The 70,404-nt window shown below is 34.5% G+C and overlaps 8 protein-coding genes across 28 annotated transcripts; 6 read left to right on the top strand and 2 right to left on the bottom strand.

Annotated features, from left to right (window-relative positions):
- Positions 1–5,716: 5,716 nt before the first annotated feature.
- LOC127248441 (pentatricopeptide repeat-containing protein At2g37310) lies at positions 5,717–8,943 on the top strand. The gene is made up of 2 exons (XM_051270772.1): positions 5,717–7,751; positions 8,484–8,943. Exons 1-2 carry the CDS (start codon positions 5,867–5,869, stop codon positions 8,489–8,491), a joined length of 1,893 nt encoding a protein of 630 aa, XP_051126729.1. The 5' UTR covers positions 5,717–5,866; the 3' UTR covers positions 8,492–8,943.
- Positions 8,944–12,846: 3,903 nt separating this feature from the next.
- On the top strand, positions 12,847–14,369 carry LOC127248750 (E3 ubiquitin-protein ligase SGR9, amyloplastic). Its single transcript, XM_051271267.1, has one exon. The coding sequence runs from the start codon at positions 12,984–12,986 to the stop codon at positions 13,824–13,826; it is 843 nt and encodes a 280-aa protein (XP_051127224.1). The 5' UTR covers positions 12,847–12,983; the 3' UTR covers positions 13,827–14,369.
- Positions 14,370–23,216: 8,847 nt separating this feature from the next.
- LOC127248886 (uncharacterized) lies at positions 23,217–26,261 on the top strand. Of its 8 annotated transcripts, none has more exons than XR_007838187.1 (3): positions 23,217–23,432; positions 23,596–23,673; positions 25,978–26,261. XR_007838187.1 is itself a non-coding variant. In XM_051271438.1 (3 exons), exons 1-3 carry the CDS (start codon positions 23,352–23,354, stop codon positions 26,155–26,157), a joined length of 306 nt encoding a protein of 101 aa, XP_051127395.1. In that variant the 5' UTR covers positions 23,217–23,351; the 3' UTR covers positions 26,158–26,261. The 8 variants fall into 8 exon arrangements, 1 of the variants encoding a protein (XP_051127395.1); XR_007838189.1 differs by lacking the exon at positions 25,978–26,261 and adding an exon at positions 24,747–25,615 and having other exon boundaries at positions 23,629–23,673; XR_007838191.1 differs by lacking the exon at positions 25,978–26,261 and adding an exon at positions 25,153–25,615.
- Positions 26,262–38,904: 12,643 nt separating this feature from the next.
- LOC127248874 (uncharacterized) lies at positions 38,905–39,493 on the bottom strand. The gene is made up of 2 exons (XM_051271421.1): positions 39,266–39,493; positions 38,905–39,117 (listed from the first exon to the last, which is right to left on the bottom strand). The coding sequence occupies exons 1-2, from the start codon at positions 39,491–39,493 to the stop codon at positions 38,905–38,907; spliced, it is 441 nt and encodes a 146-aa protein (XP_051127378.1).
- A 4,908-nt stretch (positions 39,494–44,401) lies between these two features.
- Positions 44,402–48,413, bottom strand: LOC127248531 (protein MODIFIER OF SNC1 11-like). 5 transcript variants are annotated; one of them, XM_051270905.1, is made up of 6 exons: positions 48,020–48,412; positions 47,696–47,776; positions 47,483–47,605; positions 47,320–47,374; positions 47,186–47,249; positions 44,405–44,680 (listed from the first exon to the last, which is right to left on the bottom strand). In XM_051270905.1, exons 1-5 carry the CDS (start codon positions 48,331–48,333, stop codon positions 47,208–47,210), a joined length of 615 nt encoding a protein of 204 aa, XP_051126862.1. In that variant the 5' UTR covers positions 48,334–48,412; the 3' UTR covers positions 44,405–44,680; positions 47,186–47,207. The 5 variants fall into 5 exon arrangements, with proteins under 5 accessions (XP_051126860.1, XP_051126862.1, XP_051126861.1 ...); XM_051270904.1 differs by lacking the exon at positions 44,405–44,680 and adding an exon at positions 46,079–47,080; XM_051270903.1 differs by having other exon boundaries at positions 44,402–44,680; positions 47,186–47,374; positions 48,020–48,413.
- Positions 48,414–48,487: 74 nt separating this feature from the next.
- LOC127248529 (thylakoid membrane protein TERC, chloroplastic) lies at positions 48,488–53,285 on the top strand. Of its 6 annotated transcripts, none has more exons than XR_007838117.1 (14): positions 48,488–48,741; positions 48,815–48,964; positions 49,483–49,613; positions 49,710–49,786; positions 50,199–50,286; positions 50,401–50,481; positions 50,573–50,629; positions 51,091–51,172; positions 51,609–51,658; positions 51,882–51,942; positions 52,035–52,113; positions 52,460–52,518; positions 52,723–52,780; positions 52,864–52,894. XR_007838117.1 is itself a non-coding variant. In XM_051270898.1 (14 exons), the coding sequence occupies exons 1-14, from the start codon at positions 48,594–48,596 to the stop codon at positions 52,880–52,882; spliced, it is 1,140 nt and encodes a 379-aa protein (XP_051126855.1). In that variant the 5' UTR covers positions 48,489–48,593; the 3' UTR covers positions 52,883–53,285. The 6 variants fall into 6 exon arrangements, 5 of the variants coding, with proteins under 5 accessions (XP_051126855.1, XP_051126853.1, XP_051126854.1 ...); XM_051270898.1 differs by having other exon boundaries at positions 48,489–48,741; positions 51,882–51,938; positions 52,723–52,784; positions 52,864–53,285; XM_051270896.1 differs by having other exon boundaries at positions 48,491–48,741; positions 51,882–51,938; positions 52,864–53,285.
- An 856-nt stretch (positions 53,286–54,141) lies between these two features.
- LOC127248873 (uncharacterized) lies at positions 54,142–61,180 on the top strand. The gene is made up of 8 exons (XM_051271420.1): positions 54,142–54,267; positions 54,342–54,411; positions 54,530–55,309; positions 55,438–55,554; positions 56,234–56,347; positions 56,724–56,782; positions 60,852–61,022; positions 61,117–61,180. The coding sequence occupies exons 1-8, from the start codon at positions 54,221–54,223 to the stop codon at positions 61,178–61,180; spliced, it is 1,422 nt and encodes a 473-aa protein (XP_051127377.1). The 5' UTR covers positions 54,142–54,220.
- Positions 60,583–67,942, top strand: LOC127248528 (uncharacterized). 5 transcript variants are annotated; one of them, XM_051270892.1, is made up of 13 exons: positions 60,583–61,185; positions 63,884–63,930; positions 64,019–64,070; positions 64,154–64,246; positions 64,383–64,466; positions 64,534–64,961; positions 65,742–65,803; positions 66,094–66,163; positions 66,625–66,705; positions 66,799–66,900; positions 67,060–67,187; positions 67,293–67,368; positions 67,542–67,942. In XM_051270892.1, the coding sequence occupies exons 2-13, from the start codon at positions 63,916–63,918 to the stop codon at positions 67,644–67,646; spliced, it is 1,296 nt and encodes a 431-aa protein (XP_051126849.1). In that variant the 5' UTR covers positions 60,583–61,185; positions 63,884–63,915; the 3' UTR covers positions 67,647–67,942. The 5 variants fall into 5 exon arrangements, with proteins under 5 accessions (XP_051126849.1, XP_051126847.1, XP_051126851.1 ...); XM_051270890.1 differs by having other exon boundaries at positions 63,864–63,930; positions 67,542–67,941; XM_051270894.1 differs by lacking the exon at positions 60,583–61,185 and having other exon boundaries at positions 63,864–63,930; positions 64,019–64,056; positions 64,321–64,466.
- The last annotated feature ends 2,462 nt before the right edge of the window (positions 67,943–70,404 follow it).

Below are 70,404 nucleotides of genomic sequence, written 5' to 3'. Positions count from 1 at the left end.
GTATTAATGCTAAATATCTGAAGAGGTATTATCCTGCCTTTTCAGATAACAAAACTGCCTGAAACCACATATTATTCAGAACCCATTTATGGGGGTTCGAACCTACTGGAAGGTTCATTTCTGTTAGTCATCGTGTAGTTGTGAGAAATTTTCTGTCTCTGAATCAGACTTTTCATCCCAGTGAGTGGATATTAGCTCTGGTTCTTCTTCAATAAGATCTTCCAAGTCTGGTCGGTACCTTTCCCATTGGCTTTGCATGTCATCTAGATCTTGGTGGGTACGTGCTTGCATGTCTGTTAGGGCTTGATGTTCACGGTCAACAATGGTACGCAATCTTGAAAAGACTTTTCGTTGATTGGAAAATATGTTATCCCAACCAAGGTCTGGAAGTATGGTTGCTGCATGATTTTCAATCATTTCCATGTGATGATGGAGATCAGGGATGCGGCTGAGGATGTCACGAAGAGGTTCATACCCCTCAATGACTTTTTCCATCAGGCGGATGACGCGATGAATAGTTCTTCTACCTCGTTGGGAGAATCGGAATTTGAAGTCTAGTTGCTTGAGTATATATAACAAGTCTTCTGCATGGCCTCCAATAGGGTGATTACCTACAAAGAAGGGTTGAAGAACACCCTCCCAGTTGCTTGATGGAACATGAGGTCGGTCATTCGCCATGTTTGTTCACACTTTCAGTGTTTTGATTTTTAAAATATGCCTGGGAATATGTTTCTTAAAATGTGAGAAACAGTGTGCTTTTAAAGAAGGAGTTTGGTTCGTTTCCTATAAAGCTGGGAATTGAAAGGTGATCCTTGTTTTGAGAGAAGAAAGAAAAAATGGATTACTAAGTCAGTTGTTGTTACAAAGGGGGAAATATTACAACAGTGCCCCTAGGGCAGTTTTTATCTGTGTCCATTTGTTTTCATCCCTGGATAGCCTTCTGGTATTGGCAGCCGTCTGATATCTTCTGATGAATTGGGATCGGGCTTGGGTTTTCAGCTCTTGATCCAATTCAGCCTCATTTTTGGTATACTTCTCAAGCAGATGCTGTTCATTGGTAATTTGCTTATCCAGGGTAGACTGTTCTTTCCTCAGCTCCCGCAATTCTGCCTCCTTTTTCTGAATGGCATCATCAACCAGAGCTTTCGTGCTAAGGAGACCACCCAGTCTTCCAGTAGTATGCTGAAGGGATTCTCGAGTCTTGGCCAAAGAATTCTCCAGCGTTGTTTGATCGAAGTCGGGCTGGGGGGTTTCGGCTGACAGAAGGCCAATGACTACCACTTCAGTCTTGAGCTCTGTAAGTCTTTCCATCAGCCGATGCAGAATGGGGACGGCTGGTGATTCCGTTGGAGTGTAAAAAAGAAGGCCACCAACCGTCTGAATGAGTTTGTCCAATAAGTCGGACCTTAGTTCGGACAGGGGACGGTTAATGGCCTCAGTGAACACAGTCTGGGCCTCCGCTGGAACCGGAACAGTCGATAGGACGGCTAAGTCCGAAGGCCCCTGCAAGTCCTACAATGTCAATAAATATTCCAAGGGGGTTGCAACTTTGTTCAAAGAAGATATGTGGTACCTCTGGGCGGACTGTTGTCAGTGAGGGGGGTAGCAATGAGGTCGGTCGAGCTGGGCAGACAGCTGGTATAACAGCAGCCGACTCGTCGGCTGCTGCGAATGGTCGCTGAGGTGCCGACCTGGGTCCCTATGGAAAGTAGTATTGGAAACAGTTAGTGTTTTTCGAAAGAAAAGTTATGACCTGGATTGGTTTAATCTTACCAAATTCACAGAAGTCTCCGAATCGGATGAAGACATTTCTTCCATTTCTGGAGGTTGGGCTGCCACAGGTGGTTCTTCTGCCTGCCATTCGATGGCTAGGGGGGGCGCCGCTGCTGGTAGGGCGGTTGCAGGTTGGACGGCTACATCTAGAGCCACTGCAGCCAGGATCTCTGGGGCACCTTCGATTTCGGGATCAGCAGCATCAGGGATGTCGTTCTGAGGGTCAGCTTCGGCGAGGGCGGCTGGTTTTTCCTTTGATATAGATGAGTCTGATGCCATGTATGACGGCCGACCCATCTGGGAAGTAGTCCCCTCGCTGTCAGAAGAGACCCCTGCTGCTGATGGGATGGGTGAAGGTGTCTATGGAAAAATCATGAAGATGTTTGTTGTTAAATATATTAAGGTTGATCATCCGAATCTTAAGTCTTGCTGATAAGGAACTTACTGGTTCTATAGGCACTGTTGGTAAAGATTGTTTCCTGGTCGGGGGCCTGGCCCGACCACTCCTCGGTACGGGAGGAGGGGTTTGCCTCCGCGTCGGGTCCTCCGCCCGACTGCTCATTGGCAAATTGGTCTGGACCAAAGGCCCGATTGAATGGTCGGTTGGTGCTGGCGTCGGTTGCTTGGTCGGTGTCACCAAGGTCGGTTCTGGGGAATGAAATGAGTGAAATCAAAGTTATGATATAGTGAATTGGTTCACGGTGTTAAGAAACATTACCAATTCGGGGTCGGGTCCTTGCTGACGTCCTAGTTATTCCAAGGTCTGCTAGTGTTTGCTGGTCGGTCTCCGAGGTCGGGGGTGTTTGCAGCTGGGAAGTTTTTCTTTTGCGCGTGGGACCCCCAGATCCGATTCCCGGGGCGGTTGTTTGTTTTTGGGTGCTAGTATGTATCGCCGCCCCTAGAACCAGTCCTTGGGGAGGGAGGAGTACGTTCAGCAACCGACCCTCATCAGGGGATATCAGGGACCATACGACCGACCACCATTCATTGAAAGTATCTACACTCTCAGGGTTGGAGCGGAAGGGAATATAAGAATTGGAAATTATATACGTGGTAAGCTGGGAGATATAAGAAGGGATTGAATTAGGAAGGACTCGTCGGTCGGGACTTTGAAAAATTATTTGGGGACCCGCGACGGGTCCGGGGATACCTTGGCAACAGCCGAACTGACGCGCCATGAATTGAGGTTCATAGTTAAAAGTGTAAAAAGTTTTCTGCCCTTTTTTATCAAGTTTCTTGCTACTAAAAAGAGACCTGGGTTTGAGGGCGACGTCCCAGGCGAAAGGATAGGTGGGATGAGGACAAGGCTCAGGAGTCGGAAGCGGGTTTGGTACTGGAAAGGGCCAAAAATGGTCGGGAGCATAACCCGCATACTTTTTATACATAGAAAATCGAGAGTTACTGCGGGTATCTGTTAAAATGGCAGTTATTATTGGATCGGATGATTGGAGTTTATTGCGTCCTGAGTAGAGTCGGTTGAGGACTAATCCTAAATGTTTTTCAGATGTTGGCATAGTGGGCGGAGATCCTAAGTTAAACGCGTTGGGAAAGTAAAGACGGAACCAAAGTTCTAAAAACCAAAAAGGACCCGACGCGGCAGTGTCTAATTTCCTATTATCGTTATCTGTTAAACGAAGGCTAACCCGGGTGAGTCCTTCAAACAGATTGGCTAAAAATAGGGTACCAAGGGAGAAGAACCGACCTGACGCAATATGAATGGCCAGGTCGAGGTGAGAAGGAAGAACACTTTTGGAAGGAGAAACAATGATGTACCTACAAAGCCAGAACAGAATAAAGGCAGTATGCTCCCGGTCGGTTACAGGAGTCCCTGGAGCCCCTTGCTGGTCGGTTGCGAACTTTGTCCAACCCCATTCCTTCACACCTTGTAAAGACCATCCCGGATGGTCTTCTGATGGCTCCTGCCCATCTAGGGCTCCCATTACAGGGTCTTCACCCACGACTGGGAGATGTGCGATCATGGCCACGTCCATAAGGGTTGGGCCAAAGGGGGCCGAGGGCAAAAGGAAAGTCCCATTTTCCGCATTCCAGAAGGCGGACATGGCCAACAACACCTTCTCATGCAGGTTGATAGGCATGGTAGACAGTAGTATTGCTTGGTCGATCTTTTGGGATCGCCATTGGGTCTGGAAGTGTTCTGCTACTCGTCGATACCAAGCACGATACAGATCTTTTGGGTCTGTGAGATGGGTCTTGATGCTGTCTCGGATGCGAACTGCTTGGTAGTTGGGATTGTTGATAGCCAAGGCGTTGCGAGATTCCAAAACTTCCCTCATCCGATTTGAATCTTCGGGAGTAGTGCAATATGGACGGATCGTCGGAGTTAGTACTTTCGAGGCTGAAAATGGACCTTCTGGAAGGGTTCCGTCGAAAGGAAGGGCAGGAATGTATTGATTCGCCATAGTTAGAATGTTTTGGGATTGTGATTCACACAGGCTTGTATTGCGAAGAAGGAATAAACCAGGAGTGTTGCAGTAACTGGTGTAGTTGCTAAGGGAGTTTCTCGAGAAGGTAGTGCTTTATGAACTTCCAAACATTTATTGGCGTTTGAAAGTCCCTTGGCGGCGGGCAAGTTGTTACGTACGAAATTTAGAATTAGGTTAAAAGCCCAAGGTAAAACGAGGAATGGGCCTGGCAATAGGGTTGATTGAACTGGCTGAAGGACACCGTGAGGAAATCAAGGAAAATAAATTTATTTATTTATTTCTAAGAAAAATTCAGGACGGAAGGTCTTCAGGTCGAGAGGTCCGCAAGACGGAAAGACCTCAAGTCGGAAGGTCTTCAGGTCGGGAGGCCCTCAAGATGAAAGACCTCAAGTCGGACGGTCTTCAGGTCGGGAGATCCGCAAGACTGAAAGACCTCAAGTCGGACGGTCTTCAGGTCGGGAGGTCCGCAAGACGGAAAGACCTCAAGTCGGAAGGTCTTCAGGTCGAGAGGTCCGCAAGACGGAAAGACCTCAAGTCGGAAGGTCTTCAGGTCGGGAGGCCCTCAAGATGAAAGACCTCAAGTCGGACGGTCTTCAGGTCGGGAGATCCGCAAGACGGAAAGACCTCAAGTCGGAAGGTCTTCCGGTCGGGAGGTCCGCAAGACGGAAAGACCTCAAGTCGGAAGGTTTTCAGGTCGGGAGGTCCGCAAGACGGAAAGACGATGAGTCGGAAGGTTTTCAAGTCGGGAGGTCCTCGAGACGGAAAGTCGTTGAGATGGGATATCCGCAGGTCGGGTAAACTGTAGGTCGGATAGAAGGAGGAGTCGGACAAACACGGAGGCCTTTGATCAAAGACAGGGGGCGGTTGATATGGAGGTCGGCCCAAGTGGGGTCGGGCGAAGAAGTAGGTCGGACGAAGGACGAAGTCGGGCCAAAAGAGCGGAAGGTCTGTGGTCGGCTCAAGGAGTGAAATATAGGGAATTTTGGTCTGCTGGGGACACGTGTCAGCATAAGAAAGGTTGGAAGACGGTTGAGAAGGAGACGTTGTAACCGTTCGGGTGACGGTTTTCAGTACGGTTTCCCAGGGAATATTTAAGGATTTGGATCATCATTTGGCAAGGCATCTTCAATCAACTTCAACAAAGCAAAGTCAGATTTGGGGATCACCACTTTAAATTTCAGTCTTTTATTTTCCAGTTTATTTTCTGTACCATACAGTGTTTAGCGATTCCTAATCTCAGGCACTAATTAATCAAGTTTAAGGATATTTTCTATATCTTTGAATTTTACTTTATTTTTGTTGAAAAATTACATCAACAGTAGTATTAGTTATTTTATAACATTTTATGATTTTTCTTTTCTCTTTCTTATTTTCAAAAAATATTATACAAATATTCTTAAAAAAAAAAAAAAAATAGATTTTGAGTAATATCTTTTAAAACACGAAACTTTTTGGACAAAAAAATATGACTGTCCAAACTACACGATCAAGATCAAAAGTGTTAGTAGAACGTGCAACAAATGAAGAGTTATCACTAAAAAGTGTAGTGTTTGTCCACGCACACACGCTTTCAGCTAGCTCTATGATGTACATACACAATCAAAGACGTTTGTTTTTAATGAAGGATGATTTCTGATGTTTAGTTTGAAATGATAACAGCACCATTCACCCGCCAAAGCATTCAGGCGCTTCTACAGGACGCTCCAATCACCAATGGCCGCTCCATTCGCTACTCACTCTACGGGCATCTCATCCAGCGCTGCGCCGAGCGCCGCCTCTTCCGTCAGGCCAAGCAGATTCATGCCCGCCTCATTCTCGTCTCCACCACTGCCGATAACTTTCTCGCCTCAAAGCTCATTGCTTTCTATTCCAGAACTAATCAGCTATCCTGCGCCCACCACGTGTTCGATCAAATTCCCAGTAAGAACACTTTCTCCTTTAACGCCCTCCTCATTGCGTATTCCTTGCATAGTAGACACAATGCGGTGCTGGAGCTCTTTGCGGCGAGCTTACCCCGCAGGAATGAGTTTTGGGATTTGTCTGATGTTAAGCCGGACAGCTTTACTTTAAGCTGTGCGCTTAAGGCAATGTCGGAAGTGGCGGTGGATGGACCTCTTTTGACTCGGATGATGCATTGTTATGTGATTAAACACGCGCTTGATTTTGACGTTTTTGTATGCAATGGATTGGTGACTTGTTATTCGAGGTGTGATGATCTAGTCTCTGCTAGGGCTTTATTTGACGAAATGCCTGAAAGGGACTTGGTATCTTGGAATTCAATGATTTCAGGGTACTCGCAAGGGGGTTTCTATCAGGAATGCAAGGATTTGTACAAAATGATGTTGGGCGTAGAAGATCTAAGGCCCAATGGGGTTACAGCAGTTAGCGTTCTGCACGCATGTGCACAATCGGCTGATCTTATTTTTGGAATGAAAGTGCATCAGTTTGTGACTGATAATGGGATTGAAATGGATCTGTCAGTCTGTAATTCAATCATCGCTGTTTATGCAAAGTGTGGCAGCTTGGATTATGCCAGACAGCTTTTCGAGGAGATGACTGAAAAAGATGAAATAACTTACAGCACAATTATTTCTGGGTACATGAGTCATGGGCATGTTGATGAGGCGATGGACTTATTCCACGAAATAAACAACCCCGGATTGAGTATTTGGAATGCTGTGATTTCGGGTAAGGTTCAGAACAATCGGTATGATATGGTTCTAGATTTCGTTCGACAAATGCAAGGATCGGGGACGAAGCCTAACAGTATGACACTTTCAAGTATTCTTCCAGCCATTCCACATGTCTCCCATTTGAAAGCAGGAAAAGAGATTCATGCTTATGCAATCAAGACAAATTCAGATAGGAATATATATGTAGTCTCAGCCATCATTGATGTGTACGCGAAACTGGGATTTCTGAGCGGAGCACAAAAAATATTTGATCTAATAGATAATAGGAGCGTGATTGCTTGGACAGCAATAATCTCTGCATATGCATCTCATGGAGATGCTAAGGTGGCCCTTAGTCTATTTGAGGAGATGTTGAAAAGGGGGATAAAGCCAGATGCCGTGACGTATACTGCTGTGTTGTCAGCTTGTGCTCATTCTGGGCTGGTCGACAAGGCTTGGGAAATATTCAATGATGTGCTTCCAAAATATGGAATTCAGCCTTTGGCTAATCATTATAGTTGTATGGTTGCATGTCTGACCCGAGCGAAGAGGCTTTCCGAAGCAGTGGAATTTGTCAAGAAAATGCCAATGGAACCCACCCCTGGGGTTTGGGGTGCCCTGCTGACTGGAGCCTCGGAATGCAATGACATTGAACTTGCTGAGTTTGTGTGCAGTCATTTATTTGAATTGGAGCCGGAAAATCCAACCAATTATATTGTAATGGCAAATCTCTATTCAAAATCTGGTAGATGGGAAGAAGCTGAAGGGGTCAGAGCGAAAATGAAGAACACTGGGTTTAAGAAAATTGCTGCAACCAGCCGCGTAGAGGCTTCTGGGGAGCTGCAAAATTTAATAGCAGGAGGTGGCTTTACAAATTACAAAACTAATTTAGGTTTATGATCTCTCAAGACTACCAAAGTCGATGAGGAATAAGTCTGAATTGCTGAGTTTGAGGCCATATGGTTACTGATTGACACAAATGAATATGTTCCCTTAGGTGGGATAGATTGGAGCATGAGAGTCCAAAATGAAAATTGATTCTTATCTATGAGATGGTGAAGCTATAGGTGTTGGATTAATGGATATTTTATGGAGCTTACTTAATGATTTTTCTTTATCTATACTCTGAGATCCTGATCTTTTACAATGATTCTCTAGAAAAGGATGGATCCATGATGGATCTGATATCCTGCTAATCTCTGTTCTTCAATTTTATATGAAGCAATTTTGATGCTTTTAGTTTTTTGTGCATAGTTCATACATTTCTTAGGCAAGCAAGTTTAATATTCTTGTAGAATTAACACCTTTACTTCAGTTTGCTGTTTCTTCATGAAGATTCATTACTTATCGATAGACCTGCTTAGGATTCTTATGCCGAAGAAATTGTACATTCATCATGCACACATCATTATGCTATGGTTAAGATTCATCATTCTGATTGGCCCCTCACTCACATGTCCTTTTCAATTGGTTCCAACTGTGATTACACATTTTTCCTTACCATCTTATACTGTTATAGACAACCTTCTCAGCTTTCGTGCAGTTTGTTTTGATCCATCCGGGGATACTAACATTGATATATTACCATGTTCAGGTATTTGATCCTACGTGCACCATGGAAACCAATCCACTAGTTCAGACACAGACGACAAGCAGGTTGCCGAATCCAGGTAAACTTAGTTAGTAATCAGTAACAGTAGCAGCTGTATATGCATTATAATCTAATGTTTTCATATGATCAAGAGATGCATCAAGATATATGTGTCCAACTTGCATTTGGGATCTTCTTATTTGTTCTTTACACCTTAGTGAATAGATAGACAGATAGATCCATAGAAAGTAGAGTATGCCTTAAGCATGACAGAAAAGAAATGACACTCAGTTGTGGACAAGAACCCAACATTTCCATCCACTCTCTTCCATGTTACTCCACCATATCAACTTCCAATGTCACACACACACACACACACCATTGTTGTTATTCATACATGCCATGCTCAATAATGCACCTAACTACTACTTTTTTTGTCTATTGTGTGTGAAATTTTATATAATCTTCTAGCTTAGATCCATATCATGTCTGGCTATTATTAGGATTGAAGATGTGAAGAGAATTATGTTACAGGGAGTGCTATTAAAACAACATGAAAATACCATTGTGCGCCCAATGTTTTCCTAAATCACCTATATATATATATATATATATTTTATCTATTACTTAAAATATTTTCATTTTATTTTTTAGTAAAAAATAATAAAATATTTTGTTGTTATGAAATTTCTGAATTATCTTTGCAGTTAGATCACATGTAGAATAATAATCTTTAACTATAACAGAAAGAGGACTAAATGCAGAATTTCTGAAACTATAAAAGGATCTTAACACATTTTAAAAACAATGAGATTTCATACAATTTTCATTAACTACATATGAACTTTATATTGTTTTTGGTGATAATTGTGAAAAAACCATTACTTCCACTGCTATTACTACCATAAATATTTCTGTATTTTAAAAATAATTTTAGAAGAAGAGAAAAATAAATAAATATATGTATATATTTTTATGAGAGCATTGAAGTGGGGCTCATCTTTACAGATGTTTTTTCTTGATTTAATATTGGTTGCTTTGGATCTGATGTTTCTTTTTGCTACTGGTAAGCAGTCAGACTCTTCTTTAATCAAAGTTACTTTTTTAGGTTTCTTCATTTTTTGACATGCCCGCACATGCATTGCCCATACACTAGACTAGACCTCTATGATAACATGCCCAACAATATGACTATATTGCTACTCTCAAGATCACGCATTCACCAATATTATTTGATTTATTTTTTTTTTATGACGTAGGATTTGATACTCCCTCCGTCCATTTTTTAATGTCCTATTTGATATTTACACTCATTTTTAGATAATTAGAGTTTTTGTTATAAAATGACAAATTTACCTTTAATCTTGTGTATAGAAAATGAGAGAGTAAATAAAGTAAGGGTAAAAGAGTAAATTTAGTGTATAAAAATAAAAGGAGACAACAATTGTTGGACATTCAAATAAAAAAATATGACGTTAGTTTGTGGACAGAAGGAGTATTATTCTACATATTAATAACTATACACGTATCAGAGAATGTTCATGAATTATTCATTCATCATCCCAATGTATATTTGGGGATGGCAACCAATGTGATTGGAAAAGGGTTTGGCTACGATTCATTTTTTTTGTTCCATAATTTATTCATTGTTTTCATCATTATACTGAAATTTTGTAATTTTTTATTCTTAAACACTAGGCTCTAGTTTAGTTTGCTTCCTTATGTAATACATTTTCAGTGTCAAATAGCGTGCAATATTTTATTTATTTATTTTTTTTTATGTCCCAAACACCTTGCAATATTTCCAAAATAAAAAATAATTAATTATACTTAATTTCTATCCTACATTTTATTATATTCCATCGCCCAAATAAAAAAAATAAAATATATATTTTTTCCTCTATCATATCATTTAATTTTTAAATTATCATACTTAACACTACTCACTTAAAAACCCGTGCCCAAAACAAATGTTGCACCTTGTTTGGGACGAAGGGAGTAGCAATGTTATAATTAAACAAAGAAAATGAAACTAGAAGTAAGTTTAACTTAATTTTCTGGCTTACAATTTGTATGATCGTGTCATCCCTATTATTATTATTATTATTATTATTATTATTAGGCTAAATTACACCTTCATTGAAATTACAATTATTATTCTCTCTACATTTACTTGTATTGTCTTAAAATATTTTTGTAATATATCAAGTGAAAATAATACTCTATCCGTCTTGTAAGATTATGCTTGTTTTATAGTTTTAGTATGTTTAACAAAATGTGTTCATATTATAATATGTAAAAAAAAAATACAATTCATTCTTTAAATTTGTATCTATAATTTTCTATCTTTTTGCGTCATTGCTACCGATGAATCTTACACATTTTTTTAAGCTAATCCTATGTTAATTTAAGAATTATATATTAATTCTATAAAAACTTCAATTCTATCTTTATAAAAAATAAATAAATAAATATATATATATATTAAAAATCCTATGATTATTATTCATTTTCCGGAGGAGATTAAAATATAATATTATTTAAATTGTAATTGATAGTACTTTTATATGTGAAAGACTATTTTGCTCATATCACATAGATTATAAATAAAAGTGTGGTTATTTGAGTGAGATAAATATAAATGGTAAATGGAAAAATATAAATGAAATTACATATATAGTAAAAATATATAACATACTTGTCTTTGTCCCAATTCAAATGTGGCCGGTTTGGTTTTCGTTGTAAATTAAAAAATAGTACTTCATCTGTCTGCCTCTAGTCACATTTACCAATTATATAATTGTATTTAACATTAAAAATATTTTTTTTTGTTACAAATGTCCTTCTATTAGTATTATAAAATATTAATGAAATTATTTTTTGCAATTTTTTTTTTAATTTGTATTATATTTTGATATAATAATTAATATTTAAAAATCAACACTAAAAAAATAAAGAGACTCTTAGAGCCGAACGGATGTAGTAGTATTTTATTAGTTAGTGAAAGTGTGTAAGAGTGTTTGGCATTTGTACCCTTTAACTTTATATATAAAGTAATTGTATATATAATAATATGATTGTAATTTAAGTAAAAGACAAAGTATTTTGGTATTAGTGTATAATTATTTTTTCTAAAACAAAAAAAAGATGTATTTTGAAGTTAGACGAACAAAAATGATAAAAAATATATTTTGAATGATGACGGATGAAGTATTCTTTTAGTCTCAAAATAAAGTATCTCTTTGTCTTTTATTCATAAATTTTTAATATTAATATTATATATAGTACATGGTGGAACAAACCTAAAATTTCGAGAGGCTGAAGTTGGTATATTTTTATTAATTTAATATTGTCTTCATTTTTTTTTATTTTTCTTGTCAAAGTAGATGGTGAAAAAGAAAAAGTAAATAAAAGCATAGTAAAATGATAATTTTACTATTTTATGGACAAATTAATATAATTATATAAAAAAATATGTTTACACTTAAAAAATAAATATAATATTGTGACTATCCACCCCTATTATATATTTATGAAATACAAATGAAGATAAAATCATATATATATATATATATGATATTCTTTAAATAAATGTAATAATATATATACCTTCGTCCGGCTTTAAAGATCTCATTTATTTTTTGTATATTGATATTTGAATATTAATTATTATATGAAAACGTAGTACAAATCAAGGAAAAATGACAAAACTACTTTTACCAGTGTCTTATAATACTATTATAATGATATTTGTGCAAATAATTATACAAATATAAAGATATTTTTAATGTTAAGTATAATGACGTAAAATATAAATGAGATCCCTTGAGTCAGACGGAGGAAGTATTTAATATATTCAATGTGTTCACTAGATGTTGGATGAATTGATTTTGTGTGTAGTATGAGAAACTGTGTTGCTAATATAAAAAATAATATTTTATGTTCAATGATTAAATTTTTACGAGTAGATAATATATATATATTAATATGTGTATATTTGTATCTTTTAATGGAATAATATTTATGAAAAATTACTCTATTAAAAAATACTTAATGAACAGACTGACTATGAGTTAGTACAAATATTTTAGCATTTACTTAAAAAAATATTTAAAACTTTATTTTGGAATGAATCAAAATAAAAAATACTCTCTCTGTTTGTCTTTAAGGTGACATTTATCTTTTATTTTATTTTATTTAACATTAAAAATACTTTTATATTTGTATAATTTTTTTTTCATATATAAATGTCCTTCTATTAGCATTATAAGATACTAATAAAAGTATTTTGTAATTTTTTTTTTAATATATATTATATTTTAATATAATAATTAATATTAAAATATCAAAGTAAATGAGACTAGTGTATCATTTTATAATTACATATATATGCGACAAACAAAATTTAGAGACATCAGAACTTTAAACTCGTAATATTACGATGTGGAGATCACTTCGCCTTTCTGGGCTGATATAAAGTATAGAGGTTGAGAGGCGAGGGACATGGACAGCATGTACTCGGCCAGCCTAATGATGGGTTCACTCTCCACGCTCCCTTCTTCCCATTTCTCTCAGCTCACGCAGTCCATCTCCGCCGTCGTCCGCCACCGCCGCCTCCACCGCCTCTCCGCCGTACTCTCCTCCCCGGCTCTCTTCTCCCTCGCTCTTCTCACCCTCCAATCACTCTCTCTCCACCACAAGTCCCTCCTCGTTGCCCACTATCTCTTCTCAAATCTCACCCTTCTCAAAACCTTGATCCTAAACCCCTCCCACCCCGACCCCACCGTCAAGCTCCGGGACCTCGACTCCGTCCTCCTCCTCCTCCTCCTATGCGAGGTCGACCGCCACGATCGCACTTTGCTCGACGCGCCTCCCTCTCGGTGGCGCGTCGCTCTCCGCGATTACATGTCGGACTCGCTCCTGCGAGTTTCGACTTGCGGCGGATTCTCTGCCGAAGGAGTTTTGCTCGAGTTCGTTGAGTCGGTGGGGAGGTGCTGGAATTTGGTCGATGTTATGTGTTGTGGCGGTGGGAAGGGAGATACGGCGGCGGCGGCGGCGGCTGTAGCGGCGCTGCCGACGGTGGAAGTGAGGGGGGAGTACTGTGCGATATGTAAAGAAGATATGGGGGAAGATAGAGATAGAGATATAGATAGAGATAGAGGTGTGTGTGCAATGCCGTGTGGGCATTTGTTCCACTGGGAATGTATACTGCGGTGGCTGGGCGACCGGAATACGTGTCCCTGCTGCCGCCACCGCCTCCCCACTGACGATATCCACCGAGACATCAAAGAGTTGTTGGACGACCTCGCCCAATTGGGTGGTAGCGCCGTCGCCGTCGCTTGCTAACTAATCGTTTTTACATAATACCAAGATAATTTGTTCAATTCATAGCAATCTAACACACCATATTTTGTTATAACTCCCTAGTTAAGCAACCTAGGTAAACTACTAATAGGATGGGCTACTTAGAAAAATATATATATTTTTTATATTGTGGGTTTTTTTTGATAAATTATATTCACTCTGTTCCGAAACAATAGTATTGGTTGTGTTGGACACGAAATTTAAGAAATATTGATATTATACTGATAGTAGTTAAAAAGTATAGGTAAAAGACATTTTTGCCCTTGTAAGTTTATTAATGTAAAATGTAGTGATAATTGTGTAATAATAATGAAAGAGTAAGGGTAGTTATATAGTGATATAGTTATTTATGGAAATAAGACTATTGTTTTGGGACGGATAAAAGTAGTAAACAAGACTATTGTATTGGGACGGAGGGAGTATAACATTTTAATAAAAATGCACAAAAGACCTGTGTTTTATTCATTGGATGAACCCCTTGTGTTAATATAAAGTTTACGTGAAACACATTTTTTTTTTATCCAAAACTGATATTTGGCTTTAAATAAAGACTTAAATTACGCAATTTTTTTGAATAAAATAAATAAATAAATAATTGATCAATCATTTATTTTTATAATTTTTGTAAAAATCAGATAATCATTTCTCTAAAAAAATCTATAAAATGAGGATTAATTAATTATTTTTTACTTATTTTATTCAAAAAAAATTATTTAAGATATATATATATATTTATTTTATTTGTATAAAACTCTAGTAATTTAGGTCTTTATTTAAACTCAAACATCAGTTTTGAACAATGAGAGTGTTTCGTGCAAACTTTACATTAACCAATAGGTTTCACGCAATAAATAAAACACATAGTATTTTGTGCATTTTTACTAAAAACACAAGAGCGTGTGATATAATTTACCTTTTTCTTTGATATCTTAGATGGTTTTAAAAATAATAAAATCTTAAGTTGCGAATGAGTATAGAAATTAGAGTTTCACTGTTTGATTGTGTTTCGAGGTGAATAATCATATTATAATTAATTTCAATTTTGCATTTAGTTTTTTGTTTGAAATGATTTTATAATTGTATTTAGAAAAAACAAAAGAGAAAAATTGGTATGTATTAGGGTGTGTTTGTTTTGGGGTTTGGATTTTGAGTTGGGATTTAAATAGTAAAAATCTTGAATTTAAATAGTTGTATAATGTGATATAAATTGGTGTCTGAAGAAACTGGGCAATTTACATTGGCAAAAGAATCAAGAACAAATGAGATGAAAAGAACATAGAGTAAAAGCAGAGAGTAAAAGCCGAGTGTTTTCTCTTGTATATTGCAGCCTTTTGAATGATTATTTATCTACAAAGAATGTAACTGTGTAACAAACTTGCGTCCACGTCATGTGGTCCACCCATAAATAAACTTTTACAAAGATGTGGTTATAACATAATGCCACCTAGCCAGGCTCAAATGAGTGATAAGGCTTGCAATGGGATAAAGCCAAATCTGCTGAGGTGGAAGTGGCACAGATGGCATGATCATTATTATTCAACACATCCCCCTCAAGCGAGATATGGATAATAAGAACCAGATTTAGCTTGATACATGCATGGTGAAAGGTTGCAGACGACAGTGCTTTGGTGAAGACATCAGCCACCTGCTGTGAACAAGGAATATGAATTGGCTCAAAGAATCTTGATGCATAGTAGTGACGAATAAAGTGACAATCCACATTAATATGCTTCGTACGTTCATGATGCACCGGATTATTTACCATGTGAATAGCTGACTGATTATCACCATATAACTGAGTTCGTGTGGACAAGTGAACTTGGAAATCCCTAAGCAGGTATGTTATCCACAATAATTCAGAGATAGTAGTTGTCATTGCTCTATATTCAGCTTCGGCCGAGGTTTTGGTAATGGTCGGTTGCTTCTTAGTTTTCCAAGAAATAAGACATGGTCCAAGGAATAGACAATAGCCAGTGAGGGTCTTTCTGGTGTCCAAACAACTTGCCCAATCAACATCACAGAAGGCTGTAAGAGAGAATTGTCCTTTGCAAGGGAATAAGAATCGGAGATTCTCTGTACCTTGCAAGTATTTGATGATTCAATGAGCTGCCTTCCAATGTTCAGATGTAGGAGCATCCATAAATTGAGTAAGCTGTTGAACTGCATAAAAAATGTCTGGCCTTGTGGTAGTCAGATAGAGCAGTCTACCTATTAGTCGCATGTAAGCCTCAGGCTTAGATAAAGCATGTCCGTCCTGATGCTTCAACTTTGATCCTGAGGATACTGGAGTGGAACAGGCATTGGAGTTAAGAAATCCTGCCTCCTGCAATATGTCTTCAATGAAATGCTGTTGAGAGACAACAAGGCCAACATCTGTTCTGTCAATTTGGATTCCAAGGAAAAGATTAGTTGTATTCAGTGTCTTGATGGTGAATTCTTGGTGTAAAAATTCTTTCAGCTCTTCAATGCGTGATGAATCATTCCTTGTTAGGAGAATATCATCCACATACACCAATAGGGTTGTGAAATGTGTTCATGTGGAGAGAATGAATAGGCAAGGGTTCATGAGAGGATTGCTTAAAGCCATACTGAATCAACTTCGCACCAAGCTCTTTATACCACTGTCGTGGTACTTGTTTGAGACCATAAAGGGATTTTTTGAGCTTGTAAACATAGCCTGCTGGGACATTGTTTCCTTGAGGAGAAATCATATAGATATCTTCATCTAGATGGTCATGCAAGAATGCATTGTTTATATCAAGTTGATGAACATTCTAGCCATTCATTGAGGCTATTGTAAGAAGGATTCTGACGGTTACCACCTTTGCTACAGGAGCGAATGATTCATTGTAGTCCCTTCCATACACCTGTAGATATCCTTTAGCAACTGAACGTGCCTTGTACCGTTGAATACTCCTATCTAAATGTCTTTTGACACGATACACCCATTTACAAGCAATTGGTTTGAGACCTTAAGGCAAGTGTGTGGTTCTTGCTTTCCACCTAGGATCTTGCTGGGCCTGCGCATAAGAAGTTGGTTCTTGACAGGTAACAAAAGCAGTATTATGCCAAATATGCATGAATGACTTAGGAAATGAGGATGAGGAGTGACATGATGAGACATAGACCTTTATCCAGAGAGGTTTTCTGATATGTCTCTTGGATGATATAGATGGTGGAGAATAATGTGGAATCTCTGGTGAATTGGGTAACATGGCTGGACTAGAAGAAGAAGAATGCATGAGAGACACATCAACTCCTGCAGGTGAGGGTGAGTGCACAGGGGATACAACAGGTTCTGCAGATGAATGGTATTCAAAAGGTGGCTGATATGGAGAGGTAGGAACCTAGGTTATGGATTGAGCTGCAGGAGGGTATGGTTCAGTCTGAGGTAAAGATTCAGACGGTCCTAGGTTGGACAATGTAAAGGGAGTGATTATACGAGATTGGAGAATGCATTGACAATGAATCAAATGGAAAGATATGTTCATAGAACACAGCATCTCTTGCCACAAATCTTTTATTGCGAGATAAATCTAGGAGTTTATATCCCTTTTGGCCAGGAGGAAGGCCAAGGAAGATGCACCTATGGGCTTGAGGATCAAGCTTTGATTTGGCAGGGTCAATGTTGGTGGCATAGCAAAGGCAACCAAAGGGCTTAAGGTCATTATAAGTTGGCTTGGAGTGATGTAGAAGTTCAAAAGGGTGTGGACCAGTTAAGCACAGAAGAGGGCAATCTGTTCATTAGAAATGTGGCATGTAGGAGAGCTTTCCCCCAAAAGTTAGTAGGAAGATGAGCTTGGAATAGCAAAGCTCTGGTAATTTGCAAGAGGTGTTTATGTTTTATTTCAGCTCTACCATTTTGTTGAGGTGAATGGGGGTAGGAGTGGTGATGGAGGATGCCATATTTTTGGAACAGGGTTTTGCAGCTATGGTTGAGAAATTCAGATCCATTATCAGTTCGAATTTTCTTAATGGTAATTCCAAACCGATTATGAATCTGAACAATGAAGGAGTTTAGCAGAGTGTGGATGTTTTGCTTATTTGGTAAGAGGTAAGTCCATATGGCTCTTGAATAATCATCTATAATTGTGAGAAAATAATGGCAACCATTGACAGTAGCTATTTTATAAGGTCCCTAGGTGTCCATGTGGAGAAGATCAAAAGCATGCAAGGCACATGAAGAACTTTTATTAAAAGGCAATCTGGTTTGTTTTGATTTATGATAGATATCACATGGACTACAATTTGAAGATGTAACAAAAGGTAAGTGTTTAAGAGTAGTTTCAGAGGCATGTCCAAGTCTATAGTGCCAGAACAAGGACTTGGTCAGAGTAGTTACAGAGGCTAAGTTGTGAGTTGGAATGGAGGAGCATCGTAGGGTATATAGGTTCTGTTCTTGCCTTCTCACTGCTAAGACTTGATTAGATGATGGGTCCTGTATCATACAACATGTAGGTGTAAATAAGAGCTTGTAATTAGAAGTTTGTATTAAGGCACTTACAGACAACAAGTTAAACTTGAAGTGAGACACATAATAGACATTGGTAAGAGTAATGAAAGGATGTATGGTGATTGTTCCTACATGAGAGGCTGTGAGAGAGTAGCCATTTGGGAGAATGATTTTGGGACCAGCCTTTAAAGGAACAAGGAAGTTCAAGAGTTTGTCATTCATGCAGATATGGCAAGATGCACCACTGTCAACTAACCAAGTATTACTATCTAACTGTGTAGGACCAGTAAGAGAGGTGGTACCTGAAAATTCAATTGCAGCATTGGAGAGTCCGCAATGGATTGGTTCTGCAGAAGCTTCTGGAGTTCAGCCTTGATCATGGAACTTATGTCAAGATGAGGTTGCTTTGATTCAGCTACAACTTGTTGTTGCTCATAAACAACACATCCAACCATCATTTTCTTTTCAACCATCTCTTTGTACCAATCAGGAATACCATAAGCATGATTCCCTTGAGTGTCCTTTTCTCTTGCAATCTTGGTTTTTCTTTTCAGCTTGAGCTTGTCTTCTGTCTGTTGGCTTCTTAAATGCAGCATTTCTGCAATTAACCATAAAGGCACTTTGTTCCTTTGTAATGTGAATTTCTCTCTGTTTTTCAACTTGCAAGAGTAAGGAATACGCCTTGTTCATATTTGGAAGAGGATCCATTAATAGAATTTGGCCCTTGGCTAATTCATATGAGTCATTTAGGCCTGTCAAAAACTGGGTTAATAGATCTCTGTCCATGCGGGCCATGAGTTTCTGATGCATCCCACATAAGTATTCAGGTGGAGGGTCTACTATAATTAGCTCTTCGTATAGTTCTTGTAGTTTCGTTGCGTAAGATGTGAGAGAGTCATCACATTGTTTTAAGCTGGCAGGTGACTGCTTCAATTGGTATATGGAAGATCAATTGGCTTGACCATACTTCTCCTTCAGGTTTTCCCATAATCCCTTTGCAGTAGAGACGAAGATGAAGGCACCTTGTAATTCAGGCGTTATGGAGTTTAGTATCTAGCCTCGGATAAACGCATCCACTTCAATCCAAGTCTCATGCTCAATTGTACCAGCCACTGGTTTCTTAACCTGTCCAGTGAGAAGACCAATTTTCCCTTTGGCCACTAATGAGTTCCACACTCGATGAGACCAAGTAAAAGAATTAGTTCCATTTAAAAGAATGGAGGATAAACACAAGTTTGGTTGATCACCAATGTTAAGCTGTAACACCTTTGGCAGGAGATGTTGTTGATTTCCAAAGGATTGAGAAAGAAGATGGGTTGCTGTGTCTGCAGTTGCTTGTGCAGACATCTTTAACTTGCTTTCTTCTGTAGCCATAATAAGGGGATTGAGCTACAGCTCTGATACCATGAAGAAATTGAGCAATTTACATTGGCAAAAGAATCAAGAACAAATTAGATGAAAAGAACATAGAGTAAAAGGAGAGAGTAAAAACCGAGTGTTTTCTCTTGTATATTGTAGCCTTTTGGATGAGTATTTATCTACAAAGAATGTAATTGTGTAACAAACTTATGTCAACGTCATGTGGTCCACCCATAAATAAACTTTTACAAAGAGTGATTATAACAGAATGCCACCTAGCCAGGCTCAAATGAGTGATGAAGCTTGCAGTGGGATAAAGCCAAATATGTTGAGGTGGAAGTGGCACAGATGACATGATCATTATTATTCAACAATGTTGATGTGATGTTTTGAATGTAAAATTGATTTTTAGTATAATATAAAAAATAAAAAATAGGTGTTTGATTTGATATTTTTGGGAGAAAAAAATGGGATGAATGATGTATTTAAAATCCAATCCCCAAACAAACACACCCTAAGAAAAAATGGTATTACATCACCATTTGGTTGTGTTTAACGTTTTGTAGAATAGGAATAGAATGTAATATTTTGAATACAGTTAATAACATAAAACATTAAATAGAGCCTCGTTATTTATTTATTTTTAAAATTTTTATGTACGAATGGCCTTCTTGCATCAGCAGTGGAGCAACGAGAAACAACAATAGGCTGGAGAATGATATAAATAAATAAATAAAATAACAAGTTTAGATTGTACACAGTTAATCAAACAACCAGCAGGTAGATTTATTTTATTGTCTACTTTGAGGGATTGATATATATATATATATGTATATATATTCCATGGGTGAGATATAGTGGGGGACGAGGGAATTAATTTTACTCTCATTCTTGAGAGACTATCTATTTTTATTTTTATTTATAGATATATTTTAGTGAGAAAATTTATGAGTCCGAGTAAATCTTGAATTTATTTTCTCGAATTTTGATTGGATTGGGATTTTAATTTCAAGGCTTGATTTTTATTTTGATTTAAAAGAAAAATTCCTTTTGTGAATTGTGAGATTTAAGTCAACGAATTTGAAAGAGTTTGTTCATTTTTTTTTATGACGTGGGAACCCAAAGCCGCTACCCGAAAGTGCGCACTGGGTAAATCCCCGGTCGAACCTAATACCCTACAAACCAGGCCCGACGAGAAAGACACACTAGACGAACCATGTGTGGCAGGTGACTTGAGGCGTCGGGGGTTTGAACCCATGACCTCACGGTCACAAGTCCAACCCCTACACCACCAACCCATCCCTTACGGGACTCCAAGTTGTTGTAATTTAAGAGGATGGTCCGTGGTGCATAAGACTCACTGAAATTCTTGTTTGATATTAATAATAAGTAAGTTAAAGAAACGAGAAAGTTCTCTTCTTTTCTCGTATAGTTTGATCCACATTGATTGAACCTCAATCTTATAATATGTCAAAGAATATTCAATCACTTGAGCTATAATTTTTAAACAATCATACTTCTCATCTTTGGTGAGTTGAATTGCAGTTGGTCAATTGAATTTTTTTTTACATATTAGAAATTGAAGGTTCGATCTCTATATAACAAATGAATGTTTGTGTAAAACACAAAAAATAAAAATGCTAGTGAATCCTTCTAGAAGACCCAATAAAACCAACATAGCTTTAGCCTACAAAAATTTGACCCAATAATTTAGGTCCACGTTACGTAATTGGCTCACGGATTAATACAAAAAAAATTTCTTATCCAAAACATTCATTATTCATGTGTGAACCAAGCCAAGGAGAACCAAAGTCAAAGCTTAAGTCCTTTGGCTCACTCCCCAAGTGACAAGAACGTTCAAGCTAAAAAAAAAACATGCTTGTGGTACCCACCACCCGAAGTCAAGTTCATCAATTTTAAAAATATATTAGCACATTGACCAGTTACTTATACATGGATAATAAATTTAAAGAGGAAGCTTGAATATCTTTTAATCTTCATTTGACATTACTACTATTGGATTTTTGGGCGAACTCAATCCATATATGGTTTAGACTCTTTTTTTGCATATTTTCTGCGCGCAATCCGTTACCGGTATCTAGCGATGACCCAATCCGCAACCCAATTTCCCCTAAATCATATTCTAGCGGTCCATCGTAGGGTTCTGTTGTAGATATATATATATATATATATATGTGGCTGCTCCTCACTTTAGACACATGCGTTGTTGCTGTGTGTTTTACTCTTACAATTTATTTCTCTCCGATCTTTTGTTTGTTCGACGAAGAGGCTTTCCGGTGTTTGTACCATAAAATTGTAGGTGAGTATTGTATGTATCTTTGGAGAGTGTTTGGTGAGGTTCCTACGGTTCGATTCCTTCATAATCAAATGGTTCCAATATAGAGTATTGAGATTTCTTTTTTCTGGGTAGGAGATAGAGTTGTCGGGTGACCGTTGACTGTTGTTGGAGCTGCTCTTTCATTATATCATTTTTATTTTTATTTTTTTGTGGTTCTAAAAGTTTAAATTGAGTTTTCAAAATCTGTTTTGAACATATATATTAAATAAATTTTAAAAAAAGTAAAGAAAAATGTGTTTTCTTTTATGAACATAATTTTCTCATGAAGTTTTAAATTTGGTTTTAATCAAAATTGAAGATTATTTTTACAGAAACTTGTATTTTAAGTAAAAGGCTTATTTTTTATTTTTTTTTTATTTTTATGTGATATATGTGCTTTAAGTGAAATATGAAACTCAGTGTGATTTAATCACTAAATCTCGACATGTGTGATATTTGATAATATTATTTACTTTATGTAATAGTGGGCTGCTGATTATAGTCATATATTGATTAATTTATGAATATTGCTATTATGGCTTATTTGTTGTGATTTCAAATCCGTTTTAGAAAAAATAAGTTGATTTATTGTCTTTGAGCAATGTTTTTTATGTAATTTTGCTTGAATTTCTATTTGATTGGTGTGGTGTGTAAACAAATTTTAGTGCTAAGAACTTTAAATTACTTTATTTTATTTTTATATGTTTTTCTCAAATTTGAATATTTTTAAATAAAAATTCTATATTTTTTTTTAAAAATAAATTGAAATTGTTAAGACTGCAAAAGATTCATGGGATAAATTTGATAACTATATACTAAAATTTCTTTGTGAAGTAAATTGTATTTGATGGCTAAAATTTTTTAGTTTTAAATTTTATTTGCAAAAAAACATTGATGATAAATTAAATATTTTTCAAAAATTAATACAAGACATAAAATTACTGAGAATACTGCTATTGATATCTTCAGTCCTATTATTTTGTTAAATATTATACCCAATTTTTATTCAGATGTAAATCTGACATAAAATATGATAGAGATAATACTCCCTCCTTCCCAACATTCTTCACACAACTTTATTTTCGTCTGTGCAAACTTACTTGATTATCTTTCTATTTTTAATAAGCTTTATTCAATCTAAATATACTTAACAAAAACAATTAAAATTAATTAAACACAATAATTAATTAAATAAATTAAAACAATAAAATAAAACAAAAGAACGAACCCACAATTCCATTCCAATTTCAGTTTCGTCACGTTTCTCCTACCGAAACCCTAAACTTCTTCATCGATAGATTCTTTCTCAACCACATGCCGATTTCCGATGGTCGCCGGGTAGTCACCGCCGCCGAGGATGGCGAAGAAAGAAGTCGTCGGTTACGATTCCGATGCACCGGGTCGTATTTTCCTTCGGTGGCCCCTACGGCAGAATCTTGTGAGTTTGTACCTTAAATTTATTTTTCCGACAAATCGGTGGGAGCGTTGCTCGGCGACGACCAAGTGACCCTCTCCGGCTATGTGATTGATACACCCCCTTATTTCCAAGCTTATAGTCGTATTGGTGGATTTCGTGTTTTTTTTTTTTTCTTTTTGTCCAGATTCACCACTAATTTTTAAACGGCCCTTAACAGCCATTGAGGAGTTCAGTCTGCTCTATTTCTCCTTCGTATCTCACTGTGAGGCTATGAATTTTTATCTTTGATTCTTTCATTTTTCATTTTTTTTTTTTTTGTGTGTAAAAAAATTATGTCTAATTGTGTTTATATTTGTTGCAATTTAATGGTCCATTCATTGCATTTGACATATAGAAAATCTAATTGTCATATTTGATGAATACGTTGGTTTGTTACTATGCAGTTTATTGAAATATACAAAATATTAAGAAAAGGCTATGTCTTAATCAGGATGATAGTAGCCTTTGCACAGTTTTGTGGCAGTCTTTCGAATAGAATATAATGTGATGTTCATTAATAAAAACTATTTTTTTTTCAAATATTGCATTACAAAGCAAAGCCTTAGTCACATGCATATCTATGTATCATGTGTGCACAGTATGAATCAATTAATAATATATATGGATTTTTTGTTGATTTATGTTTGATGATAACTTGTTGATCAGTGTTGATTTGAGTGTAAAGAATCAAATTAATAAGTGTTTGAGTGATCAATTTGATATGAGTTTTTTTAGGGTGTGTTTGTTTGGGGTTTGGATTTTGAGTTGGGATTTGAATAGTAAAAATTTTGAATTTGAATAGTTGTATGATGTGATATAAATAGGTGTTGATGTGATGTTTTGAATGTAAAATTGATTTTTAGTATAATATAAAAAATAAAAAATAGGTATTTGATTTGATATTTTTGGGGAGAAAATTTTTTATGAATAGTACAAACGAACACACCCTTAGTGATTCAAAAGTGATTTTAGGTATGCATATAGAAAGAAATAGACAAATGTCCGAGTTATTTTTAAATTTGTATTCATATTTGAAAGAGGTGATTAAGTGATTTGTGTTTACTTCCAGTGTGGAATATTAGAATGCTTTAAAGTAACTATTTAAATATTTGTGTGGGATCAATAGGTTGAGTTTGATAAACTCAATCATTGTGATGTGATTTTAAAGAGAACTAAATGCCTATCTATTTGAAATTTGAATCATATTTGTTCTAAATATGTACTTATGAGTTTTATTGAAAATAATTGTGTGACAATGATGAGTTCTTTACCCATGTGAATTTCGACCAAAAATAGTGGAGAAATGTTGGATTATTGGACAAATTCAATCCATATCCGGTTCAGACCCATGTCTCGTATCCGGTGATGACCCGACTTGCGACCTAGTTCTGCCCAAATCAGATCCCAACTGTCCATTCTAGGATTTTAATCCTAGCCGTCCGTTCGTGGTAGATATATATGTAGTTGTTCCTTACGTTAGACACATGCACCGCTCTGTATGTTTTTCTCTCAGAACTCTCTTCGATATTTTTTTTATATTTGTTATGTGTTTAACGGCGAGGCTTTCCGAAGTTTTTACCATGATTATAGACGAGTATTGGGTGTATCTTTGGAGAGTATTTGGTGAAGTTTCTACGGTTCGATTCCTCCAAAATTGAACGATTCCGATATATAGAGTTTTAGAGCTTTTCTTTTTGGGCAGGAGCTAGGGTCGTTGGGTGTCCGTCGTCCGAGTTGCTCTTTTGTTATATCAATTTTTTGTTTGATAAAGTGAACTGATTTGAAATTTGAGTCATTTAGTTTGTTCGTTATGTTTCAGTTGTGTTTCGAACTTCTTTTATTTTATTTTTCAGTTCAAATAAAAGTGTTATTTTTTATTTATTTATTTATTTATTCGATTTTCTTATCCTAAAACTAATAACTACAAGTAAACATAAATGACAAGAAAGATGATCTAAAGTTAGATAATCCTCTAAATCAATTTGGCAGAAAAAAAAAAAAAAAAAAAAAACGAATCTCTGAACACTTTGATCAAATAAGGTGATGATTGAAAGAATTAAATGAAGAATTTTACTTCATTTCTTTAATTGGAATATTTGAGATCATGTGTTAATAGAGAAAAAAAAAAAGAAAAATTACTTCAATTGATAGAGTTTACTCTCAATGACGTTCGATCTATGTTATGTATGAGCTTCTTAAGATATAAAAAATTATTTACATTATGCCATATTATTTTACGAGTCTTATTTCACATATGTTGTACAATTTATTATTATTATTTATTTTAATTTATATAATTTATAGGAAAAAAATCAATTTTAATCTTCATATAATTTGAATTAATCAATTTTGATCCAAATATACAAAAATTAATCGTTTAATCAATTTTGATCACCGTTACAAATCTAGGACTTAACATAAATGACATGGCAGCAGCGTATATTACTGCCTGGAGCACTAGGTTCTTCTCCTCTTTTTTTCCTTTTTCTTTTTCTATGTTCTTTCTTTTAATTTTTGCAATATGCAGTACACTACATTCTCCTTCAATTTTTGCATTACTATTGGTGAAATAAATGAAAAAAGAAGCAATCGGAGCTGTTCCCAGCAGAACTGTGGAGAAGATGACCAGAGCTGGTTTGGAGGAGAACCAGTCCGCCGTTGCTGTCTAACTCCGCATCGTCTACTGGAGTTCAATGTTGTTTGGTAAATATTGCGGTGCAATATTGTAGGCATGATTGATGGATCTTATGTATATACGTAAGCAACTGTAATTTTGTGTCTTATTTATTTCATTGTGTTGTTTTGGTCTAATTAGGATTTACTTTAGGTGTTTTGGATCAGGTTATATACCGGTGTTGTGAATATAGAAAGACGAGTATTTCTTTGTATATCAATTTATTCTCTTGCGTAAAACTATCATGGTATTAGAGCTAGGTTTATAACTCACCCACCTGCTGCCATGACTGATACAAGCGATAAAAATAAAGAAGATGTCGAAGAGATATCAAGGCGCAAGACAATATCGCCTTATGATCTCTCCCTTAATGATAATCCTGGACTTCTGATTACACAGGTGCAACTGAAATGGAGCAATTACGATGATTGGTCTCGTTCCATGAGAACAACTTTAAGAGCCCAAAAGAAATTCGTCTTTGTTGACAGCACGATAACAAAGCCAGATGAAACTTCTCCAGATCTTGAAGATTGGTGGACCAATAATTCATTGCTGGTATCATGGATTCGGAACACCATCGATCCCTCGGTACGCGTTCATCAATTTCACATATAGAGATGGCAACCGTGTTGTGGAGGGATATCAAAGAAAGATTTTCGATCATCAATGGCCCAAGAATCCAACAGTTACGGGGCATTTTGTTTGGTTTAAATTGAAAGCCATATGGGAAGAATTATCAAATTTTGTGAAAATTCTTATGTGCAAATGTGGTCAGAGTCTGAGTGGCAGAAAATAAGAGACGAAGAACAAGTTCATCAGTTTCTTCTTGGTTTGGATGGAAACAATTTCGGAACAGCGAGATCCAATGTTGTGGCTCAAGATCCATTACCTAGCCTGAACCGAGTTTATTCTATGATGATGCAAGATGAGCGAGTTCAGTCGATGGATGACCTGTTGCCCGGTCAATAAAATAATTCACCTATTCCGTGAGCACAATTTAATTTAATACAGAGAAAGGGATCGTCTCTACAGGGATTGTGTGATTCACTCTTTTGCGTTCTAATGCAATAAATAAAGGGGAAATTTTCTTTTATTATTTAATGAAAACAAAATAACAAAATAATTAAATTAACGGAGAACTAGCTGTCAAGGGATGTCTCGCTAAGAGATGATGCAGTTATGGCACTTGTGTTTTACATTGATTCAATAAAGTTAGTTCTTATTAAAGTATTAATAAATTGGTTATAGTTATCAACAAGCTCTGACAACCAATTTTTCTTTACAGTGTAGGTAATTAAGGTACGACCGTTAACTACCCCTAATTAAGCTAATAAACCTAGGTACGCCCATAGGAAGTATTGCCTAATCGCATTCTAATCTAGAAAAACCCAATTCAAAACAATCATTATCTAAGAGGAGATATTAGATTTGATTGTCTATTATGCGAGAATGGACTATTCAACCTGGTTGTCACTTATTCAAATGCGAATACAATTACAGGATATCCTATCTGAGTTGACTTTAGATTATCAGACTAATTTAAATATCGGTACCAAAATATCCAATCAATCTAACAATCACAAACGTTATTTTCAGAATTAGATAAATATTGATAATTAAAAAGAACTTTTATAAAGAAAGTCAAGAATCTCCAAAACATATGAACCAAAACATTATCATTCCTCAAAACATAAAAGCATCTACACCATAATCAAATAACAAAGAACAATAGAGAAAGATAAAATCATAGTGGGATGGGAAATCTTCTATGTCGATTTGTGATTTGTTCCCGCGCGATCTATGAGTCTGTCAATCTTCTGCTCATCTGCTCTGGCAGTTCTCCCTCTCTTATGCGTATGATCCTCCCTTTTTATTTAATTTTTGCCCTAATTATTTTGTAGCTGGACATTTAATTAAATTCTTATGTCACGAGGGTATAGTTAGTCATGACCATTACTAACTAGGTGGTGCAAATCTGAATTTTTCTTCCAATTACGCCAAATTTGATATTTGCCCTCTAAACACAGCAAATAAATAATACTCATATAAATTAGGTAGAATCCAATAAAAATCAATCAAATATCGCATATAATATGAACATTTAACGCATGCAATTTCTAACTATTAATGGACAAGGGCAAAGAAGAAATAGAAATTGTGGGATTTTCAGTCAAAGCACCACCCAAACATCGTGTTCCCAATGATGAAAAAGAAAAAGTCAAGGCTTGCGGGCATTGTGGCAAATTAGGACATGACTCAACCACATGTTATGAACTTATTGGTTATTCGGAAAGAAAAATTTTTAACAACTGTAAGCGTCTGGGACATGAAGTTGTGGTATGCTATGAAATAATTGGGTATCCTGAAGGTAGACGTCGCAATCCGGGGATGAGGAAAAAAAGTGGCGTTCGGATAAATACTGTTCAAACTTCAGCAGCGGCAGTTGGTGAATCTGTTGCTAACAACAATAGTAGTGGTCCTATGGCAATCAGTTGGCTCAACAATGACCAATAGATTGCTCTTGCTAACTTAATAAAGACAACACAAACCAATCCTCAAGAAAAACTATCTGGTACGCCTGAACTTTAGATGTATGACTCGGGCGCAACACGCCATATGACCAGGGTCATTTCTGACTTTCAAAGGGCCCGGGACAAAATAAAAATTATGGGCCTTTAAATATATATATATATATATAATATTTTTTTTACCTATAATAAAATATAAATAAAAAAAATATTTTTTCTAGTATAATTTTTAAAAATTGTGTAACGCTCCCTTATATTTTAACAAACACTATATTAAACCCTCGCCATGCAAAAAATATAGATGAAAAGACATCTTTTCATCATCAAAAAAATATAAAAATAAGTTTCATAGAACATTTTTAAAGTATAAGGAGGTTCATATCATTTTTAAAATATATAGATGATTTACACTGAGTTTTGAAATCATAAATGAGTTATTGATAATTTTGCCTAATAATAATAATAATTTTGTCTAATATTTATTATCTTTTTAGTGCAAAAAAATAATTAAAACAAAAATAAAAGACCCCTAAATATATATAAATGATCTACTCCAATTTTTTTTACCTATAATAGAATATAAACTATTAAATAAAATAATTTTTTCTGAATTTTTAGATAAAATATCAATAATAGAATTAATATTAACAATGTTAAAACAAAAATTAGGGGCCAGTATAAATAATATATTTTTTTATCTATAATAAAATATAAATAATTAAATAAAATAAATTTCTTAATATTTTTATATGTAAAATATCAATAATACTATTAATATTAACTTTATTTAATTCTTTTTAATGCATATAGATAGAACTTAACCACTAGACCATACTTTTGGATTAATATATTAATGTCAAATAATTTATATATAACATAAATAAATAATGAGTCCAATTTAGATTGGGCCCTGGCGGTCACCCCTTTCACCCGGGCCCGACGCCCTGCATATGACCGGTTGTCTTAAGTTTTTGACAGATGTCCGTGGCTTTAGTGGCTGTCCACGATTGCCTAACGGACAATATGTCATGGCAACAAAAATAGGGACTGCAAATTTAAGTTCAAAAGTGATTTTACATGATGCTCAATTTGTTCCTGAGTTAGAATGTCATCTAATATCTTTGTCCCAACATTTATCAGATTCTGGTTGTGAAGTTTATTTTTTACTGGAATCTTGTCTCATACAGGACGCATTTACGAGGATACCGATTGGAGTGGGTGGACAAAGAGATAGGTCATATTTTTTTCGGGACATTCAGATGGTTGCATCAATAAAACCGAATGAGACATCATTTGAGCTATTGCATCGGCGATTAGGCCATCCTTCTAATCAAGTTATGAAGTTAGTTTCTGGAGTTGATTTTGAAAGAGATGATTTGTCTTTTAGGAGTTTCTGTGATATTTGTTTTCGTGCAAAACAAACAAGACAAAGTTTTTCTTTAAGTGAGAATAAATCTGCTTGTTCGTTTCAGCTTGTTCACTGTGATCTTTGGGGTCCGTATAGAACTCCTGCTTCTTGTGGCGCAAAATATTTTTAATGATTGTGGATGATTTCAATCGTACTTGAAAATATGTTTTTGTCGGCTATCCGTTTGGAAAGAAAGGAAGGCGGTTGTATGATCTGGAATCTCATGATTTTGTGATATCTCGGGATGTAAGTTTTGTGGAAGAAATGTTTCTTTATGGTTCTTCTTTGGATTCTAAGGCTCCAGTTTTGGTTGATGGTAGTCTTCCAATTTATGATGATGGCGATGATACCCAAATCATCACTCAACATGAGCAATTATCATCTCCTAAAATTACTTCTTTCGATAGCATTGATGTTCCTTGTGATACTCCTCCCAAGACTACTTCTGAATCGACGGGGAGTGCGACTAAAATTTTGCCAAATATTGAGCAATTGGGTCGCGGTTATCGTACTAAATTGCCTCTACCCGATTGCGTGATTTTGTCGTCGCTACTATCTGTCCCTCTCTTTCACCCAATTTTGGCACTGCTACAGTCAATTTTTATTCAAGAAATCAATATCCTATTGACAAATATGTTAATTGTGCTTTTTTTTTTCTCCTCGCCATAAAATTTTTTAGCTGCTGTAGCTTCTGAATGTGAACTAGGTTCATTACGTGAAGCAATCAAGGATGCTAGATGGCGGATAGCTATGCAATCTAAAATTGATGCATTTGAAAATAATCAGACATGGACTCTTTAATCTCTTCCCTTTGGTAAACGTGCTATTGGGTGTAAATGGGTATACAAAATTAAGCGCATGTTTCAAGGCACGTTTGGTAATTTTGGGGAACAATCAAGTGGAAGGTACCGATTATCATGAGACATTTGCTCTGTAGTCAAAATGGTCACTGTTCGAGTTTTTCTTGCTGTGGCTGCAGCTAGCAATTGAAAGATTCACTAGATGGATGTCCACAACGCATTTTTACATGGGGATCTTGTTGAGGAGGTTTATATGAAGCCGCCACCAGGTTTTTCAACACAATAACCTGGTACAGTTTGTCACATTCGTCACTCGCTTTATAGTCTCAAGCAAGCGCCGCGTTGCTGGTTCGCTAAGTTAGCTGTTGCTTTAAGGCGGTATGGTTTTCAATAATCTCATTCAAATTATTCTTTGTTTACTATCACTCGTGCAACGGTGCAGCTGAATGTGCTTGTTTATGTTGATGATTTGATCATCTCCGGCAATGATCATGACTCAATTGTTTCTTTTAAGACTTATCTAGGTCGTTGTTTTTCTATGAAAGATCTTGGGATACTAAAGTATTTTTTGTGTATCGAAGTCGCACGAAATCATTCCGGTATCTTTCTGTGTCAACGCAAATATACATTGGATATTATAACGGATGTTGGTCTTTTGGGTGCCAAACTAGTCTGGTTTTCTATTGAACAAAATCACTCTTTAGCACTAGCATCCTCCTCACCACTCTTCGATCCTCTGCCCTATCGGCGGCTTATTTATTTGACCGTCACTCAACCCAAATTGTCTTACGCTGTCCACATTCTTGCTCAATTTATGCAGCGCCCGGTTCGAGCCCATTGGGAGGCTGCTTTGCGTGTTGTTCGATACTTGAAAGGCAATCCAGGGCAAGGAATTCTTCTTTCAGTTGACTCGGATCTTCAGCTCTATGCTTGGCGTGACTCCGACTGGGCTACCTCCTTTAACTCGACGCTCACTCACTGGTTGGTTTGTTACTCTTGGTCCTTTTCCAGTTTCATGGAAACCCAGAAACAACACACAATATCACGCTCTTCGGATGAGGCAGAGTATTGTTCTATTGCCTCCACTGTATGTGAAGTAAAGTGGCTAAAGGCAGTATTGTCTTCTTTTGGCATTAATCATACGCGTCAAGTTCGCTTATTTTGTGATAGTCAGGAAGCTCTTCATATTGCTTTTAATCCCGTATTTCATGAGCGCACGAAACATATTGAAATTGATTGTCATTTTGTGCGCAATGAGATCACAAGGGCACTATCTCTCCTTGCTATGTCTCTACAATGACTCAACTTGCAGACATCTTTACAAAAGCTCTTGGAGGCCGTCATTGTCTTTCTTTTCTTCGCAAGTTGGGTATTTCGTAATCCCCATGCTCCACCTTGAGGAGGGATATTGCGGTGCAATATTATAGGCATGATTGGTGGATCTTACGTATATATGGAAGCAACTGTAATTTTGTCTCATTTATTTCATTATGTGCTGTTTTGGTGTAATTATGATTTACTTTAGGTGTTTTGGATCGGGATATATACCGGTGTTGTGAATACAGAAAAATAGAGCATTTCTTTGCATATCAATTAATTCTCTTGCGTAAAACTATGAGTAAATATCCAGTCGCCGTCATTTAAAGCTTCCAGAGGAATCGCTACTGTCCGTCGTAGCCCATCGCCGGAGGAGAAGCAATTAGAGACTTCCTCCGATTCATCGTTGGTTTGGGCAGGAGGCATCGTTTTCGTTAATTCGTCGTCAGATATGGATTTGGAATTGAATCTCCCCAGTTTCTGAATACGAATTACGATCAGGGAGTTTTTTTCTTCAATTAATTTCCATCCATTTAAGGCCTGTTTGTTTGTGTTTTGATTTCCCACGGAGTTCCCGGCACCGAACGCGAGAGTGGATCATGCCATCGCCGTCGAACAGGTGGTGTCCGGTGAGGGGCTGGTGCAACGAATTCGCACTGTTTCTAACATAAACTCCGCTAATACGGTCGGGAATTTTTCTGGCGACGTCGAGATTATGTTCCATTGCGGCGTCGTTGCCGGGGTGGCATCTGGACTCTCCTGTGGATTGCAAAAATTGAAGTAAATAATAGAAAAGAAGAATTAAGTGACAACACCGGCCGTGCATAATTTTTCATGGCCTTAGTATGCGAGCGACGTCCGCCGCCGCCTCGGTGTCAAATACCACGTCATCTTCGTTAAATTCATATATGCATTTTCCGTTAGATTTGTAACAGTAGGACTAAAATTGTCTATATTTAAACTAAAATTGATGAATTTTTTTTTTTTTTTTTTTTTTTTATATCGGGACAAAAATTGATAAACCAAAATTGATTTTTTTTCTTTATTTATTTGTTTATTTTTATAACATAGGAACATGCAGCCCCATCCGAAAATGCGCACAGGTAAACCTTCGCCGGAACCTTACCCTAATTTATACTATTACATCCTGTGAGTTTAGTTATAAATTGGAAGTTGTGATAGGCTGTTGGATAATGAGATACTATTTTGTTACAAGTTGATTTATGGTGTAATATATATTTAACTAAAAATAAATTAAAAATATATTTGGAATGTTTTAAAAATTATATTATATTAAATAAAATTTTATATGATATAAATACATAATAAAGTATATGTTTATACATAATTAATATAATTTGATTTTTAAAATAAAATTTTCTAAATATATATAAGTATATTTGATCATTTAGGTGAGAGATACATATGAAATATTATAAGTAAACTACACTTAAAAAAAAATTAGGGAAACAATTACTTAAAATAAAAAAATAAAAAAAGAAAAAAAAAACATGGTATCAAATTAAATTTAATATAGAACCAAACGAACTCTTACACTATACATTTTTATTTCACTTTTTTTTTTTTTGAAAAATTTTATTATACAATTTTACTCCAATAATTTTCATAGCACATGTTATTGAATTGCGTTGAAGGTTATATATCTTATTTCATTTGGTACAGTTCATTAACAATAAATAATCTATCATTTATTTTCCTTTACAAAATAAAAAATTGTCTTGAAGTTTAATTTTCCGTAGAGAGTGATGAGTTTACTGTATATGGACTTATACCCAGTGGCGGACCTAGGATTATATTCGAAAGGGGGCTAATTTTAAAATTTATAAAATAATATATTTTATTTATAAATATTTATTTGTTATCCGAAAAAATTGTCATTGTGATTATTGTATTTTAAAGAAAATAAATACAAATAACGAACTACAACAATAATAATAGTTATATACTGTATTATAAATATTTATTTTTGTATTCTTTTTATTCAGACAAGATATACAATTTTTTAATATTTTTTTATTTATTCATTTTCTCTATATTATATATATTTAAATAAAAAATATATAAATTTAAATAAGTAAAAAAAAAACTGGAGTGGGGTGGAGAGGGGGCTGCAGCCAACCCTTGCCCCCACCTCGGTCCGCCCTGCTTATAGCCGATTTTGTTGGAAAGCTTCCTGATACAACCTTATTGATTCTAGATGAAAGCCAACTTATTAAGGTGTTTGTCATTTGGTACCTTGGAGGATCTATTTCTACACATGGTGAGTATCGAGACTATAAACATGATCTTTGAGAATTAAACTCATACTTCATAATTAATTGAATGGGTGAAAATTGTATTGCAATTTTTGTTACCATGTTTGTCCCTTTTTTTTTTTTTTTAAGTACCTTGCAAACTAAGTCTGACGGAAAAGTTCAACCCATGATTTTATTGTCACAAGTCCAACATCTACCCTACCAGGTCATCATTTACGAGACTTAATATAAAACTTTTGATTGTGTATCCAATTTTTCCTGTCACAACATTCCTACTATCACATTCTTAGAATCAAGCAAAACATCAATGGTGTTTTCTTTGTATGTAAGCTATTCCGGTTACCTATTAGTTCATACGGGGCCAAAGAATGCTCATTAAACAATACCAAGAGGATGTTCTGCATGAACAATGTCAGTTAAGATTGAAAATTTTGTAAACTATTTTTATTGCATCTAACATCAATATTTTTGGGTTTCCATTTCTACAGTGCATGAATAATGTTTCAGAAAATATCATATTAAAACGACCCATTTTTCTCTTTTGTCTATCTCATAAAAGATAATATCTTTTTATTTTTGATAAATTTATAAATTTTAAATACACTTAACAAATATAAATTAATTTAATTAAATTTTTAACCAGTTACACATAGAATTCATTCATAACCCTTTATTTCTATCTCTATTTACCTTTACAATTCTTTTTATTTTTATAAAATTAATTTATGATAATAATAAATAAATAAATGTACTAGTATTTTTTATTTATTGTATTATATAAAATTTTATTCTCTACAAAATAATATCTTATTGTATATATTTTATTAAGATATAATGCTAAAAATATTTAAAATATTGACAACACTACTCGTATTAAAAAATAAAAATAATATTATAATTCATTATATTTACTAATTTACATGCCGCTTTCCTAACCAAACTAGTCATCTAGACTCAGGACAGAAGGAGTATTATGTTGGAAATAAGGAATTGTGGAAGAGAATTATAGTAGAGAGAAATTTTATTTGAAAGAAACGTTGATGCTTTCTTGTTTTTCAAATGCGCATACTACATGGGTATTTATAGGAAAATTATTTGTAGCAGGTAAAATTTATTAATACATTCAGAATAGTAAGAGTCAGTTCTTGAATCTTCACTGCCTTAAAAATTGGTGCGTTGGAATCCTTATTCTTTTTATTTTGGGATTGCAAATTATATTTAACACCCCCTCTTAATTTGTAATTCCAATATCTTTCTTGAACTGTTGAAATTTCTCTTCGGTGACTGCCTTCGTAAGTGCATCGGCAAGCTGTGCTGTGGTCCTAACATGCTCCAGAAAGATTTTTTTTTCTTGCACCTTTGTACGGATAAAGTGATGTCTGAGCTCGATGTGTTTTGTTCTTCCATGAAACACTGGATTCTTTGTCATGGAAATTGCTGCCATATTATCATAGAAAATTGGAGTGGGTCCATCAACTCTCTGTAACAAATCCTTCAAAATTCTTCTGAGCCAAACTCCTTCTCGAACTGCTTCATTCGCAGCAATGTGCTCTGCCTCTGCGGATGACATAGCAACTGGATTTTGCTTCTTCGAACTCCACGAAATTGCTTTTGATCCCAAGCAAAAAATGTATCCCGATGTGCTCTTCCTGTCATCTTGGCTTCCAGCCCAATCACTTTCCATGAATCCAATCAACTCATTGTTCTCCTCCCTCGAATATTTGATGCCAAGACATTTTGTTCCTTGAATGTAACGGAGAATCCTTTTTGCAGCCGCAAAATGTGACTTGCTTGGATTGCTCATAAACCTGGAAATCAAACTTACAACATGTAAGATATCCGGTCTTGTGTGTGTTAGGTAGATGAGCGATCCGACAAGGCTCCGATAAATGCTTGGGTCGAATTTTTCTGCACCATCATCAAACTTTAATCTTTCGTTCAGGGCCATGGGTGTTGCAGCAGGCTTGCAATTTTCCATTCTAAACTTCTTTAGCATGTCTGCTGCATACTTTTCCTAGGAGATGAAGATCCTTCCATTTTCTTGCTTTACTTGAATGCCGAGAAAATACTTCATCACTCCGAGATCGGTCATTTCAAACTTTCTCATCATCGCTTCTTTGAACCATTTCACCATTGCATCATTTGTTCCTGCATAGATTAGATCATCGACATATAGGCAAACCATCAAAAAATCATTCTCACTTTTCTTCACATAGAGAGATGGTTCGGAAGGACTTTTCAGAAATCCATTTTGCCGGAAATATGCATCAATCGTGTTGTTCCAGCATCTTGGCGCTTGCTTCAGCCCGTACAGTGCTTTGTGCAGCCTGTAAACTTTTTCTTTTTTGCCTTTCGCTTCAAATCCTTGTGGTTGTTTGACGTACACCTCCTCTTCTAGTTCACCATTCAGAAATGCAGTTTTTACGTCAAGTTGGAACACTTTCAACTCCAATTGTGCTGCGATTGCAAGAATAGCTCTTATTGTTTCCATTCTAGCTACAGGTGCAAATGTCTCCGTAAAATCCACTCCAGGATGTTGTGTGTATCCCTTTGCCACAAGTCGTGCTTTGTACTTTTGTATAGTTCCATCTTCATTGAACTTGGTCCTGAAGACCCATTTCAATCCAATCGCTTTTTTTCCTTCGGGAAGATCCACCAACTTCCATTTTGATTCTTTTCGATACTTTTCATTTCATTGTCCATCGCATTTTTCCATGTTTCGTCTTTCATAGCTTCTTCAAAAGATTGTGGCTTACATGCAAATAACGCAACATTAGATGAGTTATAAATTTCATCTAAAGAACGATACCTGCGTGGCTCTTCATCCGAATCCGATTCTTCTTGCTGAGAGTTACTGTTTGATGAATCAGTAATTCTTTGGGATGATTGTTGTGGAAGAAGTGGGTCGAGCTCAATGAAGGTTTCTGTTGTTTCTTCTTTATCCCATTTCCATGTCGCGGTTTCATCAAAGACAACATCTCTTGATAGTACCAATTCCTTCGTTGATGGATTGAATAAGCGATATTCCTTTTGATTCATCGCTATATCCGATGAAGATAAGTTTTTCTCCTTTTCCATCGAACTTCTCCCTATTCTTGGATGGAATTAAAGCGTAGGCAATGCATCCAAAAACTTTCAATTGATTTACAACGGGTTTCTTCTTGTGCCATGCTTCGTACGGTGTCTTGTCTCGCACAGCTTTCGTTGGAGATAAATTCAGAATATGCACAGCGGTGTGAACAGCTTCTGCCCAGAATTCATTCGGGAGATTTTTTCCAGTAAGCATGCTTCGCGCCATTTCTTCAATTGTCCGGTTTTTCCTTTCTGCTACACCATTTTGTTGTGGTGTGTGTCGGACTGTGAGCTGTCTTTTTATCCCTTCTTTTCTACAAAACTCCATGAATGGCTTGAAGATGAATTCTCCTCCTCTATCAGTTCTTAAGCACTTTATTGCAAAGGCACTTTGTTTTTCAGAAAGTGCTTTAAAGTGCATAAACCTTTGAAATGCTTCCGACTTATGCTCTAGGATGTACACCCACATCATTCTCGTAAAGTCATCAACAAATAAAAGAAAGTAACTTTTATTTCCCAATGACGGGGTTCTTGTTGGACCACAGATATCTGCGTGCACAATTTCAAGAGGTGTACATGCTCTCCCTGCAACTTTCGGAAATGGGAGCCGATTCATTTTTCCATATATACATCCTTCACAAACTTTTTCATAATTTCTGATTTTTGGAAGACCGACAACCATGTCCTTCTGCTGTAGAAGCTGCAAGCCTTTGAAATTGAGATGTCCATATCTCAAATGCCAAAGGTAAGTGTCATCCTCGGCAGCAGTCTTCAATGCGACATGCGACTCCATTTTGAGAGGAAAAAGATTGTTAGCCGTCATCTCCACCTGTGCTACACAGTCTCCATAATTTTTGTCAAAAATTTCACACATTCCATTGTCAAAAATCAGCTTGTATTCATTTCTCATCATTTGCCCAACACTCAAAAGATTTTGTGATATATTGGACGAGAAATTTACATCATGGATGAATTTGTCACCTTTTTTGGTTTGAACGGCAACAATTTCTTTTCCTTCAATCATCACCTTCTTTCCATCATCGAGCTCAACATGTGAGGAGTAGCTTCTATCAATTTCATGGAAATCTTCTTGATTTCCAGATAGATGGTTGCTGCAGCCGCTGTCCAAGTACCGCATCATGGCTGATTTTGTACTATCTGATCGGGAGATAAATAGCTTACATGATTCATCCTCTGCTGAGAAGTGTGTCTCTTTCTGCTCTTCTCCTTGTTTGTTCTTTTGTTTATGCCAACAATCTTTGTCGGCATGGTTTGGCACCTTGCATGTCTTGCATCTCCACCAACAATTTCTTGATTCGTGGCCTTTTCTATTGCACACGTAACACTCTACATCTGATTTTTCAAATTCACCTTTCCCTCTACCCCTGTTCTGAAATTTTCGGCCTCGCCCTCTCCCGGGTGCTTGACTGAAGGAAGATCCCCCTCTTCCTTGTTGCAATGAATTCTTGGAAATGTGTCTTTACTTGAAAAGCCAGTTCTAATTGTTGGTTGTTGTAGTTGCTCATTCTTTGCTCATAGGCTTCCAAGGTTCCCATAAGTTCGAATTGAGTGAGTGTCCTGAGATTTTTCGTCTAAATGATGACAGCAATGATGTGCTCAAATTTTTGTGGCAAACTTCTTAGAATCTTCTCCACTACTTTTTTTTTTTTCTGGAACTTCCTCTCCGCAACTTTTAATTTAATTGATTATTTCAGCGACTCTTGAGAAGAAATCGCGTACCATTTCATTTTCCTTCATAGACAATGTTTCAAATTGTCTCCACAAAGATTGCAGCTTTATGGTAATCACCTTTTTTGATCCTTGAAACTCTGTTTTCAAAATCTCCCAAGCTTCTTTCGCTTTCTTAATGCCAAAAATTCTGGGGTAGATAGGTTTACCAACAGCTTGCTGGATAAACCGCAATGCTGTCGCATTTCTCTTCACATTTTCCTTATAATTTCTCTGCATTTCTTCTGTTCAATCTTCGGTTGTTGCATATGGTGGTTCTTCATAACCATCTGCCACAACATCCCACAAATCTTGTGAGATGAAAATGGTCTCCATCTGCGAACTCCAGTAATCGAAATGTTCTCCATTAAAAATGGGAATTTGGGCACCGGTATAATTGAAAACTGAATTTGATGATGAAACCATCTTTTTTAAAAAATAATAATAAAACCTAATGCTCTGATACCAAATTTGTTGGAAATAAGGAATTGTGGAAGAGAATTATAGTAGAGAGAAATTTTATTTGAAAGAAACGTTGATGCTTTCTTGTTTTTCAAATGCGCATACTACATGGGTAACTATAGAAAAATTATTTGTAATAGGTAAAATTTATTAATACATTGAGAATAGTAAGAGTCTGTTCTTGAATCTTCACTACCTTGAGAATTAGTGCGTTGGAATCTTTATTTTTTTTTAATTTTGGGATTGCAAATTATATTTAACATATTAATATAAAATTCAAATAAAATTTTCTCAATCAAAATACAATAACTATATATCAAGATATATCACATTTATACCCCGGTGTGGCGCTACTCCAAGAACTCCTATATATATATACACGCTTCTGTTACGGTGCTGATGCTTATCAATACGGTGTTGATTAAATATACATCATTTGATCTATTTAATTTAATATCCAAAGGCTAATAACAAACATGGTAAATTTAGTAATTTTAGTAAAATTAAGTGATTAATTCATCTGTGTTTGAGATGCTTATCAATACGGTGTTGATTAAATATACATCATTTGATCTATTTAATTTAATATGCAAAGGCTAATAACAAACATGGTTAATTTAGTGATTTTACTACATCTTTGTTTGAGATGCTTATCAACATGGTGTTGATTAAATATACATAATTTCATCTATTTAATTTAATATCCAAAGGCTAATAACAAACATGGTTAATTTAGTAATTTTACTACATAATTTTAAGTGATTAATTCATCTGTATTTGAGATAGCAAGTTCGCTGCTACAAAATAGCACAATATCAACTTATAAACAAAATATTGGAGTGTCTTTTAGTATTGTGTTCTATACTTTCGTTATTTAATAGTGGTGCTTTTAATTAAATTATACTTAGATTTTTTACAACAATTAAAAGTATTAATTTTATTTTTAAAACTATATTTGTAAATAAAAAAGAATGGATTTAAGATTCTAATAAATTATAATCAATGATTTAAACAAACATTTATAGACACAACAAAGAATATTAATATTTAAATTTTATGAAAAACACAATAACTATATTACAAAAGCACAATATTAATTATGGAATATCATAATAATAATTTTAAAAGAGTACAATAAGAACATATTGAAAATGATAAAGACGACAACACAGGCAATCTAACTCTCATTCCTTCGAGTTTACAGAATTATCTTCCATGTCTTCTATGCTAAAATAATAAACTAAGAGAGGTGGTTGTGCTTGTGTTGGTAAAATTTGAAATTTTGATTGCGTCCTAATTTATATGTATTTCTATTTGTGTTTAAGTCGAGAGAAGAGATATATATATATATATACACAGATAATTTAGTGGGATGAGAATGATATGCACAATGTACAGAAAGACGAAAAAAAAAATCATTGTAGTAAAAAGAAAAGAAATACAATAAGATGATATGAAAAAGACAATAATTATATAACGAAAACACCATATTTATTATACAATAACACTATATTAATTATTCAATAGCACAATATTAATATTTAAATAGCACAAAAATAATATTTAAATAGCATAAAAATTATTTCCAAAAAAAGTACAATGATAATTTCAAAAGTGCACAATAATAGTAAAAAAAATATTAAAATAAAATTTTCTAGCAAAACTAAGCAATGATTATACCTATAGAAAATAGTACATACTACTATGAAAATAGTAAAAATAAAATTAAAATAATTAATATTACTTGTAGAGATGAATTTCGTAAAAATATGATAATAGTTTTAAAAAAACACAATATTAATTATAAAAAACACAACTGTTATTTTTTAAAAGTACAAAAAATAGAACATTGTTGGATTAAAAATTTTAGAGAGCACGAAAGCACGTTTCTGTTCACATAGAACACTACCTCTATTCACATAAAGCAAGACTTATCTTGACAAAAAAATACAAAAAATAACATTGCTTAATTAAATTTAAAAAAATTAAAAAGCACTATTTTTGTTAACATCTCTTTTCACATAGAATACCACCTCTATTCACATAAAGCACCACTTCTGTTGACAAAAAATATTGTTTCCATTAACAGAGAACACCAAGCACTGCTTTTACTAACATGAAGTACTAGTTATGTTGTAATACCCCGTAAAAATAATTTCCGAAAGTTTTCCGGAGCTTGCGGAATCGGACAATATTATTTGAGGCTTAAGTTGTTTGGGCTTTTTGTGTAAAAAATTAAAAAAAAATTGGATTAAAAATTAAGAGTAAAATTGAGTTTTGACCATTTTGGCCCCACTAATAAAGGCCAAAGTCTTTTATATTAAAAAAAAAAAAAAAGCAAAAAGAATAGAGAGGCAGCAGCCGGACACGTCGCGCAGCAGCCTCGCTTCTTACTTGGAGGTTTTCTTCTCCAAAACTCTTTCTTTTGATATCTTCTCTTAAGGTAAGGTAAGTGAGATTAATTTTTTAAATAAATGATAAGTTCTAATTCCTATGCACCTTCTCTTGATATTTTTCAAAATTATTTTCAAATGGATTTGCACTAAAAGTGTTAGATTTTGCTAATTTCTTTTAGAAAGTTGATTATATTGTCCCATAGGGCTTATGTGAAGATTATGATAGTATTTTAAGTTGAAAATCGTAGAATTTGTGGAATGAGTTTGAAACTCTAATTTTGCCCTAACCTAGTTATGGTTTTTGGGAAAAGATTTATAATTATGTTTAAATATTATGATTTTCGGAGTTAGATCGTGCCTATTGAGATTGACATATTATTCAAATATTTATTTGGCAAAATAAAGTGAGATTATAATGAACTTGTTGGCTTTTAATATTATACTTTTTGCTTGGTTAAATGTTGGCAATTCAATCGGTTTGATTTTAAAGCTCTATTTTAAATTTTCTTAATAGCATGTTGAGTATTGAGTCAAATTGATAATTGAAACTACCCGTCGAGTCCGATCAATTCGTCGATTGTTTGGATGATAAGATATAGTTTTTCACCTATGTGCTTTGCAAACACGTGAGGGTATACCGATATTTTAGGATAACTAACTAACCTCGAACTAGAACCCGAATGGGCTAGGCCGATGGATCAAGATGGCGGGTTTCCTTTTTGGGTGATTCCGAGGTTCCCGTCATTTACGATGAAAAAGGTCTTTGGACCGTCATCTGTGATAGAGGGATGAATTGCGTACAATCACTTATCGGTATGTTATATTGAAGACTAGAGAATTGTGGGTCGTTTGGCACCCCTCGCAAACTAATAAATAAACTGATTTACGTGTACTTTGGGCTTCGAACCCTTATGTACATATTGTGGAGCTTTTCTTGAGGGTTGTGACCCTATGCTTATTATGTGTAACTATGTGATGTGTCATAAGAAGTAATAAGGTTGAAAAACAGGATCGTGTTGGCCCTAATCAAGGCCTAGTGGAGTCTCCTTCGTGATGGGTTTATCACAATTACTTGAGAATAAAAGGGAAATATAAATGAGACGCTAAAAGACTTGTATATGTGAGTTATCATTATGTGATATGTGACATTTTATTCAAATTATCTTCTTCAAATGATTTTGTGGCATTTGCACGTGAGTCATGACTTATACCGTATTAATTTATCTTTGATTAATTACGTTTACTCAACCGTTGCGTTAACCCTCTTTCTCCAACCTTTTTGTAGGTGATAGTTCTTCTCTTATACTTAAGTGATTCATCCACATCATATGATCCATCCAGGGAAACTATAACTACTTTATCTTCTAGAATACTTTTGAAATTCATTAATTATGTTTAAAGACTAATGTCCTTTGAACTTTGCTTATTTAATTAATAAGCAGGTGCTCTTTAATTTTAAATCCCTATTTAATTGTTTGTATTCATTATTTTAGCTTTAGCGCCACAACATAGGGCTTGTTGATTAATAAACGAGTCTTCCGGTGTGACGTGACTGTAACATCCCGATTTGAGCCGGACTGGGTATTACATCTATTGACCAACCTTTATTGTCTTTTATTTTATTCTTTTGCTTTACACATAGTTATTTAATTTATTTATTAATTAACTTTAATTCATCTTCCATCTAATTTGGGTTGTTTGATTTCTTATGTTTATTTCATTAACTTATTGATTACTGCATGAATGTATGTATATGTATCTTAAAAAAAAATGAAATAAATAAGCAAATTTACATCTCAATAGAAAAAAAAAAAAAAAAAAAACACACACACACACAAAGAAAAAGAAAATAAAAGAATAATTTGGAAAGCACAATGATTATATCAAATAAGTACAATGATTATAATTAATTATGAAAGAACACAACGATAATTTTTAAAGAGCACCAAAATTACTTCAAAAGAGCACAACAATAATTTTTAAAGAGCACCAAAATACTTCAAAAGAGCACAATAAAATTTTCGAAAAAGCACAAAAAAATAAGGCAACATAGCAAAAAACCTCCCTCTGGTTTCCTAGATTTGCTGAAAACCTTCGTTGGTTCTAAAACTCCAAAAAAACCTTCTTGTGGTTACCAAAATGTTGCAAAAAATTTCCTAAACTGATATATTTCTGTATAAAATTACTAAAATACCCTAATAACTATTTTTAGGGCATTTTTTTTCTTCCTTATTCTTCTTCTTCCTTTTGTTCTTTTTTTTTTCATTTTAAATCTACTAAATATAACCAATTTGAAATCGATCCCAAATTTATAGTTCACTATCGACTTCTACCAAACCCAGAAATTTAAAAAAAGAAAATTTAAGAAAGAAAGAAGAATTGGGAAGAAAAAATAAAGAAGAAAGAAAATTGAGGAAAAAGAGAGAAATAAGAAAGAAAATCGGAGAAAAAAAAAAAGAAGAAACCTGCCCCCGCTTCTTTTCTTTTTTTCTTTTTCTTCTTCCCCTTCTCTTATTTCTTCTCTTTCTCTTCTTCCTACCTTCTTCCTTGCTCCAGCCGCTTCTTTCTTCTGCTAGGCGTAAAAAAAAATTGGGGAAAAAGAAAAAAATTGGAAAATACCGGCGTGTGAAAAAGAATTTGAGGAAGAAGAATATGTTGGGGAGAAGAGAAGAAAAAAAAAAGAAAGAGAAATAAATTAAAAAATATATATAAATAGAAGTATAGCGGTTAAATGTGATAAAATTTAATGTCCGTTAGTCAAATTTAAAAATAGAGAAGAGTGTGCAATATTTTAGAAACCATATATAAATTTTTTGGAATTTTAAAACTAAGGGAAATTTTCAGAAAATTTGGATAACTATACTGGGATTTTTTGCTAAGCCCAAAAATAATGGCAAAAATGGGAGTGCACGCGTATGCTTCTAATGCAATCCACTTGTTTCTTAATTAGATTTTTTGTTTCCTATAATTAAGTTCACATTTCCATAATTAAGTTCACATATGCTTCTAATGAACTTGTTTCTTAATTAGACTTTTTGTTTCCTATAATTAAGTTCATATCATCTAATTAACTTCATATCCATTTGTTTGCTTATGTTACAACAGCATATTTGCACTGCATGCGCAAGTCTTGTTGAATACTATCAAATAGATTATATATATAGAATATATAAATAAGTTGAAGCATACCATACGCACAGACATACACATAAATTTAAATTAAAATGTGAAATTAAAAAAAATGAAGAAGATAGTCTATTGCAAATATATATATATATATTAAAAAAAATGATATAAAAAGCATAATATTATATTACGAGAATACAATGATTATATTATGAAAGCACAATGATTATAACACGAAACCACAATGATTATATCACGTGAACACAATAATTATATCACAAGAGCACAACATTAGTTATAGAAAAGCACAACAAAAATATGAATTGATCATCGTCATCTATTAATGTATTTCAGGTTATTCCATTTCTATTCCTGCAATCCTCTAGTTTTTCTTTTCTACAAGTATTATCTTTATTTTATTCAACTTGGTTTAAAAGAACTTAAAATATTATGTGCAGATCTTGATCTGGATCTTGGACTTCTTAAATTTATTTATTTATTTATTAATTTCCGTTGTCGTAAAAAATAGAAAATATAAACATACAATAAATCAAAGAAAAATTTGGAAAACCACATTGCAGAAGAAAGAAAAACGATGTTGCATGACTTGCATGAGAAGATAGAGAATGGGGAAGAAAATAGAGAAAATTACATTTTTATCATTTAATTTAATATTAACAATAGGATTAAGATATAATCTATTTATCTAACGGATCAAAATTAATCAGTACCATGCTGCTTAACATTAATCAGCAGACTAAACAGCCACCGTGTATATATATATATATATATATACATCACAATGCAACTTAGAACAACTCGGTGGTAATAAATCCGCATATAGTGAGCAAAATATAAGGTCCAAAATGGACACAATAATATAGCATTCGGGCTATTACATATATGTCTGATGAAACTTAAAACTACAAACAAGCTACAACAAAATTGGCAGTTTAGTAAACCTAATAGTAATAGGTACGGTATACCTGGTGAGACGGTACGTAATTAACACACAGACACCTCCACATTAATATTATGTCAAGTCACTCACTGTCTCTCAAATTCAGGCCAACATTACAACAACTTATCACACTGCTAATCAAATTATCAAAACCACTACAAATGCAACCAAATTGTAACTAAGAAGAATTCATAATAGTAAATGATTTCAATTTATCTACTCAATCTACATCTTTTCTTTTGAGTCCAATACCTCCTGCTATCTACTGCCATCGAAAGAACGTTAAATGTAATTGCCTTTTCGCTTGACATGGGATAGGAAGCTTTCAAACATAGTTAAGGATCACAAGATCGTAAAAGGACTAGATGTTGACTTGTCTGTCCATATGCATTATGAAACTAAGATCTTTAATGCTGACAGAGTATCTAAAACCATGGCCAAGTTAAATATACTACTAATTAGTTTCCAGATATAGGATAAGATGAACAATCCCGTGCAAGAGAGACTCATGATCAACACTAGGCAAATTTCCGACTCAAATCTATTTTATGAACTGTCTGCATAGCTGCCTAACAAAAATGCAATCTCAAACCTACCAAACCATGGTTGCCGGATTAATTGTTATTACCAAATTTAAGTGCAGACAACATAACGCAGGCAACAAAAGAAAAAAAAATGCAGCAAGAACACAGGTAAATCCTAAACCATCTTGATATGGTTGGCCGAACCCTTGAGAAATGGTAACTTAATGGAGGAAGCTGCTGTTAAATACCCCCGACTCACCAGGTAACCATAACCAATTTGAGTTAAAAATTAGAGGAAAACTAGATTAATTCAAGTGTTAAAAGGTTGGGTGCAGAAGGATTACTTCAAACTACCATCCTGAAAATTGAGTAATACTAGATCCATCAGGAGTAGAAGAAATCAAATATAATTAGACACCCCAAAGATATCTTATTAATAAATTCAATTAGCATGACTTACTACCTGTCTTTGAGTATTCCTTCATTTAGGTTTCACCCACAGTCTCACCAGTAATAGTTTTCGGCTTCTGAAAATTTAAGAAAAATAAACACCACTGCAAGAAACAAATGGAAATGAAAAACATTTGCATAGCTTACGACTTCATCATCCCCTTTTCCATTTGCAATTGAACCAGAACGTGGCTGTGAAAACCTGCAAAAATGTATGCATCTAAAAGATCAAGGGTATCCCACATACCTCGCTATATGCATGTTTAGTATTACTGAAGCAAAGAAGAAAGAACAATGAAATCATAATAACCTGATTGCCCTTGCTTTCTTTTTCTCTTCTTCGATGGGATCAGGCTTTGAAGACCCAAACCTAGCAAGTCTAGCCTTCTTTTTCACCTCCTCATTTGATGGTTCTGATTGTACAATCCCAAATCTGTGGAAGACAAACATCCAAATTTGCGATAACAACTAGTAGCTCCACAGAAACAATTTTTATCAAAACCATATAGACAGACAGAGAGACCTCTCTGCTCTAGCCTTCCTCTTCAGTTCCTCTGATGGCTTGGCAGAATCCGATTCACCGACAGAAGTAGCAGTTCCAAACCTTCAGACGAACAGAACAATTAGACAAGTTGAACAACTTACGGAAGTCACCAGAGAAAGTACAAATCCCTGGAAAGCAATCATCACAGTATTTCCAGCTTACTTGAACTCAATTTAACATGTCTGACACATGCCTAATATATGTAATCGCCAATTTTACCGAAACTAACAACAACTAAACAAAATGTTAAAATTAAAGTCCAAAATATTCGAAAAACTTGCTGGGGGTAAAGAAAAAGAATACCTCTCGGCTCGAGAACTCCGCTTTTCCTCCTCGGACAACTGCACTGGCATTCCGAACCTCTCAGCACGCTTCATCTTCTTATGAATATCCGTTATGGCAACATCACCACCATCCTCATCGCCGGCTCTAACCGGCATCTCCGCCACTTTATCCTTCGCTTCACCGCCGCGGCCTCCATCAGAAGACACGGATGGTGGAGTTATTGACGCATCTTCCGTGGTGGAAGGCGTGGAATCGATATCGGAAGCATTTTTAGGGTTTTCCACTTCAGGTGGAGTCGCCTCTGCCATTGTCAGTCTGCCACCGATATTCATTCACGGTCACCTCGGCCGATTTCACAGCAGAAGTTATTCGCTGAAACGAAGATTTCGGGGTGAGTCATCAATGGTCTGTACAAAATGAACTGGGCCTCTTCACTGTTTAGATACGGCCCAAATTGAATTAGTACATTTACGATTATACCCTTGTCACACCTCCTGCGTGGACTGTGGATAACTGGCTGGCATTTCTCGCCGGCCGCCGTATCCCATCTCGTAGCACCACCACTGATTTTTGTCGAAATCCAACCATATCCATGAAATTGGCTTCCACAATCCACAGCAATGGAGTCCGATTTCCCTTCTCTTCCGAGTTTAATCTCCTCAAACCAACACAAGTTACCTGCCCTAAGAGCATCCCTGTTCGGTGCAATCTTCGCCGCTCTCACTACCTTCTCGCGGACGGTGAGATATATAATAATGTGTCAGCTCTATAATTTTGGGTGGTCTTTGTTATTGATTTTGATTCTGGGATAAGTTTCAGGCAGTTGTGTCTGTGATCGAAGATATTATTCGGTAGCCTTTAAAAGCATTGAAAGAAGAAACCATCTTGCGTTACGTGACTCCAATGCTAATTATGGATGGAGGTTTGATCGTGAGCAAGAAACTTCTACCTCATATAATAGAGGTGAAGACATTGGACTGGTTTTATACTTGCTTGCTTAGTTTATTTGCTAGCAGAAGATATTAAAATGCTGTTTGTATTGAGTTCATCTTATATGCTACGCTTTGGGATTTCATTCTTCTTGTGGAAATCTTCTCATACACATGTAATTTATAGCTTTACTGAAGTATGTGCTTTTGCTATATCATTGTAGGCATATTCTGGTATTTTAATAGCAAAGTGAACAAAATCAATGTGGTGAAAAGTTCTTGAAATCTTCTTGTCTGCTGCATTTGTAAGTGGAAAAATATCCAATTGCACTTGATAATTTAAGAGTTCACAAATATTCCTTTTGAAGCATCCACTCTCTGGCTGTCATTTACTATCCTTGAACCCTTCTGTCATTGCTCATTGCAGCAAACTGAATCCAGAGGGTTGTAGATGCTCTCTGTTGTAGTTTTCGAAAGCAAAGAACATGCATATAATGGTTACTGGCGATGTGTTCTGTTTGAATTCTTGTAGCTGGCAATTGAATATTTCAGGAAGGAAGGCGAGCCTTAATGCTATCAATGATAAAGAGAGACCGTGTACTGATACCTCTGGTGGTGGTTCAGGACATATGGATTCAAATACTGCAGATTATATCTCTTCTCTCAAAACGGTCGCCTTTTGTGTATGTATCTATATCCATCTAATGACTGGTTTTTCATTTGACACTTTCGTAAATAATAACCTGAATTGGAATCAATATAATAAGTCTTCATCATAGGTGCTATCAGCTGTGACATTTGGTATTGGTTTGGGCTTCAAAGATGGAGTGGACAAAGCATCCGAGTTTTTTGCTGGGTATGAGTGTTGGCTTCTTAAATACTTATTATCACCAATACTAGGAGTGGTGTGTCTATTGTTTAAGACTGAACCCATAAGATCATAATTCTTGTTGACTGGAATTTAATAAAGTTCATTTGAGTATTTTCTGATTCAGTTTAACTTTTTCTAAAAGTTAAAGAAAAGCATATTAGAGAGCCTGTTCATGTCTATTGATACAGAAATGGTATCATAAGATGATATAAGCATGAGGACGGGCTAGACCAGTATGATATAATAACATGTTCAAATAATTCTTTTTCTTTTTTTTTTTGAATATTTGAGTTCCTTATATTCAGTTCATCTTTTGATATAACAGTCACATTATATGTGCCACTGAATTCTCGCTGACCCCTTTTTTAAGCAGATTTTATTTATTTTTTGCTTTCAGGTATTTACTGGAGCAGAGTTTATCAGTAGACAATCTCTTTGTGTTTGTCTTAATATTCAACTATTTCAAAGTACCGTTTGAGTATCAGGTATAGACCCCTGGATGCTTGTTATTAATATTTTTCAGAGGTTGTAGTTCTCATTATTCGTTGAATTAACATTAGATTTACTAAACCAATTTTGAATTCATTATGGGAATATAGAATCGAGTTCTTTCTTATGGTATTGCTGGTGCTGTATTCTTCCGGTTGTCATTGATTCTTCTTGGAATAGCAACAGTTCAGGTGATTTGCAAATTGTTTTACTTCCATATGTGCTATTATATTATTATTATTATTTGAACTTTTTTTTTTTTTTTTTAAATGCCATCATCAGAAATTTGAGGAAATCAACCTGTTGTTGGCGGCAATACTATTGTACTCTTCATTCAAGGTGCCCTTCCTCTGCTGTAACTTCTGAATTTTTACTTGGCAACTTCAATGTTCATATTTATGCAAATTAATTGGCAACCTTTTTTTTCTAGGAAAAAAATGACAGTGGCTATGAAATTTCTATTTTTTTACTAGTATTTTTATTTCCTTGTTTTTGCTTCTCTCAATTATGCTATGTTTCACACCTTTTCCATTAGAATCATATGAGATCCACAACAATAGAGAACAACCCACACTATATAGCTTGATAAACTCTTAAAATGCATATTTAATTTATCTTGCACACTTGCTGAGGCTTTGTGGAGCTATGAAGGTTCCCGTTGGTAGCCCTGCCCATAGCTGCTTCAGAAAAAAAAAAAAAGATATATATTCTGTCCTGCTTGATTACTGATTGATGATTATAAAATTGTATAATCTTTTATCCTTAAGTTGTTTCTTGACATTATTCTTGCATTGTCATAGTTATTCTCTGAAGAAGATGAGGATACTGATCTCTCAGATAATTTCATTGTAAAGACATGCCAGAAATTCATCCCTGTAACATGTAATGCTCTCTCTCTCAGTCAAAATTATGCAAACAGAATGTGTAAGAACGTTCACTCAGTTAAGCTCAATTGGTTCGAAACTAACTAAACTATATTGCTATCATATCTTTGAGTGTGTTATTTTGTGGTTTCTTTTTTCCAATTTTTATATAAGAAGCATTCATCCAACACCAACCACTATTTTCACATCAAAAACATCTAAACAAAAACACAAAAGAACGCACCCTTTGTTGCAGGCTTTCAGCCTAGTCTTTTTCCTTCCTTTTTTTGTCCTTTTTATGATTTGTCATCACGCAATCTCTTTGTGAAAGTTGTGTATATATTTATATCATCCATATAGAGAGTTGTTTATGGGAGTTGAAACTATTGTCATTTAGTTTTTTATCATCAAATACACAGCATGTGTTGAACTAAGACTTGTTTCTCACTGTGCAGCTAATTATGATGGGAATCGATTCATAACTGTTCAAAATGGCATGTGGAAGGTAAACTCACAGTGGAGCACAGGCAAAGTTGTCTAAAATTGTATCATTATTAATTGTGAATTGTGGACAAATAGTCACAGCAAACCCACGATTCTTAAATTGATAAGAGTTATCTATCCTCCTAATAACTTTCATGCATTGAATTTAGCATATGGTTTTCATGTAAGCTTATCTTGAATTGATTTTTAGTTTGGTTTCTAACAGGAGTAAAACATTTTGGCAGGCCACACCTTTGCTCCTAACCGTGGCAGTTATTGAGCTCAGCGACATTGCATTTGCTGTAGGTATCCCAATTTTCTGTGACATGAGAAACATGTTTGGATGCTATATCTTCTAGTTTTATCATGTGATTTTTATGATTGTTTATTTTTTTAAGGTGGACTCCATACCAGCGGTTTTTGGTGTGACACGGGATCCTTTCATAGTTTTTACATCTAATCTCTTTGCAATTTTAGGTCTGTTCTCATCCCTGTTCCATCTTTTTAGTTTCCTCGTAATCTATGGCATATCTAACTAGATTCAGATCATATGATACCACAGTTAATCTATCTTCTAAAAAGAAGATCCTGAAGCAATTTTTTTTTTTTTTTTTTTCACAAAAAGGAAACGACAAGTAATGCCATTTCTCCATTTAAATTTGGATATTAGCAATATGAAACATATTTTAGTCAGCTGTTTTATCTTCCCCCATTGAGAAATATGTAATCCTATATGAAATGATGGTAATATTTTAAAGATCAAGTACTTTACTCTTGAAGCATTTATCTGGATTCTTTATTTTACTAGCAATTCTTGTTGCAGGTTTAAGGTCATACTACAAACTTGTCTCGGAAAGCATGGCAGAATTAGAGTATTTGCAGGTGAGGTTCACATGCTATATTTGTATAGAGGATCGAAGCTTATAGAAAATTAATGTGGTTCCATGTTAGAATAGGAGTAGCAGTTACTTGTGGTTTTCCTATTTATTCATTGTATTAGTGAAATCTCCTAATTTTATTGATTGATTGTGATATTGTGTTTTTGCTGGGTACCATACCATAACTGGTCTGGCTTCCTGCCAATAGCCAGCCATAGCTGTCATTCTGGGATTCATCGGGAGCAAGATGATTCTAGATTTCTTTGGTAGGTGTGTTGGATTGCTCGCCTTGACCAGTTTCATTGTTTGTTCATCCATTTATGGCTGTGTGTGTGCACGTATGATGCAGGTTTGCGCATACCGACTGAAATTTCCCTGGGATTCGTAGCTGCATCTCTCACCACAGGGGTGCTGCTAAGTTTGATCAATAATAAAGAATCGGGGTGAGTAAATGTCTGTGTCTGTCTGAACAAGAAGAGAAGAGAAGAGAATCCAGATGAGACTGACCGACTTCCTTGTATCTTCCTTGATTATACTTCCTTGATTATACTTCCTTTCTTCTCATTCTTTCTTCCTACCATCTGTACACTTGTATCTTGCCCTTGAGGAAGATTTGAAGGGATTCTTCTTAGATGTGTATATATGTATATGTGGAAGGCAAATACCATGTTTCTGACTCTGAGATGATGTTACATTCAAATAGGAGTACTAAAAAATAAATATAAAATTAGTTTCTGTTTCTCTAGTCATCCAATTTGATTATTATTTGCATTTTGTACCCTTCCTACACTATAATTTCTTTATCATTTTCCCCTGCACTTTTCCTGCATATCTTCACTTCAACGTTTGTAGGCCATATCCTTTACTTTCCAGCTAGGCGGCATGCCGCATGCATTGTAGGTTCTCAGTCCTCAGACCACAAGTTTTGCATGTCATACCTGATATATATTATTGAAGGCCTAATTAAAATGAAAATTAACTATATGTAAATTTAATTATTTTCAAAACTTATTATAAATTAAAATTAAATAAAATAAAATAAATTTTATTATATATATTATTTTGTTAAAAAAAATCTTTGATTTTATTTTTACAAGATTATACTAGTATTCAATAAATTTTCTTATATTATGTCATTAAATTGCATTTTTTAAAAAATATTAACCTATATTAAACCTGCTATTATTTTTAAAATTAATTATGCCTGAGGAATATATTTTTATAATTATTATTTATTAATAATATATATAATTATAAAGTCCAACCTTGCTTGCTAATCATATATAGCCTTCTCCACTTTAATTCGGATCTTGCAAGGAGAGGATTACTCTCTTCCGTTCAAAATCTGAACAGAACAGTTCTTAGGCTAAAAACACATGCATGCACGCCACATGGCTTCTGATGATGAGAGTAAGGTTATTTCCATGATTTGATTCAAAATTTCCGGAATGTTTTTATTTTTTTGTTATAGATTATCGATGAACAATAGATTGTTTAATACCTTCTAACCGTTTTTTGATTAGGAATGTGTCTTTCATTCAGTTGATTTTGATTTTGATTTTGATTTTTCTTGTGAAGGTGAGGAGATCCTCTGCAATAATACAAAAGGACTTAATGTAGATATAGATCAGAACAGTCTATAGCACCATATATTTTGATTAAGAAGTAAAGCGATATGGGCAGTGGAGTTAGAATCGATGTAAAGTATGTTGTTGTCCTTGTTGAGCAAGCGCTATTTTCATGATGATTCCAGGTAAGTAATTAAGATACATGTTCAATTTGTATTTCTGATTCTTCATCAATGACTTTATACAATAATATTCACAGGGATTCCTATGGATTTACTGTGAGGCCTCAGCATATTCAAACATATCGTGAGTATGCCAATATCTACAAGGTAATTAATTAATTTTTCCCATATTTCAATCGATCTACTTTGTATTCATTCCTCAACATAAACAAACAAACATACAACTGCTGCCAAGCCAGCTAAAGATTGCAACAAAACATTACAGGAAGAAGAAGACGAGAGATTGAAGAAGTGGAAGAACTTTATCCATCAGCAGCCAATTTCAACAAGTGCCAGTAGTAGTAGTTCAGATGATATCAAACCAGCAGTTTCCGGGGATATCGAACAGCCAAGTGATTCTACTCAGATTGACAGTGGAGAACATTCAACTGAACTAAGTCCTCACTATTCTAAACTTTCGGAAGAGGAAACCGAACTTCTTCAGACTCAAGAACAAGATCTTACTAGTGGAGAAAAAGATGATTCAGCAGTAATAAAGGTTGGGGATGATTCTCAAGTCACAGAAAGGAAAAGTGATTTTGTTCAAAATGACACTCAAGAAGATGATAGAGATCCAAGTGGAGAAACAGATGATTCGATTGAGCAAAAGCCAAGGATTTCTGAGCTTTCAGAAAATGAGGCCGAGTTCGTCCGAAATGTGAGTGCCAAAGGTACTGATACTCAGGAGCCAAGTCTTCCACCCAAAGCAACTCCAACTAATCAACAAACCAAATCCAGGGAGGTAAAGACATGGTTTAAGATTAGCCCATCTCTCCATTTGATCGAGCAAATGATGAGCGCCCGCATAAAGAAGAACGAAAAAATAAAAAGTTTGCACAATAATCTTCCATCTATCAATGAGTCTGATGAAGACAAGGAAGAAGCATCCAATGATAATGCAGCGGGAAATAACACCTATGATAAATTATCCCAAGAATCTGATTTCCCATGGAAAGAATTGGAGTGTCTTGTACAAGGGGGAGTGCCTAAAGATCTTAGAGGAGAGGTACATACATACATATATATATATATATATATCCCAACACTTACATACATAGTATTTGTTTTGTTTAAGATTCCTTGCACTATATATCTCAAGTACCTAAATGTTTCTGGATTTAATCAATGGAGCAGGTGTGGCAAGCTTTTGTTGGTGTGAGAACACGCCGGGTTAAAAGATATTACCAAGATTTGCTGGATATTGGATGTGATGATGAATTACCTGAGAAGTTGAAAAAGCAGATTGAGAAGGTCATTAGATGCATATATGGGTCCTGGACTTTATCCTTCACTCTTTTTAATTCATAGGTGCTGCTTCCTTTTAGGGTTCATCTAGCTAGGATCGATGATGGCCTACAACAATATTTACTGCCTAATTTCTATCAAATCGATTTGATAATTTATCATCTGTGGCTTATAATTTGTGTTAAATGACAATCTCATCTAAAAACTTACTAAACTCGTAGGAAAATAAACTTCCAACACTCCCTCATATGCAAGGTAGATTGATTTCACACGAATCTTGCACTTGGACAATTTTTTTAACAGGTGCGGTGCCGGTGGGACTCGATAACTTTTAGAAATGTCCATCTCGTCTAAAAGTTTGAAAAACTATATAATATGTAACTAATGATACATGTGCTTGCTTGGAAGATTCTACCTTCCAACACATGAGATGAGATGAATCCGGCTTCCACATGAGATGAGATGGTCATTTAACAATTTGCATAGAGAATGAAGTCAGATTCTTTTGTAAAAAATGCAAATTTTCACTTTCAACAGCTTCATCAGATAGATGAATTTTCATATTCACATAACTTCTTTCTCAGAAAGTTTCTCGACCTCCTCTGTGCATAATTTTCATATATATATTTCGAACTTGGAGTGCTCTGAATTTTAGATGAACTAATTTCTTGTTGGCCTGCTGCAGGATCTGCCTCGAACATTTCCTGGTCACCCTGCACTAAATGATACTGGCAGAAATTCACTGAGACGTGTACTCTGGGCATATGCACTCCATAACCCCTCTGTCGGATATTGCCAGGTGATTTTTGCCTTAATATACTTTTACATTCTCATAATATGTTGAATTAGAAGATGGTTGGTGATGAAAGAAACCAAAATAATTCTCGATTATAAGATCATGAAAAATGCATACTGTCAACAACAGTGGTTTCTTCCACAATTTACTAAATACATACACACACTCAGAGGTTGTGCCATTTATACCATTGTAGAAAAGAAATTCAAATGAAAGAGAAGCAACAGTCATTATTAAGTATTGAAAACTCAGATTTGGAAGCTTACATTAATTTTTGGATCTTGTGGCATAAGCTCTCACATCATTGATTAATAAATTTTGGTTTCTTTTTCTAAAATCAGTTTCTGTGTGTTGCTTCTTGCTATCAATGTCCTTTCAGGCTATGAACTTTTTTGCTGGTTTATTTCTTCTGATGATGCCGGAAGAAAATGCCTTTTGGTAAGATAGCCATGCTGATTAGCTTAGTAACACAACTTTCTTATATTTTCGCTTCCAATTTATTTATTTATTTATTTTTTTTTTTTCGTATGTTTAATTGCATGAGTATATATAGACATTCAAAAGCATAAATTGATAGACACAGGTTTAATGTCGACATGTAATTCTAGCACTAGCACTAGCACTAATAATACCACTCACTAATATACAATTATAATTTCATGTTCGAAATATAATAAAATATTATATTGTAAGAATATAATTATTAAAATAAATTTGATATCACAACAATTTATTGAAATAATTTTGATAATCAAAATAATTTATCGAAATAAATTTGTTAATCTCGTCGAGGTATAACTTTTCTCCTTAAAACCCCGATAGTTCCTCTAGTTCGTGGCGCAATGTTTCCAAAGATTAAATGACAGTCATGTTCGAATTAGGTGGTACCCCAATAATTCGGAGTTCCGACGAATTAAAATTAGGTGAATTTCGAGTTAGGGATGTCAATTCGAATTTCAAGCCATATTCGTGCCGGGTTGATCTTAAGATAGAACAAAAAATTTGTCAACCCGAACTCGACTTTCAATCTGAAATTCTAAACCCAAACATGGCACTAATTTTTTTGGGTCAGGTTCAGGTTAATCTAATTTTGTTTCAGGGTACCCAATAACTCGTATGAATCAGAAGAATCTAACATGAAACGGATCCAAAAACCTAAAACCGACATAAAATAGACCCGAAAATTTGAAAATTAACATGAAACAAGCCCAAAAACCTAAAAAAATTTAAATTTATCTAAAAAAAACCAATGCGAATAAAATTCAAAATTTGGATTTTGTTTTTTTTAACTAGAATATTCCCTCCGTCCCATAAATATATATATATTCATTTGTTTTTTACACGGAGTTTTAGAGATATTAGTATTATATTTGGATAAAGTAAAAATAAAAATAAAAAGATTAAATTAACCCTATTAGTATTGTATGATATAACGGTAATGATATTTGTGTAATATATTGTAAATTGGAAGGGTATTTGTAATGTTTTGGTAGATAGTACAATTATTAAAAAAAATGGATCAAAATGAAAAAATAGATAAATTGGTAAGGGACGGAGGGAGTATTATTTATTTATTTTAAATTTTAACCTTTTATATTATTTTAGTTTTTAATATTATAATTTTAATTATAAAATAAGATTAAAATAAGGTCGGGTATGGGTTTCGGGTTATGTAGTGACCTGATTTCTATATTCCGGGTTATCAAGTCAACGCGAAACATGACCTAATCTAGCCCAATTTTTTTATTTTGGGTTTGGGGTCAATTTGATTTTTGAAAAACTCAGAAACACCTAAACATGAATTTACGGAATATATTAAAGAGGAAAGGGAGATGCTTTGAGTTGTGTTTGGAATGCATGGAGGAATGGGTTTATATATGCATCCAAACTATGGGTCATTGAATTTTTTTCACTTGTAATTATGCATGCATCTGCATTTTTGGTGCTAAATACATTTTCTTGAACTTTGAGTTCAACAAAGATATTTTATTATTTTGACTTAGATCTAGAGCCAATAGATTTCATCAAATCTAGTTTTCACGAAGCCTAAGCCTCAACTCATGACCTTAATTATCTGATTTGAGCAAGAACGGTATTCATATGCCTAAACCACTATATAGTCCATATACATGTCAACTTACAAAAAATCGGTTCCAAAGATTCGGAAACAAATGTAAATAAATTAAATTTTCATCGATTAAATAATTAATCAATTATCAAACAATCCCCACATGAGAAAATATCATAGACATAGCTCAATTCCAGATACATTGATGCGTCATGATAGGTTGCTGATGATTTTGAACATTCCTTAGTCAATATCATTGTATGCATTGGTGGTCTAGTTGACACGATGCATTAAACTATTATACCTTGGTGTAAATCTTAGTCAATAATATTAATATATCGTTATCTCAACCTCAACTTTTTTCACATTTTGATCCGTTTTAGCCATAGATCACATTTTTGAATTCATAAGTGTTTTATTTGAATGACTCTCACTTCACACTTATATAGGTAATCCTTTTTAAAGTATTCAACTCTACTTTTAGAATTATTAAGCGTTAGTGACTCAATCTCACCGGTTTGCACTTTGTAACACTCTTAGTTTTTCAAGGAATGATGATCGAATATTTGTGCCGAACTATTATAGGGTAATTTTTCCATTGAACTGAAGTTTAGGATGTGATTTAGTTGGGTTACTACTGTAATTAGTCTCTTAACTTGTGGATTTCAAACCGATTCCTTTAGCAGCTTGCACATTTGATCACGATGTAACCATTTAGTTAACGGATCTGCAAGGTTTTATGTTGACCTTACATAGTTAATAATCATAACTCCACAACTGTCTTATAGTGTTGTGTCTCCGTAGGATATGTTAGGATTTATCATTGTAAATTATATTCTTAGCTTTTGCTATTACAGCTCGGCTATCGCCAGTGTATCAGAACTGGACGTACTGGTTTCGTCCAAAATTAAATATCATCCAAATTTGTTTTAAGCCATTCAGCTTCTTTACCGGCTTTGTCTAAAGCGATGAATTCTGATTCCATGGTGGACCGTAAGTTTGTTTTGTGGACTTCCACGAAACTGCTTTTTCTCTTATCGTAACATATATATGCTTGTAAACAATGAATTTTTGTGTCAAATATTCAGTTAGCATCACAATATCCTTCAATTTTTGGAGAATATCTCATGTAGTGTATGCCAAAAAAATCGAGAGTATATTTTAAATAGTTCAAGACTCTCCACTAGCACATTCCAATGTTCGTGATTTAGATTGCTAGTATAGCAGTTCAATTTGTTTACTTGAAAAACTAAATCGGGCTTTGTACAATTAGTTAGGGACATAAGGTTCCTAATTATTTTGGCATACTCTTCCTGAGCAACATGATCACCTTAATTTTTGCCCAGGTAAATACTTAGGTCCATGAGAGTTTTTGCCGAAGTATTATATAAAACATTGAACTTTCTCAGCTTTCTCAATATAGTGAGACTGAGTTAGAACAATTTCTTCGTTGTTTCTCAAATTTTGCATTCCAACAATAACATTGGCGACTCCCATGTATTTCCTGTGGGAAGTCTAGAATAGTTAATTACTTTGAATTGGCGTTTTTTGTTTTTGGCAATCTACAGTCCTTTGCCACATGACATGCTTTTCTGCAGTTAAAGCATTTATCGCTCTACCCTTATTTTGGTGAGTTGGGCGAGCATGTTTCTTAGAAGATTCTTCATCTAAGTTAGCTTCGGTGAACTCTTTGCCTTTGGCTTTATGCTATTTCCTGTTGTCCTCCTCGATATGAATTCGGACAATTAGGTCTTCAAGCTTCTTTTTTTTTCAGCCCGTACTTGAAGTTGTTCCAACTCTGGTGATGAACTTTTTTTGGTAAGGCCATGTCTTCGTCGAACCTATTCAACAATAGACTGACCATTGACCATTTTATAGTCCATGAATTGGCTACAACAAATATTTTGAATCCAACCTTTCTGAACCAGAACTTTCCACAGCCCTCCGGCCATATTTATTTTACAATAAACAATATATAGACAGATCGAAAAACTACCGAATATAGTGTTATGTTCTACGTAATCACCGTAAGCCTAGAAGACATAGTTTGCATGTGCCTAGTAGTCAACATTGGGCTCCGGTTCAGGTGGACCGTCCTACAGCACAAACAATGCAAAACCTACCAATCTCAAGTAAAATAACATATTTTCTTTGTCATTGTTTGAAATGAACTCCTTTGAGTGGTTGAATAACCGACACCTGGGCATCATTCGTGGGCATATCCCGGAGCGGCTGTCAGGGCCACAAAAGGAACTGCATTTTGGGCTGCAAACGCCGGGAAGAGTGCAGAAACGAACCCAGTGAACCATCTAAAGCCTCCGGGAGTAAACTCTACGAACCTGGCAGTTGGACCAATATATGCCGGTGTGGGGCTGGCATTGTTGGAGGTCTAAGAGCTCTTCGTCTTCTTTAACTCCTGTGGTTCACAATTTTTTGAAGGAGCATTCATGTCTCAGGGTATGCAACGGGTAAATCGAGCGGGCAGTTGATTATCTGGTTGTCTCCAGTTGAGAAGCGGCTTGGAAAAGTTGACAATAGATCCACTGTGGTTGTTCCTTGTTGCTGGACGCATTTTCAAGTTGCTTGGTTGGGGAATAAAGTTAGCGAATGGTGACAAACTGCTGAAATGTTGGTATAATTGTCTGTAAGGCTGCACCTGAAGATTATCCTCGATGGCTGTACACAACTTCATAACTGTCTCTAGGTCTCCAGGTCTGAAAAGGCATAGAGAACTTCAACTTGGATCCTTTAGGCCTTTCATAAAGTAGCTCAGGTAGTGCACATCCGCCAAACCTGAAACTTATAGTTGAAGTATTACAGTCTTGTAGTAATCCACTGAACCCCACCATAACTTTATTTTGATATAAAGGAACGTGGAGGCTATTGGGCAAATTGTAGATCCCGTTAGATTGTTCTTATCTTATTCATCATGTTCCTATCACAATCTCTCTTCTCTGTGCAATAAGTCATCAAGACATACATCTATAGAAGGAACCAGATTTTTATTTAACAATCCAGCTCTGACCACTTCAAATTCATTCCTTAATTTTAGAGATTGGTTGTTCTTACTATCTTCATGTACTACTTGAACACTGGCTAAGGCTTCCCTTGGCACTTTACAATAGATTATAATAGAATATTCGCCATAAATTAAGGAATCAAGAATAATACTGCTCAATAGAGAGCTTACCTTTGATGAGATACACACTTCAAATGATCCCACATATCCTTTACAGTATTGAAGGAGTTTAAATTATTCACCATAGGAGCTTCAATAGATGTTAAAATCCAAGAAATAATTCTAGCATCTTTTGTCTCCCATTGACTAAGCTCTTTACCATCTCTAGCTTCTGTACAACTCCAATCGATATGACTCCAAAATTCTTTTCCTTCTAGGAACATCCTAACTCAAATTTCCCATGCTGTGTGCACTATTTTTCAATAAACCTGATAGCCAAAGATTCCATGTGCTTTTTTCCAAAACGGTTTCCATAGACATTCTTCAAAGAATTCGCAAAAAAGAGACCTGAAATCTATACAAGAAAGACTGTCAATCACAATATGATTGTCCAAAAAATGATATCTTGAAACCAAATGACTGATAAAAATAATCAATCCAAGAAGGACAGCAAGTCAAAGAACTTTGAAGGACTGAGAAATTCAATAACAAGCTCTACCATGGCAAAGTTTAGGGATCAAAGACTGAATTCTTTCCTCTCCCTTTACACTATATTTACATGAGTGTATATAAACATTCAAAACAACAAATCGATAGACATAAGTTAATATCTAGCACTATTCTAACACTAATTAATCCTAATAATATCTAACCCTAATATACAACTGTAATTTCAACCATGATCAGGATAAATCCCATAATTTGCTATTATTTTCCTTGATTGTAGCAATTAGAGACCAGAGTTATTGCCCCACATTTTCTACCCTTAATACTCACAAGATACACCTTTTGCAAGACAATAAGTAAATAAAAAAATTTTCATTGTTATATGTTAATCAAAGGAAGGTTGGAGGATCTGGGGCTCAATATTTCTGTGGTTTTCACTTTTCAGTCAGTGTACTATGCTAATACTCTTCCGAAAGCCTTGAATTCCCAAATTCATGTGAGTAACTCAATTGGGACATCCGTATTGATAACTTGTCTGTTTCTATAATTGTGTATGATTAGTATGATGGAAAAGTTTCATTGATAAGCATATCTCTAATCCATATATTCTATAGCGATTTATATTATAAAAAAAGAAAAAAAAAAACCACATTATTAACATACCCGAATCCATTGAGTTCCTTGATGCGAAATTGAAAACTCGAAGAGTTGATATTACGGTTTTCCTTAACTAAATCGCCTAATGGGTCATTCATAATCTATTCTGATGGGGAAAATAAAGAACAATGATTGATTTAGTGTATTGGGGACCATACCGAATGTTCTTTATATAGTGATCAATAAGTCATCCATAATCACCTAATTGACATGCTATTTGATATCTGCTCAATTTATCTCATAAGGTAATAATTGACTTCTTCCGTAATTGAATCACGTAATTTAAGTCAATCAAATAAATAATTGATTATTTCTATAATCAAATCTCGTAATCTAAGTCAATCAAATAAATTATTGATTATTTTTATAATTAGATTACGCAATTTAAGTCAATCAAATAAATCAGAATAGCTAATATATATTTTCCTTCTGAATTTTCTTGTCCTTGCATGGCTACCTTATCACATTTTACTTGTTTTCCTCTAAATTCCATTGTTTCTTCATCAATGTTATTTTTTCTTGGCCCATGTTCCCTCTCTTATTTGATTCCCGATTCTTCGTGTTTAAACACATACACCATGTTTCTAGCAACTCTTGATAAGCATGAACTTCTATTGCTTACATTGAGCTTAATTACTATAATTACCCATTTGCTAACGATGGGATATAAAGGTTGACTGTATACTAAAATCTAAGAGATATAATTTGGATATGATTTAGATATGATTTGGATATTATTCGCATAGACTTAGACTAAAAATAGACATTTATTCTCACTTTAACATGTGTTTTGCGTATTCTATAGTAAAATTTCTGACTTGACACCGTCCCAAACGTAAATCATTCTGATCGAACTGAGTAACCAAATTTCTGTGTTCTTGTTTGCCTCTTTTTGATTTCCTGAGTTTTCTCATAACAAATAAGTCAATAATAGATGAGTTATGAGCCCTATTTACTATTTGTTGTCATTTGTACTAGCTCAAACATTTTCCTATCACAGTAATTACATGATACATCAGTTAGCATGTGAAGAAATATAATGGCCATTAAGCATTTACCCCACAGGCGTGTACAGATTTGCAAATGTTTGTCTGACATTACATTAATCACTAAAAAAAGTGTGAGTAACCTAAATTTTTGTATCAGTTAATTTGTTACAAACATTTCAGGACTTTGGTGGGCATTATAGACGACTACTTTGAGGGTTATTTTTCACAAGACATGATAGAATCTCAGGTTTGAATTATGATGATTATTGTTCTTGAAAATTGTATAATTAGCTATTTTATGGAACTAACACACACCCAACTTTGTTCATTTGTAGGTTGACCAGCTTGTTTTTGAGGATTTAATGCGTGAGAGGTTCCCTAAACTTGGCATGTCCTCTATCATTATTCTCCCTTGCATTTGTACTTGCATGGAATAATGTGAAAACCTCATAATTTCCATGATCATCCAGTGACTCATCTTGAGTATTTGGGAGTGGAGGTGGCATGGATATCTGGGCCCTGGTTCCTTTCAATCTTTGTGAACATGCTCCCATGGGAAAGTGGTGCGGAATTTCATCATTAGTTATTCAAATTTTCGTCACATTATCCATAAATAAATCTGCTTATTTTCTCACAGGCTAAGAGATAATTCTGAGCTTCATGGAATAATACAGTTTTGGAAAATGTTTTTGGTTTCAGTTCTTCGAGTGTGGGATGTGATCCTGTTTCAAGGAAACCGTGTTATGCTCTTTCGAACTGCGCTTGCCTTGATGGATTTATACGGTAACGATGCATCTTCAGAAAGGAATATTATTTGCAACACGGAGTTTTAATGGCCTATTATTTTCAGGGCCTGCTCTGGGCACGACTAGGGATGCTGGCGATGCTATCACATTATTACAAACACTAACTGGTTCTACATTTGACAGCAGTCAACTTGTGATGACTGCTTGCATGGGTTTCTTGAGCATTACTGAAGATCGGTTGAATGAACTAAGAGCGAAGCACCGGCCAGCTGTACTGGCATCAATTGAAGAAAGGGCCAAGGGAAGTCAAGTGTTTAAAGATCCCAAGGGTCTTGCCACTAAGTTATACAGTTTTAAGCATGATCCGTCGCGATCAATAGTAAAGGAAAGCAGAACTGACTCGGGATCGGCTGATAAGGTAGATGTAGATGGAAGATCTGGTCTGCCCTCTCATTCTGCCAATTTGGATGAATATCTACAAGGGATAACCATTGATTCTGAAGTTGATTCTCTTCCAGATCTTCAGGAACAGGTAAGCTGAATGCAGCCCATTTGAGTAATCAACATATAGTCTGGATAATCGAAACATATGCCAGGTTTCTTTTTTAGTTTTTGGATTTATATAATTTTTAGGTGAATTAGTTGTTGGATATAATGTTTTATATGCAAAATGGGTGTTGAATGTCATAATTTGTAGGAAATTGAGATATTGTCCGTAAAAAAATATATATCAAAGAGAACAAATCCTAAAAAGGAATAATAATAATCAAAACGAACGTAATCAACTACTTTGAGAAATGATACTTCTTTTATAGTCTCATCTATTTAACTAGTGATGCATATATGTGAATTTTATATTACTGATTTTTTTTATCGATGTTATGTTTCCAATGATAATTTTTCCTGACATTTTAATATTACTGATTTAGTAAAAATACATAGACAAATGAGTGTTTGTTTAGGATTTATAATCTTGACATATCCATGTTTGGTGAAGCATAATATGTAATGGTGCGGTTTTTCAACAAAACTTTGCTTTTCCTTTCCCTTTTTTCTCTCTAATCTTTTAAAGTTAACACATTGTTACTCTCTGTCATTTTTATATTGGTGTTTTACCTATTTCTTACCACCCGTTTATGATGTGTTGTGTTTGCATAAAAATTTTTTATTGTCAGTGAGTAAATAACTGTGTTAATGTTTATATTGGCTATGGTTAATCATTGTTGATTGCACATCTTCATTTTGGAGATTCAACTATATTCACATTGAAATATATATATATATATATATATTCTCATTGAATTTGTTTCAGGTGGTGTGGTTGAAGGTTGAGCTGTGTAGGCTACTGGAAGAGAAGAGGTCTGCGGTTCTCAGGTAGGCATATGTTATCAAATATCAATAGAGGTCTGCTGAATGCACTAACTGTGTGATCGATGAGTAGGTGCCTCGCTAGGATCGTCTGATTGTATATTTTGAGCCAGAAGATATTTTAATCTCTGTCCGAATGCTTTGCCAGGAAGTGTATTATCGTTTTAGTAATTACTTTAACAAATCTTTCTTTTCTTTCTTTTGGGGATAATGTAGCTTAATAATAATCTGTAGTCTAGTGGAAAGCTTTCGTAAACATTTTATATGTAACAAAAAATGGTGATTGTTATTCGTAGGGCTGAAGAATTAGAAGCTGCCTTCATGGAGATGGTTCAAGAAGATAATCGAAGAGAACTGAGTGCAAGGGTATTTTAAGCCATCCTTTCTTGAACAAAATACAGTTCCCATTTACTGAAATATGTGCATGTGGTTCGTGAATAACACTAACTGAATATACAAGGAAGAACACTAAATTGCTCTGTGATATTCCCTCTCTCATCTTAAAATGTTTCCATTTCGTTTCTTTACAAAAAAAAATAAAAATCGTATCTCTTTTTCTATTTTATTTTTAATTATAATAACAAAAAGTGCAGCAAAATGCATGTTCAAAAATTTCGCGCTTCCTTTTAAACCTCATATAAAGTCACATCATCTCCAGGTGGAATCTATTCCCCTTTTTCTCGATTTCATACTTTTAATCTTGTAAAACAGAAATAGAAATGAAAAGGGGGAAAATGTGGATTCTGGTTCGATTATAATATAATCTGAATTTGTGTGAAAGTGTCAGTGTTTGCATTAACAGTCCTAATTTAAAAGATTCCATCTAGGTTGAGCAATTGGAGCAAGAAGTTGTTGATCTGCAGCAGGCTTTGGCTGATAAAAAAGTTGCAGAGCAGGCAATGGTTCAGGTTCCAGCTGCTGCCTCTCCTCTCTCATTCTAACATTATATAGAGAGGGATTAATCTGTATAGAAATGAATATTCATGAAGCTTTTGTTTTAGGTTTTGATGAAAGTTGAGCAGGAACAAAGGATAACTGAAAATGCTCGGCAATCTGCCGAGAAAGAAGCTGCAGTTCAGAGACATGCATTACAAGTTCTTGAGGTATTATTATTGTATCTTGTGTAAAAATTAATAGTCGATGTCCAAGCCCGATATTTAAAACATTTTAAGTTAGTCCTTAAACCCCATTAAGGCCGAAGATATGGAGGAAATAATTTCAAATTCATGGTTTCACACTGCATCAAATGCATATATATGCAGGGAAAGTATCAGGCAGCCATGGCTGCCCTTGCTGATATGGAAAAGAGGACTGTTATGGCAGAGTCTATGCTGGAAGCGACGATTCAGTACGAATCCGGGCAGGGTAAAGTCACTTTATCTTCTCCAAGGTGGGTGAGAATCAATTAATTAATTACTTAACTTGTTTCTCAAGATGTATATGTACTATTTTATCGTCAATGTTTTTGAAAATACGAAAAATGAATGCATTGCAGGTCTAATGCCGATGATGCTTCAAAAAAGAGTGGTATATTCTCGTTGAGCAATCTTGGTTGGCGCGACAAGAACAAGGTATGTATTATTATATATGCGAAGATCCTTCTTCCTACCTTTATTTACTCATGCATCATTTTGTCGTGTTGGTTGAGTCCCATAAAATATAAATAAATAAATGATACGTGAGGGGCATGAGCTTGTCATTTAACATCATCTAAAAAGTCCATTAATATCGACGAGTCCTGCAGGGAAAATCAAACAATGATGGAGACAGCAAACCTCAAATCGAAGCTTCTGACAAAACTCGTATTACTGAGGGTGCTGATGCCGATTCCAGCAATCATCCCAAATAGATCAAGAGAGATCACTCATAATTCTAGTAAAATAATATTCCTATTAATTAATTAATTAAGAAGAATCTCTCTAGGTATATATAGCTAAGCTAAGATCAGGTAAGGTATATTTGTACACAAGAAGGAATAAGAAACCATACATTCTTTGATAGTACTGTTAATGTTGTTTAGGACAACATAATTGTTATCATATAATTAGTATTATTATATTGGATAAATAACAGTAATACTATGCTCATACTACTGCTTAATTGGTAATAGTATCCATGCCCTTTCATGTATTGTATTTGTAGTAGTGCCTGTCATTACATTGCCTCACTCGATTAATTGCTAAGGCTTCATGCATGTTCTGAACCTTCTGTTTGATTAGGACACAGACACCAACTTTACTATTTTTGTAAGATATATATATATATATATATATATTCCTTCCGTTCGATTGAAATGATACCATTTTTCATTTTCGTCCGTCCCAAAACAAGGATACTATTTTCTAATTTAGTAATTGTACTATCTATTTAACATAATAAATAACCTTTCGACTTACAATATATTACACAAATATCATTACTTTTATATTACACCGTACTAATAGGAGTATTTTTGTATTTTTTTACTATAATACTACTATTATCTACACGCACAATAATCCCCTTCAAATGTTTTCTTTGCAACAATTGCTTCTTCATATGTCACAAAATTATCGCAAGGGGTTTTAGCAAAGTATTTTGCCAGGGATTTAATTTTGGCTTTTTCAGTTGTTGCTGGGAATTAAAATTTTTGCTAATTTTCTTGCTAAAACTCCCCTCTAAATCTCTAGTCCAATTCCTTCTCTAAATCCCTTAATCTACCGTTAATTCATTCTACCAATTACAATCAAATTAAAATAAACCAATTCCGATAAAAACAAATTATATTAAACCGATTCCAAATAAATTATATTAAATTTATTTCAACTAGTTATTCAATATAAATTACATTAAATTGATTTCAACCCATTCTAAATAAATTATATTGTATTAATTTAAAAATATATTAAATTAAATCTATTCCAGCCAATTTGAAACTAAACTAATTACATTAAACCAATTCCAATAAAAAAATACATGTTATTTTCAAAATATTCCAAATAAAATAAATTTAATTCAATCTAGTTCAACTAATTTAAAACAAATTACATTCAACTAAATTGGGTTGATTTTGTAGCATACTAAAATGATGGGCCTCTACTCTTGGGCCATGTGAGATTGAAGTGGGCTCTTTTGTTTTGAATATGATTTTATGAAAGATTATGTAGCCATGCATCAGCATAGCATATGTAGTTTCTCTCAATTGAAGAAACTCTCTCCCTCCTACTTGGCTTGCTTAGGGCACCCGCAATCCAGAAATTCGATTTTTTTCCATTCTCTATCTGCGCTAGCTTTTCTTTCTCCACGAAAAACTTCAATTATATTTTATATCCACATCAAATAACCTTTTAAAATCTCTATTATTTCCAACTTATTAAATATTTTATATTATTTATAAAATAAAATTATATTTTTCAATAATATTTTATTCTTATAATATTTAATAAAAATAAAACAATTATTTAGCATAAATATATAAAATAAATAAATATAATAATTTTACACTTGCATAATAATTAAAGTTCAAACTCAAATTTAATAAAAAAAATACATAATATTACAATATATTTTTCAAATAAATTAAATAGTCGATTGACCAAACTTATCCCAAATGTGTTCAACTAGTTATGAGGCGTATTCTATTATTCTGTATTGTGTGTAATTTTAATTATTGTGTATCATATTATGAATAGTTTTATACATTTTCAATTAATATTTGTATTGTGTATAATTTTAATTAAATCATGTAAGTTTACTTTTAAATTTATGAATATTTTCATTTACTTTTATTTTTATTTGTATTATGTGTAATTTTAATTAAGTTATATATGTTAATAAAAAAATATTTTTTAATCAATAATTATAATTAAATTAATAGTAGATATTAAATTAAATGTTTTATAAAATATTCAGTAAAAACTATTTAAGATAAAAATAAAAATATATTTAAATTTTCTATTATTACAAATATTAAATAAAATTTATTTAATAAATTTAAATAAAATCTTTAAAACAAACAAATTAATATAAATATGATATATATATATAATTTTAATATTATTTATTAAATATAAAAATAGGCACCTTGGCCCACCCAAAAAGAAGAATTACATGAAAGAACTCTATTTTCGTAGCATGCGGTTCTTGTGTCAGACAAATTTTTTTATTTTTCAGTAAAATGGTGACGTGGGAGACGCTAAATTCGTTGTGGATGGTCTCAGTGGCATTTTTTTAAAATCTAAAAATAGGTTGCTGCATAGAGCAACCCAAAAAAAATCTTTCAATTTTTTATTTTGTATTTATTTATAATTTATTTTTTTATATATTATATAAAACTTTATTTTTTATCAAAATGATATATATTGATATACTTTTATTTAAATTTAATTTTAAAATAAATTATATTGATATAAAAATAAATATATATATGTAATTTTTTGTTGAAATAAAAAAGTAAAATGATGATGTGGAAATGAAGAGAAACTTTTGATAAGTTTCTTTGATGTAGATGGTTTAAGTAGAGATGGCAAATGAATCAGGCCGAATCAGGTTCAGGTTCGGGTTATGTATAAATGGGTTAAAAAACTACTGACCTGAACTTGACCTATTTAATTAAATGGGTTGATGTG

Source organism: Andrographis paniculata, unplaced genomic scaffold (assembly GCF_009805555.1).
Source record: "Andrographis paniculata isolate CXL003 unplaced genomic scaffold, ASM980555v1 Contig34END, whole genome shotgun sequence".
Taxonomy (NCBI): domain Eukaryota; kingdom Viridiplantae; phylum Streptophyta; class Magnoliopsida; order Lamiales; family Acanthaceae; genus Andrographis; species Andrographis paniculata.
Note: the sequence above shows the minus strand (reverse complement) of the source record. Positions and strands in the feature narration are given on the sequence as shown.

Bases quoted from the DNA above. Each gene is read 5' to 3' on its own strand.
- LOC127248874 (XM_051271421.1), bottom strand. From the start codon at position 39,493: ATGCAGAGAAATTATAAGGAAAATGTGAAGAGAAATGCGACAGCATTG. The intron at 39,118-39,265 runs GTACGCGATTTC...GTCATCATTTAG, and splicing joins CTATGAAGGAAAATGAAATG to ACGAAAAATCTCAGGACACT.
- LOC127248531 (XM_051270903.1), bottom strand. From the start codon at position 48,333: ATGAATATCGGTGGCAGACTGACAATGGCAGAGGCGACTCCACCTGAA. The intron at 47,777-48,019 runs GTATTCTTTTTC...GTTCGTCTGAAG, and splicing joins CGGAGTTCTCGAGCCGAGAG to GTTTGGAACTGCTACTTCTG. The intron at 47,606-47,695 runs GTCTCTCTGTCT...TGTCTTCCACAG, and splicing joins AGGAAGGCTAGAGCAGAGAG to ATTTGGGATTGTACAATCAG.
- LOC127248873 (XM_051271420.1), top strand. From the start codon at position 54,221: ATGTTGTTGTCCTTGTTGAGCAAGCGCTATTTTCATGATGATTCCAG. The intron at 54,268-54,341 runs GTAAGTAATTAA...TAATATTCACAG, and splicing joins TATTTTCATGATGATTCCAG to GGATTCCTATGGATTTACTG. The intron at 55,555-56,233 runs GTCATTAGATGC...GGCCTGCTGCAG, and splicing joins TGAAAAAGCAGATTGAGAAG to GATCTGCCTCGAACATTTCC.
- LOC127248886 (XM_051271438.1), top strand. From the start codon at position 23,352: ATGGCGAAGAAAGAAGTCGTCGGTTACGATTCCGATGCACCGGGTCGT. The intron at 23,433-23,628 runs GTGAGTTTGTAC...GGCCCTTAACAG, and splicing joins GGCCCCTACGGCAGAATCTT to CCATTGAGGAGTTCAGTCTG. The intron at 23,674-25,977 runs GTGAGGCTATGA...TGCAATATGCAG, and splicing joins TTTCTCCTTCGTATCTCACT to TACACTACATTCTCCTTCAA.
- LOC127248529 (XM_051270896.1), top strand. From the start codon at position 48,594: ATGAAATTGGCTTCCACAATCCACAGCAATGGAGTCCGATTTCCCTTC. The intron at 50,482-50,572 runs GTGATTTGCAAA...TGCCATCATCAG, and splicing joins TTGGAATAGCAACAGTTCAG to AAATTTGAGGAAATCAACCT. The intron at 52,781-52,863 runs GTAGGTGTGTTG...CGTATGATGCAG, and splicing joins GATGATTCTAGATTTCTTTG to GTTTGCGCATACCGACTGAA.
- LOC127248750 (XM_051271267.1), top strand. From the start codon at position 12,984: ATGGACAGCATGTACTCGGCCAGCCTAATGATGGGTTCACTCTCCACG.
- LOC127248528 (XM_051270892.1), top strand. The intron at 64,071-64,153 runs GCATGTCCTCTA...ATGATCATCCAG, and splicing joins TGAGAGGTTCCCTAAACTTG to TGACTCATCTTGAGTATTTG. The intron at 67,369-67,541 runs GTATGTATTATT...CGAGTCCTGCAG, and splicing joins GTTGGCGCGACAAGAACAAG to GGAAAATCAAACAATGATGG.
- LOC127248441 (XM_051270772.1), top strand. From the start codon at position 5,867: ATGATAACAGCACCATTCACCCGCCAAAGCATTCAGGCGCTTCTACAG.